This window comes from Erythrolamprus reginae, chromosome 2 (genome assembly GCF_031021105.1).
Source record: "Erythrolamprus reginae isolate rEryReg1 chromosome 2, rEryReg1.hap1, whole genome shotgun sequence".
NCBI classification, from domain to species: domain Eukaryota; kingdom Metazoa; phylum Chordata; class Lepidosauria; order Squamata; family Dipsadidae; genus Erythrolamprus; species Erythrolamprus reginae.
In genome coordinates, this window is record NC_091951.1 from 7,368,893 (window position 1) to 7,440,981 (window position 72,089).

Genomic DNA, 72,089 nt, shown 5'->3' on the forward strand with positions numbered 1-72,089 from the left:
CAATAATTATTGTTTTTTGTTATTTATTTGCAAAAAATGTTAGTTTGGCCATGACGTATGATGTCATTGGGCGGGAAAAACTGTGGTAAAGGAAAAAAATGTGAAGTATTTTTTAATTAATATTTTTTGAAAAACCGTGGTAAAGGCCATTCGTGAAGTTTGAACCCGCGAAAATCGAGGGAACACTGTATAACACATCTAATATTTAAAATCTCTTAAAAAAACCCAATCTTATTTAAAAAGCAAAACATACACACAAACATACCATGCATAAACTATATAGGCCTGGGGGAGGTGATGGCAGAGGTCGGTTTTGAGGAGTTTACGAAAGGCAAGGAGGATGGGGGCAATTCTAATCTCTGGGGGGAGTTGGTTCCAGAGGGTCGGGGCCGCCATCGAGAAGACTCTTCCCCTGAGTCCCACCAGACGACATTGTTTAGTCGACAGGACCCGGAGAAGGCCCACTCTGTGGGACCTAACTGGTCGCTGGGATTCGTGCGGCAGAAGGCGGTCCCTGAGATATTCTGGTCCGATGCCATGAAGGGCTTTTTAGGTCATAACCAACACTTTGAATTGTGAGTGGAAACTGATCGGCAACCAATGCAGACTGCGGAGTGTTGGTGTAACATGGGCTTACCTAGGGAAACCCATGATTGCTCTCGCAGCTGCCTTCTGCACCATCTGAAGTTTCTGAACATTTTTCAAAGGTAGCCCCATGTAGAGATATATACCTACCAGGCAAAAACAAGCAAAATAACCTGCAATTGTTGAAAAAAGTGATGCAATGTGAAAATAGGGATGTTTAACATGCTCCTTTCCATCCCTAGAATGGGTAAAAAGAAAGAGCAGAAGGTGGTGGAAGGACAGAAGGAGGTTAAGATGGTTCCCCTCTTTCATCCTCTCAATTCCTGCTCATAAGGAATTAACTTGAAAGGATCCTTGTCGAGACCCCATACCTGCCATGGCTGCAGTCTTGGAGCCCTCAACTTTCTTTTGCCCTTCTCCCATCTTCTCTTGGATCTGGTGGAATACGCAGCATTCAAGGCATGGGCCACAGTCTTAACAACACTGTAGATGCCATGTACACTGAAAATTGGGACCCCACTATTAGCCTTTTGGGTTTCCAATGGTGCTTTCTCCATGCATCTTCTCCGGCTTTTGACAGAAAGGACATGCTTAGAAAAAGAACAGTTGAAAGCCTTCTCTTGGTAATGTCTGTCAAAATAGTAAAAGTTTTTAAAAGAGTCATTTTTTCCCCTTTGTTTTGTCCTGATTAAAAAGGACCAAATACTATGGATGTATCGTAAATAATCTGAATTGTGATGGAATGAGTCATCAATTACAAATAAGGCTGTGGTGATCCAGACTTTCCCCTCAATGCGTCCTGGCAAGTCTTCAAGTGTCAGATGTACAGTCCTCATTCCTTGATCAAGCCAACCAAATTCCATAAAATAAACAAAGACATTGACTTGTCTCCAGATAATGAGTGCCTCAGTATTGGATACTCTAGGACTAGTGATTGAGAATCTAAGTGAAACAACCACACAAATGCCACTCCTGATTAGCATAGGAGTCAAAGTCTTGACAAAATTATCTGCATTGTCTGAGTCTGAAGCCACAAGGCCAACCATGGTCCATCTGAAATAGAGCAAAATTTTAACTATTGCTGGGTATACGATTCCTTCTTTGGGGACCATCTGGTGGAAAAATGGGAAATGAGTTTTGTCACTCAGAGTGTCTGAAACACTTTTATAAGTGATCTGGAAAAGAAAGAACATTTTGTTTTACCTGGAACAAGAATAAAAGTTACAGTATAACAAACGTTGGATGGGACCTTGGAGGTCTTCTAGTCCAACCCCCTGCTCAAGCTAGGAAACCCTATAACTGTGATGGTGAACCTATGACACGTGTGCCACCTGGGCCACCCGTGTCATTTCTACAGACACATGAGCCATTGTCCTAGGTCAGTTCCAGATGCTTCAGGGAGGCCTGCTGGGCTCAAAATGGAATGAGGGGATCGCATGCACATGTGTCAGGCCAGGGGCTTGTGGGGGAGTTATGCACACATGTGCATGGGGGGGCAGCAAAGGGTGGGGCATGCAGGGAGCATTGCATTATGGGTGTGGGCACACACACTTTTGGCATCCAAAGGAAAAAAGGTTAACCATCATTGTCTATAGCATTTCAGATAAATAGTTATCCAATGTCTTCTTTAAAATCTCCAGTGTTGGAACATCCACAACTTCTGGAGGCAAGTTGTTCCACTGATTAATTGTTCTGTCAGGAAATTTCACCTTAGTGCTAGGTTGCTTCACTCCTTGATTACTTTCCATCCATTCCTTCTTGTCCTGCCTTCAGGTAGTTTGAAGAATAGGTTGACACCCCCTCCCTTCTCTGTGGCAACTCCTTAGATATTGGTATATTGCTATTATGTCACCCATAGTCCTTTTTTCCCATAAACTAGTCATATCCAATTCCAGCAATTGTTCGTTGCATGTTTTATCCCCCACTCCCTTGATCATCAATGTTGCTCTTCTCTGCACATTTTCTAGAGCAGTGATTTTCAACCTTTTTTTGAGCCGGGGCACATTTTTTACATTTACAAAATCCTGGGGCACACCACCAATCAAAATGACACAAAATGACACGCTAAGACACTCTCCTCTCTTTTTCCATCTCTATCTTCTCCCCCCCTTGTGTGTGTGTGTATACACACTCTTGAACCATTTCCAAAACAGGTGAGGGCTGAGGCTTTTTCTCTCTTATTCTTTGGGTGCTTTTTATCATATGCTTTAAATCAAGAGTCACTTCTCTCTTTCTCTCTCTCTCTTTTGTTTCTCTCTTTTTCCTCTCATTGTCTGTCTCAATCATTTTCTCATTTCTCTTTTTTTCTCCCCCTTTTTCTCTCATCTCTCTCTCTCTCCTCTCCTTTTCTCTCTCTCTCTTTCTCTCTCTTTCTTTCTCTTTTTCCTTCTCTCTTCATCTCCCTTGCTTTCTTTCTCTCTCTTGCTTTCTCTCCCTCACACACTCTTTCTCTCTCTTTCTCTCTCCCTTGCTTTCTCTCTCTCTCTCTCTCTTGCTTTCTCTCTCTTTCTTTCTTTCTTTCTCTATCTCTTGCTTTCTTTCTCTCTCTTTCTCTCTTGCTTTCTTTCTCTCTCTTTCTCTCTCTCTTGCTTTCTTTTTCTCTCTCTTGATTTCTCTCTCTCTCTTTCTCTCTCCCTTGCTTTCTCTCTCTCCCTTGCTTTCTCTCTCTCTTTCTCTCTCTCTTACTTTCTTTCTCTCTCTCGCTTTCTTTCTCTCTCTCTTGCTTTCTTTTTCTCTCTCCCTCTCTCTTGCTTGCTTTCTGTCTCTTTCTCTCTTGCTTTCTTTCTTTCTCTCTCTCTCTCTTCCTGGCAACAGAGAGAGAAAGAGAGAGCGAGAGAGCAGAGAGAGAGTGGAGGGAGGTTTGCCTTTCCACGGCCCATTGGATGAGCGTCCCCGCATGGCCCCAGTGTGGACTCTGCCGTCGTCTCCGCCCCCGTCCAACTGTGCAGCTAAGAGGCAGCAGCCACATCCACCCCTTCACTCTCCCAGGCGTCCTCAGCACCCAGCGCCTGGCTATACACTGCCTCTGCCTCCCGGTAACGCACCCAACTTCTACCTGCAGGAACGGGTGGTGGGGCGCCACAAAGGGCGGCGCTTGAAGGCCGCCACAGTGCTGTTGTTGTCATCATGGCGCAAAGCAATACAGTTCTGGATTGCTCACTTCTCCGGCCAGCAAGCCGGCTGCCCGGGAAAGCAGCGTGCTTTTTAAACACGCACTTTTCAAACGTGGCACTTTCATGGGCAGCCGACTTTGCTGGCTGGAGAAGGGAGCGATTCGGGACTGCGTGGCTTTGCGCCACTTCAAAAGTTTCTGTGGGGGCTGAGTCTTCTAATGGCTGTATAGGCACATGCCCACACAACTTAGAGGTACCAGTGGCCGGCGCCCTCCCACCAGGTCCCAAAGCTCACTTGCAGTCACTGACAGGAAAGCTCCAGCTGGGCTGTGCTCGTGGCACACCTGACCATGTACTGTGGCACACTAGTATGCCGTGGCACACTGGTTGAAAAACAGTGTTCTAGAGTGTCAAAATCTTTTTTATATTGTAGCAACAAAAGCTGAATGCAATACAGTATTCCAAGTGTGGACTTACCAGATCAAGATCAAAATATTAGATTTTAATTAATGTAACTTGGTCTTACAATTATTTCCAGGAAATTTTACATTTGTTTATAATCAGTAAGATGGTATGACCATTTATCAATGATTTAATATTTTTTCATATTTGTATCTCTATTCTCTTTTTCATCTCTTGCATATTCACAAAGATGCAGCAGAAGCACCAGAAGTTATGGAGATGTTGCCATGGGCAGTTACAGCTGCTTTGTTGCTTGCCCTTTCTCCACTGTGGATCTCCAATTTTCATCCCTGGTACCTACAATGAGCTCAATGAGATGGATACACTCTCACACAAACCTGAGGGATTTTGTAGATGCTGAGCACAGTGGATAGCTGCCTGGAGATGTCATTATCACTTCCATCAATAAGAGCCATCAGGTTGTCCTTCTTTCCACAGCTGTAGTTGGGAACATTGGCTTCTCCAGTAGACAGAATGTCCAGCAAAGCATCTGAAGATACAATGTTGTTCACATAGTTGTCATGGATGTTGTAGCCAAGTGTGAATTTGGGCAGGAGCTGGGGATTCTTATTAATCTCTTGAATGGTCATAATGAAGGATAAACTATTTGAATAGTCAGTCTTTCCTTTACTGTAAGAAAATGTGCACATCATCATCATCATCAATTCAATATAAATTGAATTTATTCCTATTTAATTCAATAAGCCTTTTTTTGTCTTAAACCAGTACTGGTTGAAATCCAAAGGCAATTTGTACTATATGATCAGCATTTAATGTTTATGATGACTGAGAAGATGGGACATAAATAGTCTTCCATTTGGATAATTATCACAAATATATTGCTATTAATACTAGTATTTAGTATAATTAGCACTCATTTTTATTTGCACAAAGATCTCTGAAATGGGAGTAAAGGAAAATGGACAAAGTTGAGCAGAGAATGGAAGAAATGGAGGACCGTAGTTGCATACTCAATAGAGGATATGACGAGGAAATAACCCACCTAGAGTTACAATGTGGCCTGAGATTTCAGAATATTGTTGAAGAAAAAGATGAAGATTTAAACATAAAAATGGTGGAAATAATTGGAGAGATCCTTCAAATCGATCCTCAGGAACTCATAAAAGAAATTGATGAACTTTTCAGGGTACAGACAATCTACATTCAAAAACACAACTTACCAAGAGAGGTCCATATCAAGTTTGTAAGGAAGACTGTAAGAGATGATATTTTGAAATGGACAAGAAATGAAAAACTTGAAGTCAAGGGGAAAGAAATTATAATACTTAAACAAGTTCCAAGAAAGCAGGAGGGAATACTATTTCTTGACCAAAATTTTAATTAGAGAAAATGTAATCTTGCACTGGCTCATTCCAGAAGGTCTCTCTCTATACTGGCAAGGTCAAAGAGTGAAGCTAGAGAATGTTGAAGATGTCAGAAAATTTTATGAAACAAGTGGTATCAACAAATTTGAACAACCACAAAAGGAAACATCTATAAGAAAAGAAGATGAATTGGGTGCTACCAGCCAAGAGAAGGAGGAAGCCTTAGGTGCAAGAAGAAAACAACCACAACGTGAAACCAAGAAATATTATAAATAGATATGTCAGAGGATATGAAAATATTATCTGTTAATGTGAATGGATTAAATGAACCAAGAAAAATAAATCAAATATTCTCCAAACTTAAAAAACAAAGAGCACAAATAAATATATTACAGGTAGTCCATATCAAAAAAACCAATAGAAAATTATTATGCAATCCAAAACTAGGGAACATATTTACTAGTTTACCAGATTTAAAAAAAAGAGGCATTGCAATGTATATAAACAATTCAATAGACTCCAAACAACTATATAGTGACCAAAATGGTAGAATCCTAATTGTACAGTTGAATCAAAAACCTCCCTTTATTGTCTCCATCTACGCACTGAATGACAACTAAAAAGACTTGTATAAACAATTACATGAAAAGATAAATGAATTAGCTATTGAGAATATGATCATAATAGGTGGTTTCAATGCAATCTCAAATAAATTAATGGATCATTCAGGTAAAAAGAAAAACAAGAAAAAGAAAACAACCTTGCCAATTACTTTTCATAAAATGAGGTCAGAATTATTAATAAATGACATCTGGTAGGAATGACATCCCCAAACTAGACAATACACTTTCTATTTGAATCCTCATAAAATTTGGACAAGGTATAGATATGGCTTGGGCCCTGAAATTAACTGGTGAATATATCAAAGATATAGAGATAGATATAAACACATGGGCTGACCATAATCCCTTAGTAATTTATTGGAAAGGATATAGGAAACAAATTAAATGGCAGATGAACAGGAATATTTTGAGAGATCCACAATAGAGGGAATGGATAGAAAAAGAATTAGAAATTTTCTTTACATTTAATAAAAACCCAGAAACATCCCCACAAAACCTATGGGATACTACTAAGGCATATATTCGGGGTCTAACAATTTCATACACAACAAGGAAAAATAAGGAAAAAAAGAAAAACTATGAACAATTAGAAAAAGAATTAAAAGATTTAGAAAGAGTATTACAAAATAACTCATTTGATGAAAAGATAAAAAGGAAAAGAGAGCTAGTTAAACATAAAATAAATCTTATAGAACTAGAACAAATAGCTGAAAAAATTAAAAGAGCTAAACAGGAATACTTTGAGCATGCTAATAAACAGGGAAGATGGTTAGCATTCAAACAAAGAAAACATAGACGATCAAAAATGATAAAGAAATTAGTAGATAAGAAAAATAATGATAAAATTTAGAACAGAGGGAAAAATAAAAATAATTGAGAAATTTTATAAGGATTTATATAGGAAATAAGAAGTAAAAGAAGAAGAGATTTTTAAATATTTAAGTTCCTTAGACTTACCGTTTTTATCAGAAGAACAACAAAGAACGTTAAATAGTCCATTTACTATGGCTGAACTACAGATTACTTTGAAAAATCAAAAAAATAACAAAGCTACAGGCCCGGATGTTATACCGGCAGAATGGTATAACATAGAAAGCAACGTATTGATGGAGAATATGTTAGAGATTTTTAACAGGATTGTAATGGATCGCAAAATCCCTACTTCCTGGCCGGAGTCATTAATAACTTTAATACATAAGACAGGCACAGACAAAGATAAAGTACAAAATTACAGACCAATATCTTTGCTAAATGTTGACTATAAAATTTTTACTTCTATTTTCGTACCAGACTTAAAAAGATTTTAAATGAAATAATACATGAAGATCAAAATGGCTTCCTACCAGGTAGACAAATAAAAAATAATCTGAGAACGATTATTAACACACTATGAACAACACCAAGAAAGACAAATATCATTGGTATTTTTGGATGCGAAAAAAGCTTTTGACAATGTTGATTGGACATTTATTAAAATGCAATTAAACAAAATGAGATTTGGGACAAAATTTGTTAACGTAATAGATGCAATATATTCAAATCAAACAGCTCAAATTATATTGAATAATGAACAACTAGAAAGTTTTGAGATTTTTAAAGGTGTAAGACAGGGTTGTCCTCTTTCACCTTTATTGTTTATATTAACTCTGGAAGTCTTATTGATTAAGATAAGGACAAATAATAAAATTAATGGATTAGACATAGGGAAAGAAACCTACTTCAAGCTTTTGCTGATGATGTAGTCTTTACAGTGGAAAACCCTTTAACTTCAATTCCAAATTTAGTAGAAATGATAGAAGAATATGGAAGTGTTGCAGGTTTAAAAATTAATAGAAACAAGACACGATTAATAACCAAGAAAATGACAGAATTACAAACAAAAAAATTAGAAAAATTAACAAATATGAAGATAGTTAAGAAATTGAAGTATTTAGGTATTTGGATCACAGCTAAAACAATATCTTTAATTAGATTTCTATGCCGCCCTATTCCTGGACTCAGGACGGCCACATCCTTCATGCAACAATCCCTCCAAAATTCCCACAGCACAAATGCATCCTAAAGTGTAATGTGTGGCAGGTGAAAGTCTGTAGATCGATGATGGCTTTGGCCTGACACCAACACTCCCCTGCAATCTGACAATGCAAAGGTTCTGTAAGCCCTCGTAATAAGACCATAATGAAAAAATGGGATTAAAATTAAATATCAAGAAGACAAGATTTATTTATTTATTTATTTATTTGTTTGTTTGTTTGTTTGTTTAATTGGATCTTTATGCTGCCCCTCTCCGAGGACTCGGGGCGGCTCACAGCATATATAAAAAAACAGAACACACAAACTCTAAGAAATTAATAGGGAAAACATATAAATATATGATTGAACATAAAAATATAGACTTGACTCTCAAAGATAATATGATAACTTGCTGTAAAAATTTTGGCAAAGAGTTTGATCTAGAGACATGGGAGAAAGTCTGGATAACAAATTGGAAGATGACAAATTCTGCTTCTTTAAAAGAAAACCAAATTAAGATGTTTTACCTATGGCACCTCCCACCGAATAGAATTGCTAAGATGTACCCAAATACCTCCCCAAATTGTTGGAAATGTAAAAATGAAATAGGTTCCTACTATCATCAATGGTGGACCTGTAATAAAGTTTGGACATATTGGAGAATGATAGAAAAAATGATAAAAGAGATTACATTACTGAATTTTATCTTTTAGGTACAGCTAAACAGAAATATAAAAAAGATATTTTTTAATCTGGTTGTACATATCTTAACAGTGGCCAGGATAGTTTATGCACAAAATTGGAAAGGGGAAGATGTCCCCAAAAAAGAGGAGGTAGTTAAAAAGATTTTGGATTGTGCAGGAATGGATATGATGACAAGAAGGCTGAATGAACAAAAAGAATCTGACTTTTATACTATTTGGAATAAAGTTTATACATGGATAGATAAGAATAAAGTTGAAAATAAGGTTATGAAAACTGTATGAATATAATCAAATGTTATTGATATTTTTAGCAGTTGCTATTGTTGTTGGTTTTTCTTTTTTATCAATTTAACTCTATGTTTATTAGAATATGTAAACAAAATTCTTCTTTTCAATTAGAATATTATTTTGACTTAAAGATTTCAGATTTTATCCTTTTTTCTGTATTAAAAATTGACTTCAAGAAAAGAGGGGTAATTGTAACCCCTACTATGTGTTTAAATGTTTGTAAGTTTGTATGTCTTTTTATTGAAAAGTAACAAAGTTTTTGAAAAAAACAACAGAACAATAATATAATCCAATTAGTACTACAATATTAAAAACAATTACAAAGAGAAGATTAACCTAAAAAATTAACTTATTAACCAAACATTCAGCAATCATACAGCAATCATATATTTTATTTATTTTATTTTACTGGATTTATAGGCCGTCCAACTCCTGATCCGTCCTTACCTAATTTTATCTTTATATTGGACAATATTTTCCTTACTTATATATTATTTTACAATAGTACTGTTTTAATACAAAGATATTTCATTTTTACAGTTCCTTAGCACCTTTCTTACTTCTATTCCTTCTTAAATGTCAGATTATGAAATGTAGATTATGACAACAGAAAGAACAACCAGCCCTAGAATTGGCAAGGAAGATATCAAAGTGAGGGAGAGCTTCTGCCTTTTAGGATCAACCACCAATATTAAAGAAATAAGCAGTCAACCAATGCACTCCAAAGCATTTGGAAGAGCAGCAATGAAATTCTTAGAAAAGATGGTGTGTTGTGCATTAAGCCTTTATTGAACTTTGGTATTGGAGAAAATTCCTGTGAGTATTATTATGGACAAGAGAGGAAAAAACTAACAGAAAATCAAACAAATCAACTCAGAGTTCTCACTTGAACCACAAATAATTAAATTTCAGTTGAAATTTATTGGATTTATATGCCGCCCTTCTGAGGACTCAGGGCATCTTACAACATATAAAAAAGACAATATATATCGAAATCCAAATAATTAAAATTCAGTTACAATTAAAAAACTAAAGAACCAATTAAAATACAGTACATACATAACTATTCAATCAACAAACACACTATACATTCATCGGCCGTGGGGGAGGGTGTCTGATAACCCCAAGCTTGGCAGCATAGATGAGGGTGAGGAGGGAGGGGGCAGTACGAATATCCGGGGGGAGATAATTAGGTTCAAATTATTTTAGCTGGATACATTGTGTGAAGCCCTGGGTCCCTAGAACAGGCTCTGATACTGGAGACCTATTTGACAAAGGACCCACCCTGGCACTCCAGAGACTCTAAAAGGAACGCGAGGGGCTCCAATCTGATCTCCTTGACATACACATGTAACCTTCACATACTAGGAGGCAAAAGCAGCTGCTTTATATATCCCTTCACCTTGCACGCTGGGAAGTCTAGCAGTGTCTTGGATTATATATGTGTCTCAATGGAAAAATCAAACTTCTTTTCAGATATCCAAATCTATACAAGGGAAGATAGTGATCATCAACCAATTGCAGTTAATTTTTATGTCAAATCTGATTTAAGACCACCCACATGACAAGAAACTACTTTCTAACCTTGAAGTAAGGCAAGCCGGGAGGCTCAATTGGTGCAAGGTGGATACAAAGGCAATTTTTAGTTTTATGCACTCTGAGAGGGCCCAATCCTGGGTGAAAATGGTTGCTACACCCACTCAAGACCCAAACAGAATCCTTATTGGATATTCTAACTTGTGTAGCACACTAAGAAACTTTTTTATACAGAACTTGCCAGTCAGGAATTGACAGTCCGTTAGATCACATTGGTATGATCTTGAGTGTTCTCGTTCAAAAAAGTCACTAAGAGCAGTCATGTGTTTGGTCCAAAGAAATCCTACACCAAGTAAACATGCAAAGATGTTAAAGCTCAGACATAACTACAAGAAACTAATAGCTAATAAGAAAGCTCAATATACAGTCGCAGTCTGGTCTAAGCTTGAAAATGCAGCAAAAGGGCCCAGCCCAGCTATATTTTGGAATCTTGCATCTGGCTTGTTGAACGAGCGCAGACTCCTACTTGATATTCCCATCCCAGCCTCAACTTGGGAGGATTTCTATACCACCTTATTTGCTACCCCTGAGGAAGATAACTCAGGAAAGATGATGACTCAGCCCCAGATCCTTGATAATCTGCCTACCTGGCAACTGGTTACAGTGACAGAAATTAAATGCATTATAGAGTCACTGAAACCCAGTAAGGCAACAGATGAAGACTTCCTGCCTCCTGAACTTTTAAGACACACAGTGACTGGTGGGCTCCACTATTGGCAAGCCTGTGTATGTACATAGACAAGACAGGCCACATTCCAGCAGGATGGGAACTTTCCATTGTAGTTCCCATACATAAAAAAGGAGACAAGGAAGATCCAAAAAACTATAGACCCATAAGCCTGATCGATATAACAGCTAAGATGTATGCAAAACATCTCTCGAGGAAAATAGAGGACTGGGTAATTGAGAAAAATATAATTGGGGAAGAACAGGCCAGGTTCAGACATGAACATTCTACAATAGATAACTGCTTTGTGTTACATCATCTCATTACCAAATATACAACTGATGGCAAACATTTATTTACTTCTTTCATAGACCTTAGCACAGCATTTGACTCTATAAACAGAGATAACTTATGGAAGAAGCTGGCCAAGTTAAACATGGAACCCAGATTACTATTTCTGATAAAGGCCCTCTACACAAACACATGTCTGAAAGTCCGTACCGGAGTCAGTGACTCTCTTACTCAGAGCATCCCCACCTACAAAGGAGTCAGATAAGGATGCACCTTGGCCCCAATGTTATTTAACCTTTATGTCAATGACATTCCAGGATTTCTCCATTCCACAGACCTTCACATGCCAAAGATCCTCAATAGACATATTAACATCCTTCTATATGCTGACGACATGGTTCTGATGGCACATTCTCAAGTAGGCTTGAGAAGACTGATGAAGAAATTTAGTGATTATTGTGCTCTTAACTACTTTGAACATTAATAAGCACAAATCCAAAGTGGTGGTTTTTGGGAAAAGGTGAGTTAAATATAACTGGTATTTAAATGGGGAGTCTATAGAACAAATAGACAGATTCACCTACTTAGGGGTGGTTTTTGCAGATACAGGGCCCTGGGTCAATCATTTTAAACAAAATTCTATGAAGGCCACAGCAAGCTCTAAAATGTTAATTAAACTACTTAATTCTAATCACCCAAGTTCCCTGCTCCCAATTATAAAGGTCTATAAAGCAAAAACCACACCTGTGCTAACATATGGTGCGGAATTGTGGGGCCTGTTAAAGGCTGCACCACTAGAACAAAACCAAGCATGCTTTCTAAGAACCATCTTGGGGACCGATAGAAATACATCCGCAGCAGCAGTAAGAGCTGAAACTGGCATCCACTCCATCTACAGTTTAACAGTTATTAAAGTCTTCAACTATTGGTGGATGATTCTCCCAATGGAACCTGACAGACTCCCAAAAATGTGCTTAGAAGAACAGATGGGCACACCCAAACCCAAATATGGGTCAACCAACTTTCTCAAACCACCCTATATTTCGCTTTCTCAATGCAACACCTGCTTTCAGCTGGACATCAGGCCAAGGCAATATTTAAACAAAGAGTGTTAGATGTTAATGCACAAACTGATATTGAGGCACTTTCTAAGTGCAGATCACTGAAATGGTTAGCCAAGAACAAAACAGCCTTTCAACTAGAAAAATACCTGACAATGGGTCTGAACCAATACCATAGAACAGCACTCACTAGAGCAAGATTTGAGCAGTTAGATTCTATGGTCAAATATGGACGATTCCACCAAGTACCATATTTTGAGAGAACATGCATTTGCGGTGCACCAGAAATAGAAGACATTGCACACATGCTACTCAATTGTAAACTATACTCCTCAGTAAGACCTCAGTATTTGCAGCCCCTACTTGACAAAAACATACACTGGGACTGTAATAAACAATTATCATATTTTCTTCAGGGTACAAATATATCTGTAGTTTCTAGAACTGCTAAGTATATAGTCAGGGCTGTTCAGATGAGAATACGTTTTATAGAACATATTCGGGTGGCATGCAAAGGAGATGAACTCACTTAAGAATATTTTATATCAGTATCTTAGATTTGTTTAATATAATCCTTTGCACGGATTATATTCTGATGTTTTACTACTCAATTTTAGCATATTATACTGCATTTTAACTTATTATTTATTCAAATTCCCTCTATTTTAGCCAATTTTATTGTATTTTAACCAGTCACAGTTTTATGACGACCGATGTGGTCCTTTTCCTCGCTTTGATATGGTCGATTGACTAATCAAATAAAGTTGATGTTGATATTGATATATTGGTAAAAGTAGAAAGAGAGAAAAGAAAATTATCTGAAGCAAGGGAGATGGATTTTGCAACAGCAATGGGTGAATGATTGAAAAACCTGAAAGATCAAGCTATGAACAGATTGTCCTAGTGAAAATCTATTGATGTGGTCTCTAAGAGTTGGCAAGTCTTAATGGCACACATTGAGTCTAATGTTTGAAACAGAGCAACCCTGTAAACAAGAGCATAGATTCATTTGTGATCCAGAAAAGCAATGATAAATGCACAATCCTCCTCTTCTATTTATGTAAAGAACAGGCATTAAATATCAATAAGCTATTTTAACAGTACAAAACTGGGCTGGACATAGGTGATAAGAAAGAAAGAAAGAAAGAAAGAAAGGAAAGGAAAGGAAGGAAGGAAGGAAGATTCATAAAATTCCTGGTCTAAAAGTCATCCTTCTGACCCAACTAAGAAGTGCTGAGAAAAGTTGATTTACTTCTGCTGAGTGAGTGCATAAGTGGTCGAATGAGCACTGCTAGGGGAGAGGGAAGATCATCTAAGTTTAGACTTCTTGAGTTCCTTTCTCACTCAGACCTTCAGAATAAAAGAGTCAAGAAATTGCACCATTCCTGAGTCTTGAATTAGTGGAATCAAAATAAATGAAGAAGTGCTTTGAAATTCAAATGGAGAAATGTGTGGGCATCGCAGGCTGAATTACTTACATGGTATGTTGAACAGCAGGTGTCTCACTGAAATGGAATGGCTTATACACAGCCTGTGTTGCAGTGAAAATCGCACTAATCACGTAGTCTCCTGAACTGTAATGATTCCATGGCTTCACTCCTCTCTGCTGCTCCAAAGTCAGGGAACATTTGGTTTTCATCTTCTCAGTATTTGCCTGAGGCAGAAGCAACAGCAGCAGAAGGAGCAGAAGCAGGAGACCCATTTCTCCCTAAGCTGAATTAGTCATCTCCCTGTTGCCAAAGGACAAGAAGATTGTCTGAATTCAAGAAGATTTCAAAGGATTCTCTCAAAAGAGTGTTTTTTCCTGATGCCTACAGAGCCCAATAGGTTTTCACAGTAAATTGGGGGGGGGGGATGTATGTTCAACAGCGTAGTCCCTGTTTGCCTAAAATATAAGCAAACCCTTCAGCCTTGACAACAGCATATATCTTTTTTTCTGATGCTAGATCCCTTCGACATTGCTTCAGTCTGTTTACATCAAAGGCAATTCTTGGAGAAGCAGAAGAAGAGGTCTCAAAGATGATGGTAATGATAATTACATTGAGGAGCCACATGTCCTCTCAGAGGGCCTGAACCTCTACTGGGATTCATTAGTCAAAGATTTACCCGTGTTTGTTAAAATGCCAGAAACAACTGCAGAGACAGAGTTTACAGCCAGTGTGGTCCTATCTATTTTTAAATTTATTAAATTTTAAAATTGATTTTATAAAATATGAACACACACACACACCATAGAATAAGTGTTCTTTGATTGGTGCCTACCACCAGACAAACATTCACACCTCACCACCAAATTGGGGGTGTTCCTTATACAGTGATCCCCCGCTCGTTGCGAGGGTTCCGTTCCAGGAGCCCCCGCAACGAGCGGGTTTTCGCGAAGTAGCGATGCGGAAGTAAAAACACCATCTGCGCATGTGCAGATGGTGTTTTTACTCCCACAGCGCTAGCGAGGAGCCGAAGATTGGGGGCGGCGCGGCTGTTTGCCGCCGGCATGGGGGGCTTCCTAGCAGCCCCCCAAACCCGGATTGGGGGTCCGGGGGGCGCTGTCTCTCGGCGCTTTCGAGCTGAGTCCGGGAGCGAATTCGCTCCCGGACTCAGCTCGAAAGCGCCGAGAGACAGCGTGGACAGGCCCGTTCCTTGGCGCTGTCTCTCGGCGCTTTCGTGCTGAGTCCGGCAGCGAACTCGCTCCCGGACTCAGCTCGAAAGCGCCGAGAGACAGCGTGGACAGGCCCGTTCCTTGGCACTGTCTCTCGGCGCTTTCGTGCTGAGTCCGGGAGCGAACTCGCTCCCGGACTCAGCTCGAAAGCGCCGAGAGACAGCGTGGACAGGCCCGTTCCTTGGCGCTGTCTCTCGGCGCTTTCGTGCTGAGTCCGGGAGCGAACTCGCTCCCGGACTCAGCTCGAAAGCGCCGAGAGACAGCGTGGACAGGCCCGTGCGGCGAGAATGAATGGCGTGGGCGGGCGAAGGGCGGGCGGCAGCTAGGAGTTTGCGTGGGCGGTGGGGAAACTCCTCGCTGACGCCAGCAAGAGGGGGAAGACCCAGGAAAGCCACCCAGCAGCTGATCTCCCGGTTGCCATCTACGCATGCGTGCCCATAGAAAAAAACGCACGCATGCGTAGATGGTATTTTGACTTCCGGGTTGAAAAATCGCGAAGTACCCTGTTCGCAATGGTTGGGGACGCAATAAACGGAGGATCACTGTATATACCATTTTAACTCAAGAGCAAAATATCTGTTTACATATTATAAAGTGATTCCAATTTACTCCTTGTAGCTTGGTCTTGGATTCTACAAGCCACATATCATCTTACCATTATTTATTTTATTTATTCATTTGTGCAATACACAAATACATAGGAAGAAAAATTGACATGTAGTAATATATATAAGGGTAAAAGTGAACTTAGAGGAGAGGATATATGAAAGGAAGAAAATATATATGATAAGTGAGGGAAAGGAAAGATAATTGGACAGGGGACGAAAGGCACACCAGTGCACTTATGTACGCCCCTTACTGGCCTCTTAGGAACCTGGAGAGGTCAATTGTGGATAGTCTAAGTGAGAAATGTTTTCAGGAACCCGAAGTGGCCCCCTACTCTGGAGTCATGACTCTGTTGGAGAATATCTAGTCACAGGCTGGCAGGCACATACAGCTTGGTTCCCTTCCAAGCCAACCCCTCCCTCAGTGTTAGGATTTCCTTATGATCATTGAACCATGGGTCAGTGGGCAAAGCTGACTTCAATTTGTTTTCCCATTCCCTCTTCCCTGGTGGAACCTGTCTCCTGGTCTGGTCTCGGGTGAGGACAGGTGCAGCTTTATCCTTACTTTCAGGATGGGGGGAAATACATGGGATGATCAGATGTACATCTTTCTCTCTCTTGCTATTGTACTGTGGTTTTTGTGACAGAGCATCAGCAAAGGGGTTCTTCCCAGATGGGATATGTTTCAGTGTAAAATTGAACCATCTGAAATATTGGGCCCATCATACTTGCTTAGGGGAAAACCTCCAAAAGGTCTTCAATGCTTCCAGGTTCTTATGGTCAGTTTACACTTCGAAAGGAATGGCTCCGCCTTCCAGAAAATGCCTCCATGTCCCCAGCACTACACGTACAGCAAATGCTTCCTTCTCCCAAATAGCCCACCTCCTCTCGGTGGGGGTCAGCTTCCTGGAAAGGTATGCACAAGGCAGCAACTGTCCCATTACATTGTCTTGTAATAGCACCTCAGCTTTTGCCACATCACTGGCATTGGACTGGATCACAAACTTCCGCTTGGGGTCAGTATGTTGCAGGATGGGCTCCTTTGAAAAAAGTCTTTTGAGCCTTTCAAAAGCCTTTTGGAATTCCATCGTCCACATGAGTGGCTGAGAGGGTCTGGGCTTAATAGGGGCTGACCCAGTCTTTAGTAACTCGGTTAAGGGCAAGGCAACTTCTGCAAAAGCTGGAATGAATTTCCAGTAGACATTTGCAAATCCTAAGAAACTCTGTAATTGCTTGCGTGTGCGGGGAGCTTGCCAATCGAGCACTGCCTTCACCTTGGTTGGGTCTATCTCTATGCCTTCACTACATATACGGTATCCCAAATAGTCTACGGACGTCTGGTGAAATTCACACTTGGAAAGACAAAAGCTTCTTCAAGACTTGCCTCACCAACTTGATATGGTCAGGGAGGTTCTGGCTGTAGATAAGGATGTCATTTAATTACACAAGGACCCCGTTGTAGAGGTGGGCATGTAGAACTTCATTTATGTACTGCTTGAACACAGCATGGGGCCCTTTCAGGCCAAATGACATCACCTGAAACTGGAAACTCCCTAATGGACAGTTGAAAGCGGTTTTCCACTCATCCCCTTCCTTTATTCTGATGCGGCAATAAGCCTCCCTCAAATCCAACTTCGTAAAGTATTTTCCCTTGGCTAGATGATTTAATAAGTCCTTCATGAGGGGGAGAGGATATGTATTCTGCACACATATGGCATTAATTTTCCTGAAGTCCACAACCAAGGGGTAACTGCTGTTCTTCTCCTTAAAGAGAACGGGGGCTGCTGTCCTGGAATTTCCAGGCTGGATGAATCCCCTCTTTTAATTGGTGTCTATGAAGTTTCTCAGCTCTACCAATTCTTTCGGTGACATTGCGTACATGCTAGGTTTTGGGAGAGTTATCCCTGGTTCAAATTCTATCACAAAGTCTGTAGGTCTGCGAGGGGGCAGTTCATTGCAATCTTCCTCACTGAAAACTTTTCCCAAGTCTCTGTATTCCAAGGGCACCTTCAGGAGATCTGGAACTGTTCCTTCCTTCATTGCAAATGCTGTCAAGGACCCATCTGGCTCCTCCCGGGGAGGTGATTTTCCCCTATCAGTCTCTAGAAAAGGGTTAGAGCCCAAAGGGATGAAAAGCTTACGATGCCTACCCTGCCACGAAAGGTGGGAGTCCATTTGTCCATCCAGGCCAAATCCAATATAACTGGTTCCGACATCTTGGGGGCAACTATGAATCTCAAGAGTTCACGGTGCCGGCCTATCTGCAGCTCCACTAACTCAGTCAGGAGTGTAGCGGGAACTCCACCAACTTGAGAGCTGTCCACCTGCTGGAACCGAATGGGTTTCACTAAAGGCCTGGTGTGGATTTTTAATTTCTCCACTACGGTTTTGCTAATAAGGCATCTTGAGCACCCTGTATCTATCAGAGCCTGTATTTCTTCCTCCTCGCCCATGGTCATTACTTTAATCCTTGCTTTAATGGTGAACGGATGGATGGGCTCACTCACATGAGATTGTCCTCTCTACCGGGCTCCTCATTCCAATTGATCCCGGTTTCTGCAGGAATAGGATTTTCACCTTTAGCAAAATCCTCAGGAGGGCACAACTCTGTAAGTTGAAAGGCCCAGAGATTCTGCAGAGGGGCTTCTTCAGATCCTCTTTCTGCTATCGGGCATGGCTCGGGTTTTGGGGGAGAGAAGGGTGTCAAGCAGTCTGTCCCCTTATGGCCCATCTGGTCACATCTGTAGCAATTTGTTCCCCTTATTACACCTGAGCAAGGGAGCCAGCTGACAAGAATGAAGGCTGGCCTCTTAAAAGGTCCTTTGTGGCATGGGGCAGGGATGGTCCCTTCCCAGCAAGAATTACATCACCCAAAGCAACTGTGGTGGCATACCAGTCTTGAATGGCCCAACTGCCTCTCTCAACTTTGGATCAAGGGCAAATTTGACATTATGGATCAAACAGTTTTCATTAAATGCTGCACAGGCTTCCCTGCCGGGTTTTATTTGAATCCTTGGTTACTTTTCTAATTCTCCACTATTCAGTGTAGCATAATGAGGAGCCCTCTCATTATGCAATTTAGGAAAGTCTCATTTTGCTGTCAGAGGAGCAGGAGAAAAGGACCTGAACAGATTTTGAAAATCCTCCACAGAGGAATCCCTTTGATGTAATAGAGCATGCCTTTATCTTGCAATTCACTTAGGGAGACAACAAGGTGTGTGTGTGTGTAAGTACATTGGTACATTGTTTCTGGCTTAGTTAATTAAAGCTGTTCCTCCCCCCCCCTTTACCTTCCATGATGTTGCATTCCGGGTGTGTAGAAAATTCCAAACTCTTCAGCCTTCACATTCCTGGATACTCCCCACTGCATTCTTCAGAAGGGTAAGTTGGAATTGATTGTCACGTGAACAAAAAAAACATCTGAGAAAATAAATGAACTTCTACGTCTTATTTCTTTAGCGTAGAGTCATATTTATTAACAGAGCCAATTTGGATTCAGCATGCTTCATTCCAACTTAAGGTCCCTTAAGATTATATCCAGGTCAGAAGCTCACCTCCCATCCCCACACCCACAAGGGCAATCATGTGGACAAATCCAATGCAGGGATTTCTAATTTCTTCCTGTGTTCACTTACTTTGGATTCTGCGTGAGGGAATGTGTGCTATGTGGCATATTCTCTCATTCTCTCACTTTAAATTTTTTTTCTACCATACTGTGTCAGGCCAGCCTTTGTATTCACATTTTAACCTTGGACCTGACATAACGGTTAGCTCTCTCGACTTTGAATCTAACAAGCAGGGTTCAAATCCCGGTAGAACCACCTTTTTAAAAATTTTAAAATTTTAATTTATTTATTTATTTATTTATTTATCTATCTATTTATTTATTTATTAGTAGAAGTAGTATTAGTATTATTAGTATTATCATCATCATCATGCTTCTTTATATAATAAAAGTGGTTTGGGGCATTTTAATCCTTTCTTATTGGGAAAAAAAGAAAGCATTAAAAAGACCCTCCAGTTCTTGGGGGGGAAAGGGAACCTTCCCAATGTGCCCATGGGAATAATTAATAAATGATGACCAGAAAGCAAGAGAGAGAAGAAAGACAGTCAGACGAAGAAAAAGAGAAAAATAATAGATCAAGAAAGGAAGAAAGAGTAACAACAAGAGTGGCAGCAAAAAAACAATAATAATAAAAAGGGAAAATTTTGAAAAAAACCCTAACACCAGAAGTCCATTGGAGCTGTGAGTTCCGCCACCTGCTTACTGGATCCATGTCCCTCCTGGCTGGTTTCGGCCAGCAAGGAGGTGACACGGAGCTGGGTCCAGGAGATTGTCAATGCTTCTTTGGGGAGGGGGTCCTTTCCAGATCCCTACAAGGAGGCACTTGTGCGCCCCCTCCTCAAGAAGCCTTCCCTGGACCCCACCATTCTCAATAACTATTGCCCAGTCTCCAACCTTCCCTTTATGGGGAAGGTTGTTGAGAAGGTGATGGTGCTCCAGCTCCAGTGGTCATTGGAAGAAGCTGATTATCTAGGCCCTCAACAGTCAGGATTCAGGCCTGGCTACAGCACGGAAACTGCTTTGGTCGTGTTGATGGATGATCTCTGGCGGGCCTGGGACAGGGGTTGATCCTCTGTCCTGGTGCTTCTTGACCTCTCAGCGGCTTTCGATACCATCGACCATGGTATCCTTCTGCACCGGCTGGAGGGGTTCAGAGTGGGAGGCACTGTCCTTCAGTGGTTCTCCTCCTACCTCTCTGGTCGGTCGCAGTCGGTGTTAGTGGGGGGTTTAATATCTACATGAAACCACTGGGTGAGATCATCCAAGGACATGGGATGAGGTATCATCAATATGCAGATGATACCCAGCTCTACATCTCCTCCCCTTTTCCAGTCAGTGAAGCAGTGGAAGTGATGTGCCAGTGTCTGGAGGCTGTTGGGGTCTGGATGGGTGCCAACAGACTCAAACTCAACCCTGATAAGACGGAGTGGTTGTGGGTTTTGCCTCCCAAGGACAATTCCATCTTTCCGTCCATTACCCTGGGGGGGATCATTAACCCCTCAGAGAGGGTTCGAAACTTGGGCATCCTCCTCGATCCACAGCTCACATTAGAGAAACATCTTTCAGCTGTGGCGAGGGGGCATTTGCCCAGGTCTGCCTGGTGCACCAGTTGCGGCCCTATTTGGACCGGGACTCACTGCTCAAAGTCACTCATGCCCTCATCACCTCGAGGCTCGACTACTGTAACGCTCTCTACATGGGTCTACTTTGGAAAAGTGTTCAGAAACTTCAGATCGTGCAGAATGCAGCTGCGAGATCTATCATGGGCCTTCCTAAATATGCCCATGTCACACCAACACTCCACAGTCTGCATTGGTTGCCAATCAGTTTCCGGTCACAATTCAAAGTGTTGGTTATGACCTATAAATCCCTTCATGGCATCAGACCAGAATATCTCAGGGACCGCCTTCTGCTGCATGAATCCCAGCAACCAGTTAGGTCCCACAGAGTGGGTCTTCTCTGGGTCCTGTACCCTAAACAATGTTGTTTGCCGGGACCCAAGGGAAGAGCCTTCTCTGTGGTGACCCCGGCCCTCTGGAACCAGCTCCCCCCAGAGATTAGAATGGCCTCCACCCTCCTTGATTTTCATAAGCTCCTTAAAATCCACCTCTGTCGTCAGGCATGGGGGAGCTGCGATATTCCCTTCCCCCTAGGCTTATAAAATGTATGCATGGTATGTCTGTATGTATGATTGGTTTCTTAAATTGGGTTTTTTTACATTACTTTTAATATTAGATTTGTTCATATTGTCTTTTTACTGTTGTTAGCTGCCCCGAGTCTATGGAGAGGGGCGGCATACAAATCTAATTAATAAAAATAAATAAAAAATAAAAAAATAAAAATAATCAAAATGTATACCAAATTATCTCTGATCCAAACTTCATCTTTAATAGCTGTGAAGTTCTTCAGGCAGAATAGAGAAAATTAGGCATTTTTGCGTATCTATGTTCTCCATTTATACCACCTAAAACGAGCAGCCGCTGCGATCTATTTCCAACTTTTTCTGGTCCCAATTGTAACAATTTATCAAACAAATCCATTTAGCTTCCTTAGCACTCCAACTCACCAGCACACCGCTTATGGTTTCTTAACCTTGCCAATGCTTATATTTATCCCTTCCGAGATGTTACCAGTCTTCTTCAATCGCCTGTGTTGTGTTGTGTCCTGTGGCTAGTGCTGGCTCAGACATGGCTGCCTGGCCGGCCTTGCGCCACCACCGGCGCGAGACCAGGTCTGTTCACCTGCGGGGGGTTGCCGACCCCCTACCAGACCCCCGATAGCATCCCCTGCATCACCTCCCCTTCAGGGAGGATTGGGTTCGGTTCAACAGAACTTTTTTTCCCTTTCAATGTACGTTCACACAATACAGTGTACCATCTAATTTTCCATGAATAAAATGCAGTATTTTGTTAGTAACGAATATCAATCATCAAAAAAGTGGCAAATGTTTTTTTCTAATTTTGTCATCCAGTTACATACATTTTCTTTTAATTGAATTCCCTCCTTAATGTTCCTTCAAAAAGTACAACACCAATTATATCTCTAACTTATTAACCAAAGTGCATTATGCCAAAGTGCTTCCTTCTTTCTTTATACATTTTTCTGTAAACCAAGAAAACCTTGTATAGCCAAAAACAAAACATAAACATATACAAATTTCTACCACCCCCTCTAAATGGTACATTTACTTAATCCCAAATTTAAAAATTATTTCAGCCCATCTAACATTTAGCCAATTAATACTTATCTACATTTCTTACTTAATTATTAATCTTAAATTTCAGTCAATTTGAGAAAAGAAAGAAAAGGGGGGGAAATCTAAATATTCTCTATTTTCAATCAATTAAAAATAATTAATATCATTAATTTCCCCAACAATTTTAATTCAATTCCATTTACGCATTAATCCAAATCAGTATCACCTGCTACATCTTATTATAATCAATAATTCTAACTTTATTAAAACAGATCAGCAATTCCTAAAGTCATATATCTAAAAATAGAAAAAATAATTAAAGTTTAAAAAGAGCAAACAAAACAATACCCCAAGCTTAATCAACCCTTTTCAAACTCCAATTTCTTTAATCTAAGCAGAACTTTGAACTGAACCCTATTCTTTTTTATTTTTGTATCCCCTTTTAATCCGCTTTTCCATTTTATTCTTTATTATTTGGATCAAAGTTTGGACACTGGACAATGTAGTTATGATAGTGGCAATGTCCCAGGGTTATGTGAGCATCTTTTGGGATCTTCTGACAAGCAACTGCAGGGATTCACTTAACGACTCTGGCAAGAAAGGTGGTAAAGTGAGGCAGAACTCATATCTGTCTGACCAGTGCACTCTTTTAGAAGCAGATGAGCAGATCAGGAGTCCATTTTGAAGCTCCATAGAAAACATCTAGGGGGGAAGGCAGGTTGTCCTCGACTTACAATGGTTCATTTACTGACCGTTCAAAGTCGCAACAGCCCTGAAAAAAGTGATTTATGCACCCTTTTCACACTTAGGACCTTTACAGCAGCCCAATGATCGCAGGATCAAAACTTTGCTGCCGTTTCATATTTATGACCACTGCTTGTGTGTCCTGATGTCATGTGACTACCTTTTGTTTCTAACTGATCCACGCCCATGCATGAGAATGTGCCGCTCAGACATTATATTTTTCCGCCCACACCGAAAAAAAGTTAGAGGGAACATTGAGTGTCTGTCTTTCAAATGTCCCCATGTGTTCTTTGATGTGATCATCCTTGGGGAGAATCACTAAGGTCATGATTTTGAAATCTGCTGCTATTTCTCCATTTTTACCCAACTACATTTTCCACTGGGACAAAATTCAAAATTCATTTTTCTCCAGGAAGGGGTGGAACTAGAATCAAAACATTGAGGATTTTTAAAACCTGAGACCTTAGATTATTATTCTATATGACCGTTTCATATTTGAATCATTCTTGTAAAATAATCCAACTTGCATGTACAATTAGTTGGGAGATCAAGTATCACTCATATCTTCATCAATTAAAAAAAATAGTTCAGCAAAAATTGTCAATTATATATTTACAAAATAATAATAATTGCACCACCGTGCCTTCCGTCCCCTATCATAATAATAATAATAATAATAATAATAATAATAATAATAATAATAATAATAATAATAATTACTAAGGACCAGTACAGAAAAAATGTAACTCAATGTCGTATGGACAGTTGGCAGAACAAAGCATTGCATGGACAGTTCTTGGAGAAGAGTGAAGGCAAAGTGGATAAAGAAAAGACCTGGTCATGGCTTACAAGTGGAACACTCAAAAAGGAGACAGAAGGACTAATACTGGCAGCATGAGAACAGGCCATTAGAACAAATGCTGTCAAAGCCAGAATTGAGAAATCAACAGACAATCCAAAGTGCAGACTCTGTAAAGAAACAGATGAAACAATAGATCACATACTCAGCTGCTGCAAAAAGATCGCACAGACTGACTACAAGCATAGACATGATGCTGTGGCACAGATGATCCACTGGAACTTGTGCCGGAACTACCATTTACCAGTGGCAAAGAACCGGTGGGATCATAAGCCCGAAAAAGTGGTAGAAAATGAGCAAGCAAAACTACTGTGGGACTTCCAACTTCAGACTGACTGAATTCTGAAGCATAACACACCAGACATTGTGATCATGGAGAAAAAGAAAGTATGGATCATCGACGTCGCAATCCCAGGAGACAGCAGAATTGAGGAGAAGCAGCTAGAGAAATTAGTGAAATACGAAGATCTAAAAATCAAGCTGCATCGACTCTGGCATAAGCCAGTGAAAGTGGTCCCAGTGATACTTGGCACGCTGGGTGCAGTGCCAAAGGATCTCAGAGGACATTTGAAAACCATCGGAATTGAGAAAAAACTCCATCTGTCGATTGCAAAAGGCAGCTTTACTGGGATCGGCAAACATAATTTGCTGCTACATCACGCAGTCCTAGGTGCTTGGGAAGCACCCAACTGGTGATGAAATACGAAATCCAGCATAGTGATGTCGTTTGCTGTGTTGTAGTGACACAATTACAATAACACATGAGGACCTACTACCATATTTGGTGGACCTGCCAAAAAATAAAGAAATTTTGGATCAAAATACAAGATTGGCTAACAGATATATTGCAAATTAAAATAAACAGAAGACCTGAAGCATTCCTATTAGGAATAATAAATGAAAAATTAGATAAAAACAAATATTACCTACTAATACATATACTGACTGCAACTAGAATGGCAGTAGTCCAATGCTGGAAACAGCCTAACCCTCCGGAAGATTCTTTAATACTTAAAAAAATGTTGGATTGTGCAGAACCTGATGCTTTAACTTTAAAATTAAAAAACAAAGATTATGATAAAACATGGAATACATTTTACGATTGGTTTAAGAGGAGAAATAGAGGTTCAAATTGAATTACAACAATAACAGTGTGTTAACACATGTATTTATTGACGAAAAGATGAGATATGATGCAAATACAACTGTTTTTGTGAAGACAAAATTTGTATGTAATTAAATTAATTAACAAAGAGTGTACTGAAGGTGGTTTAAAAAACAACAATAATAATAGAAAAGATATTGATAACCAAAAAGAATAATAGTGAATGCTGATGATTTCTATTCACCAGAAAATAATTGATAAGATTGAAACTTTCCTCCTCCCAAGAGGATATCAATGAGTTTTTAAAAATGTTATTTGTAATTTTGAAACTGTTCATGGTGTTTTTTGTTTGGTTTGGTTTGTTTGTTTCGGTGTGTATGTTTCTTCTTTGTGTGTATTGCAAATATTGTAAATATATCAATGTATATACTTTTTTGACTATACCTTTTAAAACAATTCAATAAAAATTACTTTAAAAAACATAACAATAACAATAGCAATACCAATACCAATACCAATAACAAGTTATTAAATTGTTATGCCGCCCTTCTCCGAGGGTTTTTTTGCTTTTGACTTTTTGACTATATACACTATGTCCCCTTATATAATCTTTCCCAGTAACTTTTTTAGCATAGTATCCCCATTGTTATTAATTTGGAAAAAGAATCCTAGTTCCTTCTCCATCATCTTGCTATAATCTTTTTCTTAGTTATTATTTGAATTAAAGTCCAACTTTATTTAATTGTCCTGGTCAGGTCTCCCCATTTTAAACATAAGGGCTTATGATCAGCCCAGGTATTTTATAAAATTTGAATATCTGTTAATTCATTTATAAAATGGGCATTTGCCCAGGCCTTATCTATTCATGACCATGATGTATCTGGAAAGGAGAAAAAGTTTTACTGCTTATTATCTGGATTGTAGTACTGCCAAATATCTCTTAAGTTAAATTCAATTTTCATTTTTTCAAATTTTGCAGTTAATAGCTTTCCCAATATTTCGAATATTTTTTTATGAAGGTCAGCAAAGAAGGCAGGTTGATTGATTGATGGAGTATATATAACCATCACAATATTTTTATTTCCATTAATAGTTTGGACAATCAATATTCTCCCGTTTCCATCATTATATAACAATTTTGTGCTTAATCTCTGCTTGATGTAGAGAGCTTTACTTTGTTTTTTTAACTGCAGATGATATTTTTAAAAAATCATTCAACTACAAGCAACGTCTACAGTTCTTTATAATGTCATAATGGTCTTATGGTTTTACATTTATTCTGGCTGTAACCTGCTGCTTTGTGTTCAGGTCTGGCCTCAGAATGATAATGTAACACTTAGGTATGAAGATGCAACCCAACAGACCAGCACCGGATGCCAAGATGGAGAAGACCTGAACAGCTACCATGTATTTCCCTATGATGCTCAGGTAGGTGGGCACAAAAGTCACCCACACACTACAGAATATCAGCATGCTGAAGGTAATCAGCTTGGCTTCATTGAAGGCCCCAGGGAGATTCCTGGCCAGGAAAGCTACCGTGAAGCAGATGACAGCCAAAATGCCCATGTAACCGAGGGTGGTGTAGAACATGACTACAGAGTCTTCATTGCATTGTAGAGTGATCACTCCAGGCTGGGAGTGGAAATCATAATCAGGGAATGAGGGAGAAACTCTAAGCCATATGACACAAATGATAATTTGGATAGAAGAAGAAGAAAGGATGATGGAGTTGGCCAAGCTCTTCCCCAACCATCTCTTTGCTTGGTTTCCTGGTTTTGTGGCCAGAAAGGCCAGCACCACTGTGATCGTTTTGGCCAAGAGTGAAGAAATGGCAACTGAAAAAATGATGCTGAAGACCATTTGTTGGAGAAGGCAGGTGACTTTCCTTGGTTGACCAATGAAGAGAAGAGGAGACAAGGAGCAAAGAAGGAGGGAGACCAGGAGGATATAGGAAAGGTCTCGGTTATTGGCTTTGACAATGGGTGTTTCTCGACATTTAATGAATATGATTAAAACAAAGCCTGTAGTTAGAAACAAAAGCAGGACACAGGAGACCAGGATGATGCCCAGAGGTTCTTTATAGGACAGAAAGGTTAGAACTTTGGGGATGCATTGGATTCTCTTCTCATTTGGATATTGATCATCTGGACACATGGTGCATTTTTCCATATCTGAGAAAAACAAAAGGATTATTTTGTTCTGTCATATTTCACATGTTCTTGAGACAGCTGATGCCATAAACCTCTATAAGATGTATTTCTCAACCCCAAAAGAAAATAAGTATTTTTGAAAAAGAAAATGGTTAGATAAGTTGGATATGACTTCTCAACTATCTGACACATGACAAGTCTTAACATACCAGATACAGACAATGCTCATCATATCAAATTTAGTTTATTTAATGTTCAATGCTTATGGCTTGAAAAATTTCTACTTTCCTACAAGAAAAAAGGCAAACTTAATTACTTTGAAGCTAATATACCCAGGTAGCCTGAAATAGTGAAGGTTATGTTAAATAAAAAGAATATTTTTTGTATTTATTCATTCTTTCATTCTTTCATTCTTTCATTCTTTCATTCATTCTTTCATTCTTTCATTCTTTCATTCTTTCATTCTTTCATTCTTTCATTCTTTCATTCTTTCATTCTTTCATTCTTTCATTCTTTCATTCTTTCATTCTTTCATTCTTTCATTCTTTCATTCTTTCATTCTTTCATTCTTTCATTCTTTCATTCTTTCATTCTTTCATTCTTTCATTCTTTCATTGGGTTTGTATGCCGCCCCTCTCCGAGGACTTGATAGAGGCGACCAAGAGACAAAATGTCAAGGTTCCAAGTAACATCCAAGATAAATCAGAGTCCAAGTCAAATTAGTCCACAAAGTTCCAGCTTATTGCTGGAGCCATCCTGGCACCTATACTGAGAAACCTGAATCTGAGTTTCCACCGAGTTGAAAGTTCACATCCCTTGTTCCCCACTCACAAACTTGTCATGTTACCCATTCAGATTGGTAAGTCTTCCTCCGCTTGCACCCAGGTGGGTGGGCATAAGATTGCCTTGAACCACTTGAAAGAATGCTTTGTGGCTGCATCTGTTCCCTCATGAAAATCCCCCCTCCCAAGCTCCCATAAACATCAGGTCTTCTATAGATAGTGTGGCAAGCTGTTAATTTATAACTAACTTCTGCTCCGGCTTGACACTTCCATTAAAATGCTGTGGATTAGTCCATTTCAACAACAACAACAAAACCCATTCCCCTTCCTCCAGCGTCACCCACCGTCCTGAGTGGAGATGGTCCCGTCCGGACAAGGAACACAGTCATAGCAGCAAACTGGCTCTCCTTCTCGAGCCCTCTTGACAAACCCAGGATGGCAATTTTCCACACATCTGGACAGAGGCAGAGACTAAGCCAAAAAAAAGGAGATTGCCAAAAAAAAGTTAGGACATTTTTCCTAATACAGATGTGTATCTCTAATCAGTAAAAAGCATGCAAGGGTTTCACTGAGATTTCCAATTCAAAAAACCTGTAAGTGATACAATTATTATTATTATTATTATTATTATTATTATTATTATTATTATTAATTAGATTTGTATGCTGCCCCTCTCTGCAGACTCGGGGTGGCTCACAGCATTGATAAAACAATATATAATAGCAAATCTAATATTAAAGTCTAAAATAACAATTTTACATTAAAAGCCTAAAATCCCCATTATATAAAAATCATACACACAAACATACAATACATAAAACTGCATAGGCAAGGGGAGATGTCTCAGTTCCCCCATGCCTGATGGCAGAGGTGGGTTTTAAGAAGTTTACGAAAGGCAAGGAGCGGGGAGGCTCGTAGGTTCTTCATGTATCTAATATTTCACATAGGAACAAATTACTTTTTGCGCTTTGTTAAGACTTTGGGGGTGACATGAGTAAATGTTTATGTATTTAGCAACAACCTATGAGTTCCTCCTGAAGGCTGGTTCAGTATGAATCCATGCGTTCTTCATTAACATTGAAGTTAAAATATCTATTTTTATTAAACAAAATTTAAACTTCAGCATTTTAAAATTTTGTACTACCATGATCTATGACCAGGTTAGTATCTTCTGACTGAGACAAACTTCAAAATTATATAAAATTCATTTATTTATTTATTTATTTATTTGTTTGTTTGTTTATTCAACTTCTATGCTGCCCAATCCCGAAGGACTCAGGGCGGCTTACAACAACAATAAAAATATAATATAAATAGATACAACGCGATAAAAAGAAGTCAAACATTATCTAAAACTAACATTATCTAAAACTTAAATGCTATAAAAAAGTTATTTAAAATGGGCACTCACAATCATACACCTGCACACCATTCATAGAGTTGGCCATCAAGAATGTAAATTTATGGCCCCCAGGCATGCCGGCAAAGCCAGGTCTTCGTGGCCTTACAAATGGTCAGCAGGATTGGAGCAATATGGAGATCAAGTGGTAGTTGCATCCATAGAGCCAGGGCAGCCACAGAGAAGACCCTCCCCCATGGTCCTGTCAACCTGCATTTCTTAGTCGATGGGACCTGGAGGAGGCCAACTCTGTGAGCTCTTATTGGTCTCTGGGAGGTATGCGGCAAGAGACGGTCCCATAGATAGTCTGGCCCTAAGCCATATAGGGCTTTATAGATAATAACCAACACCTTGAATTGTGCCCAGAGACTAATAGAAAGCCTTTGCAGCTCACGGAGTAAAGGTGTTATATGGGTGTACGGAGGTACACCCATGATAGCTCTTGCAGGTACATTCTGGACTGTTTGCAGTCTCCGGACACTTTTTAAGGGTAGCCCTTAATGATGCAGATACTCTCCTCCTTTGAAATAGTATAACCCAACCCATCCTGTCTAAGTGGTTTACAGTATCAGCATATTGCCCCCAACAATCTGGGTCCTCATTATACCCACTTCAGAATGATGGAAGCCTGAGTCAGAATCAAGCTCCTGGCTTGCCACAGTGGAGGTGAAGGGGTAAGGAGTGGGAAATAGAGATAGCTGGGGTTTTGTAGCACAAACAAAATACTTTCTCCTGGGAACCAAGGACATGTCCATAGATGGATGGAGAGAGGAGACGTTACATTGCCAGGCAACTGGACAGTACCTTGATGACTGATTGTTTGAGAAAGGGATTTTTTTTTTAGTTTTAATTAGGTGCAAATCACAGGAACATTCAGAGTCAGTTTTCACCAGCCTGTGCCAATATAATATGTCAAATAAAACAACTCTTTGAGGAACCTACCTGCCTCAGAGTTCTGTTTGCTATGGGTATATTACTTAGAACCCTGACATCACAATGTACTCCCTATTAGCGACTACTTCACCTTTAACAACAACACAAGAGCACGCAATAGACACAAACTAAATATAAATCACTCCAAACTAGATTGCAGAAAATACGATTTCAGCAATAGAGTGGTCAACGCCTGGAATTCACTACCAGACTCTGTTGTTTCCTCCCCCAATCCCAAAATCTTCAACCTTACATTATCTACAATAGACCTCTCCCCTTTTCTAAGAGGTCTGTAAGAGGAGTGCATAAGTGCACTTTGTGCCTACCGTTCCTGTCCTAATATCTTTTTATCTTTTCTATCTCTACTTTAAACTTATATTATGTTAAACATACTACAATACAATACTATATTTGTATGACAAATAAATAAATTTAAAAAACATAATATGTTTAATCATGTGAAATGAAACCCTTGAACCTATTAGGAGCAGAAGGCTTATTATACTGTTGAAACTGTTGTGAATATAGTTTTCCTCTCAACATTCAATTTTCTATGTAGATCATCCACATTGATTAATCTCAATCCACTTGAAATGAGTCTGGTCTTAAGACTGAAAAAAAAAAAAAAGCAGCTAATACTTTCCATACCTTGTTCTGTAACTTCAGCCGAGACAAAGTAGATTTGCTAATACTAAATTTCTGCCTTTTGAAACTCCCCAGTTTCTCTACATTGAAAGGATTTTTGGGGATAACGACCATGCTTAAGATGTTCAGATCAGCTGCTAGATCTCCATTTGAGTCCCAGTACAGTTTCTCCCTTGTGATATTGAAAAACACCTTCTTGTTCAGAAAGGGATGAAGCTAGAATAAAAAAAAATCAGGTCCCATGATCATAATATACAGATGAATGAATCAGACACAATGTCTTGTATGAAAATCATATCCAAGATTGTGTGTGTGTATGTGGGTGTGTCATTGGTATTTGATATTAGTATGTATCAAATAACAATAGTAAAATTATTAAAGATGTATCTCATGCCAGTTCTGGAAAGTGAAAAACCATGCATGGTGGATTGGTGATGATGGCAGTAGTAGTAGTAGTAGTAGTAGTAGTAGTAGTAGTAGTAGTAGTAGTAGTAGTAAGAGAAAAAGGAGGAGCAGCAGATGGAGGAGGAAAATGAGAAGATGAAGGAGGAGGCAGAGAAGAAGAGGGGAAAGAAGAGGAAGAACAGGAAGAAGAGGAGAAGGAGGAATTTTGAAGATGAATGTTGTACAGAAAGTACAATTCTTTTATTGGGACTGATAGGCAATGAACTAGAAAAGACCTATAGAATATTAGCTCAGTAGTGGAGGAACACTGATGAATGTGTTATGAAAAAACAAGAACCATAAACAAGAATCTTTTTGAAAGTTTGGACTTTATAGGGCCATACAGAAGATAATGTTCCTTTATGGATTTGATTATGAAAGAAAGATGTGGACAGAATAAGGAATTGGAGGAATATATATAACGGAAAAAGAATCAAATAAGCTTGTAAATATCTGTTGAAAGAAAGGTTGGATATATATATATATATATATATATATATATATATATATATATATATATATATATATATATATACACACACCGTGTTTCCCCGAAAGTAAGACAGTGTCTTACTTTCTTTTTACCCCCAAAAGCCCCACTACGTCTTACTTTCGGGGTATGTCTTACATTGGGAAAAAATTGAAAGGGTCGCGTTCCCGAAGGCATCTCCCCAGAGTCCAGAAGGGCAGCCGCGGGACAGGAGCCTCGTGAGCCCTTTTCCAAGTTCAACCTCAGGGCTCCAAGCGGCGTGCACGCATGGAGCCACAGACGCGTGTCGGGGAAGCGTGTGTCTGGAGGGGAGGAGCCGCTCTGCGCAGTTGGGCAGCCCCACCTGCCTGCCGGAAAGGAGGCGGGCGAAGGAGGGCGCAGCTCCGGACGCTCCCCTCGGAGCTGGTCGGCCTCGCTGGCCGCTTGCAGCCGAGCCTCGGCAGGACTGTGTTGCTGGGATGAGCGCCTTCGCTGCAAGCTGCCGCCCGCTCGGCTCGCTTTGGACCAGCGCCGTCCTTCGCTTTGCCAAGCCGGGGAAGAGGCGGTGGCGCCGCGGCGAGGCGAAGGGCGCGCGGGGAGCTTGGAAGCGACATCATCGGGCTCCCCCCCCCGGCAATACCCCCGTGTTTCCCCGAAAGTAAGACATATGTCTCACTTTCGGGGTACGGCTTATATTAGCCGACCCCCCTGAAACCCCCATACGTCTTACAATCAGGGGTGTCTTACTATCGGGGAAACAGGGTATATATATATATATATATATATATATATATATATATATATATATATATATATATATATATATATGGTGATTCGACACAAAAATATGTAACCCTTCCCTGGGGCAGAGCTGAAGGGATTGGATACTGTAGCCTAGAGGTTAATTCTCTGCCTTACAAGGCAAAGGTTGCAGGCTCAAGTCCCAGTGACTGTATGGCTAGCTGATGAGGCCAAATTAAGGCCGAAATAGATCTATCCTAGTCTCCCTTAATTTTCCAATTCAGAAAAAAAAAAAACATGTATAGATGGTTCATATCTGCTTCCACTTTTTTCTTTATTTCTTTATTATCTATTACTGTAGAAATCAACAAAATGTATAAACAACAAAAGCAATGTAGGATATGGGGAAAGTCTGCAGAGAGGGATGGCATACAAATCGAATAAATAAATAAATAAATAAATAAATAAACAAACCACAAGAAAAAAGATTCTGGCTAAATAATAGGAAGAAAGAGCAGCACGAGGGTGAGTCAGAGAAGTTCAATCTTCCCCTCATGTGAAAGGCAAGATACCCATCACTCAGCAAGGTTTTCTCTGGGATTCCTGCAGAGACCAGAGGGTGAGACTAAATGGCCTGAGGACAGTTGCATCGATTAATGCAAAATGACTTTAAACTTGAAGGATGCAATCACATCATCCATGCACAGCAGTTTTAACAAAATGGAGGAGTGAAGAAGGCAGAGGGGAAAGGAGGAAATAAAATGAGGGGAGGAGAGGAGTAAGAGAGGAGAAGGAAAGTGGATGGAGAGAAGGAGAGATGCAGGGAGGGGAGGGGAGGAGAAGAGAAGGGGTTGAAGGAAGAGGGGAGAAGGAAAAAGTATGGAGAGGAGGAGAGAGATGGAGGGAGTGGGGAAGAGGAGAAGGGGAGGGAGGGGAGAGGAAAAGAGGAGAAGGACTAGAGAGGAAGAAAGGAGGGGGAAGGAGTGGAGACAAAGGAGTGGGAGAAGAGGGGGAAGGAGGGAGGGGAGGGAAGGAGCAGAGAGAAAAGGAAGAAGGAAGAGAAGGAAGAAGGGAAGTGGAGAGGAGGAGGAAAAGAGGGGAGAGGGGGACCTGGAGGAGGGGAGAGCATAGCTATTGTAACAGAAAATAAAAAATTATAATGGGTTTTTATTCTCAATATTTCGCATCCTGATATATGCCTAGCAGGCAAAAACAAGCAAAACAACCTGCAGTTGTGGAAAATAGTGACGCAATGTGAAAATAGTCAACCAAATCGAGAGATGTTTAACATGCTCCTTTTCATCCCTAGAATGGGTAAAAAGAAAGAGCAGAAGGTGGTGGAAGGACAGAAGGAGGTTGAGATGGTTCCCCTCCTTCACCCTCTCCAGTCCTGCTCAGAAGGAATTAAGTTGAATGGATACTTGTCGAGACTCCATACCTGCCATGGCTGCAGTCTTGGAGCCCTCAACTTTCTTTTGCCCTTCTTCCATCTCCTCTTCAATCTGGTGAAATACGCAGCATTCAAGGCATGGGCCACAGTCTTAGCAACACTGTAGATGCGATGTTGATTTACAATCAGGACCCCATCACTAGCCTTTTGGGTTTCCAATGGTGCTTTCTCAATGCATCTTCTCCGGCTTTTGACCGAAAGGACATGCTTAGAAAAAGAACAGTTGAAAGCCTTCTCTTGATAATCACTGTCAAAATAGTAAAAATCTTCAAAGGAGTCATATTTTTTCCCTTTTTTTGTCCGGATAAAAAAGGACCAAATACTATGGATGTATTGTAAATAATATGAACCAGGATTGAATGAATTATGAATTACAAATAAGGTTGTGGTGATCCAGACTTTCCCCTCAATGGGTCCTGGCAAGTCTTCAAGTATCTGATGTACAGTGACCATTCCTTGACTGAGCCAACTAATTTCCATAAAATAAACGAAGACATTGACTTGTCTCCAGATAATGAGTGCCTCAGTATTGGATACACTATGACTAGCCATTGAGAATCTTAGTGAAACAACCACACAAATGCCATTCCTGATTAGCATAGGAGTCAAAGTCTTGACAAAATTATCTGCATTGTCTGTGTCTGAAGCCACAAGGCCAACCATGGTCCATCTGAAATAGAGCAAAATTTTAACTATTGCTGGGAATACAATTCCTTCTTTGGGGACCATCCGGTGGAAAAATGGGAAATGAGTTTTGTCAGTCAGAGTGTCTGAAACACTTTTATAAGTGATCTGGAAAAGAAAGAACGTTTTGTTTTATCTGGACAAGGATAAGAATGACAGTATAACAAAAGCAGGATAGGACCTTGGAGGTCTTCTAGTCCAATCCCCGGCTCAAGCTAGGAAACCCTGTAACTGTGATGGTGAACCTATGACACATGTGCCACCTGGGCCACCTGTGTCATTTCTATAGAGACATGAGCCGTTGCCCTAGGTCAGTTCCAGATGCTTCAGGGAGGACTGCTGGGCTCAAAATGGAGTGAGGGGGTTGCATGCACATGTGTAAAGACAGGGGCTTGTGGGGGAGTCATGCACACATGTGATTGGGGGGCAGCAAATGGGGGGCACATAGGAAGCATTGCATTATGGGTGTGGGCACCCAAGGAAAAAAAAGGTTAGCCATCATTGTCTAATTTCAGATAAATAGTTATCCAATGTCTTCTTTAAAATCTCCAGTGTTGAAACATCCACAACTTCTGGAGGCAAGTTGTTCCACTGATTAATTGTTCTGTCAGGAAATTTCACCTTAGTGCTAGATTGCTTCACTTCTTGATTACTTTCCATCCATTCCTTCTTGTCCTGCCTTCAGGTACTTTGAAGAATAGGTTGACACCCCCTCCCTTCTCTGTGGCAGCTCCTTAAATACAGTGATACCTCATCTTACGAACTTAATTGGTTTCAGGAGGAGGTTCGTAAAGTGAAACGTTCATAGTAGCAAAGTGCTGGGGGGGGTATCAGGACACCCCCCCACCGCAGCTCTTCACCTCCCACCGGGCAAGAGCGCTCGGGAGGCAGTTTTGTCGGCCACGGGCGAGGAGGATCGGGAGGCTTAAGTCTCCTGCAGCAGGTGCTGTGGTGGGGACTTTTGAGTTTTTGGCTGGGGGGGAGGTGAAGCGCTGGGGTGGTGGGTGTCAGGCCAGAGCTCCTGCCTCCCCCCCCAAGCCAAAAACCCAAATGTCTTCGCCGCAGCAGCTACTGCAGGAGGCTTCCCCGCCCCTTTCCTGTGACCGGCAGAAGAGCACTCAGGAGGCCATGGGTGAGGGGTGGGGAGGATCGGGAGGCTAAGTCTCCAGCAGTGGCTGCTGCGGTTTGGACCTTTGGATTTTTGGCTGGGGGGGAAGGTGAAGCACTGGGGTGGGGGAGAAGGTGAAGTGCTGGGGAGGGGTGGCAAGACCTCCTATCTCCCCCCCCAGCCAAAAACCCAAATGTCTTCGCCGCAGCAGCTACTGCAGGAGGCTTCCCCTCCCCTCGTCCATGGGCTGCAGAAGAGCGCTCTTGCCTGGTGGGAGGTAAAGCACTGGGGGGGTGTCAGGACACCTCTCCCACCCCAGCTCTTACCTCCCGCCAGGCAAGAGCGCTCAGGAGGCATTTCTGCCGGACACAGGCGAGGAGGATTGGGAGGCTTAAGTCTCCTGCAGCGGGTGCTGTGGTGGGGACCTTTGGGCTTTTGGCTCTGGAGGGGAGGCAGGAGGATCGGACTGACACCCCACTCCCCAGCGCTTCACCTCCCACCAGGCAAGAGCACTCAGGAGGCAGTTTTGCCAGCCTCACACGAGGGGCGGGGAGGATCAGGAGAGTTAAGCCTCTGACGGCAGCTGTGGCAGCGAGGCTTTGGTTTTTTGGCTCAGGAGGGAGGCAGGAGGGCCAGTCTGACACCCCCCCTCCAGCGCTTCACCTCCCGCCATGCAGATGGATGAGGCAGGGGGTCATCTGGACCAGGTGCTTCTGCTGGAGTCATGAGGCAGGGAATCCCGGCGGGTGGGGAAATGAATGGAAAATCCAATCGGGGGCAGTCACAAGGCAGGGGAATCCCTCTGTCAATAAGAGCACATGCACAGTAAGAGAGCCCACGAACCCGGGCTCAGGTTCGTAAGAAGGAAAGTGTTTTTAAGACAAGGCAAAGAAATCTTAAGGCCCGGGTTCGTATCTCGAAAAGTTCGTATGACGAGGGGTGCATATCACGAGGTACCACTGTATTATATATATTGCTATTATGTCACCACTACACTCTCACACAAACCTGAGGGATTTTGTAGGTGCTGAGCACAATGGATAGCTGCCTGGAGATGTCATCATCACTTCCATCAATAAGAGCCATCAGGTTGTCCTTCTTTCCACAGCTGTAGTTGGGAACATTGGCTTCTCCAGTAGACAGAATGTCCAGCAAAGCATCTGAAGATAAAATGTTGTTCACATAGTTGTCATGGATGTTGTAGCCAAGTGTGAATTTGGGCAGGAGCTGGGGATTCTTATTGATGTCTTGAATGGTCATAATGAGGGATAAACTATTTGAATAATCAGTGTTTCCTTTACTGTAAGAAAATGTGCACATCATCATCATCAACAAGTCAATATAAATTGAATTTATTCCCATTTAATTCAATAAGCCTTTTTTTGTCTTAAACCAGTACTGGTTGAAATCCAAAGGCAAATTGTACTATATGATCAGCATTTAATGTTTATGATGACTGAGAAGATGGGACGGAAATAGTCTTCCATTTGGATAATTATCACAAATATATTGCTATTAATACTAGTGTTTAGTATAATTAGCACTCATTCTTATTTGCGCAAGGATCTCTGAAATGGGAGTAGGTGGGTTTCCGTTTTTGAACTAGTATGCTAACAGACACAAATGGAGAGATACTAACTGATTAAAGGGAAATAAAATAAAGATGGAAGGAATATAGTGAAATACTGAAGAATAGATATGTCAACATCTAAAATACTTAGAAGATGCTCTTCATCGGGGTGGGTTTGTTTGTTTGTTTATTTATTTATTTATTTATTTATTTAATTATTTATTTATTTATTTATTTATTTATTTATTTATTTATTTATTTATTTATTTATTTACTTGATTTGTATGCCGCCCCTCTCCGGAGACTCGGAGCAGCTAACAGCAACAACAAAACAGCATATAATAACAATCCAATACTAAAAACAGTTAAAACCCATTATTATAAAAACCAAACATACATACAGACATACCATGCATAAAATTGTAGAGGCCTAGGGGGAAAGAGTATCTCAATTCCCCCATGCCTGGCAGCAGAGCTGGGTTTTAAGCAGCTTATGAAAGGCAAGGAGGGTGGGGGCAATTTTAATCTCTGGGGGGAGTTGGTTCTAGAGGGCCGGGGCTGCCACAGAGAAGGCTCTTCCCCTGGGTCCTGCCAAGCGACATTGTTTAGTTGATGGGAGAAGACCCACTCTGTGGGACCTAACTGGTCCCTGGGATTCGTGCAGCAGAAGGCGGTCCCTGAGATAATCTGGTCTGGTGGCATGAAGGGCTTTATAGGTCATAGCCAACACTTTGAATTGTGACCGGAAACTGATCGGTAATCAATGCAGACTGCGGAGTGTTGTTGTAACATGGGCATATTTGGGAAAGCCCATGATTGCTCTCGCAGCTGCATTCTGCACGATCTGAAGTTTCCGAACACTTTTCAAAGGTAGCCCCATGTAGAGAGCATTACAGTAGTCGAGCCTCAAGGTGATGAGGGCATGAGTGACTGTGAGCAGTGACTCCCGGTCCAAATAGGGTCGCAATTGGTGCACCAGGCCAACCTGGGCGAACACCCCCCTCGCCACAGCTTTGCATCGTGACATTTCATGAGTGTGTGTCCCCTCAATTCTGCTTCTGCACATGCTCAGTAACTATAATCAGCCTGAAACACAGCTTAGGAGCTGATCAGCTGTGCTTCCGGCAAAGGAATAAAGGTAAATATAAACTGGTGGTGGTGGTGGCCCTTTCTCAAGCAGCAGCAGAGAAAAAAACTTCCAAACAGTAAAACATTTGGGGGGGGGGATCTAAAAAAAAGATGGCGGCACCCACAGATCAGCACGAAACATATGAGATCAGTGACGCCATCATGGTGTCATCAGCAAATCACTGCCAGTTTGAGCAATCCAGCTTGAACAGGGAGGAACCCACCTCTACTCTTTACTTAGAAAAACCTCTAGTGCTAGACAATTTACTTAAGTCAGCATTGCAGTCATTGCCAAGTCTGAAGGCTACAGGAACTGAGGGAACCAAGGGGACATCCAAAGAAATGGGGTAAGCAACAGAGGAAGAATAAATCAAGAAGAATAAGAATCAAGAAGAATAAATCAAGATTCTAACCAAGGTACAACAGAAAATCTGGAGAATGATACAGCGGCAAAGTGATGAGAAAAGATCCATCTACATTCCAATAGCAAAAAAAAAGGATACTAAATAAAGTGTGCAAAATATTGTACGGTGTCTATAATTTTGCACATTAGGAAGATGAGGCTTAAAATCATCCACTGCATACCGAAGATATACACTGAAAAAGAAATGGCTTTTTATTGTGTCGATCACATCAACCAATTGCAATGTAGTAACAAAAGTGGGAATCCCGTAATATCTTTCTTGTTTTCCCGAAGAATTCAGGAAGCCACACAGAAGGTGATGAAACAAATTGGCTCCAGACTGAATATTTTTCCCCTGATTTATTCAATCCATCTCTATATTGAATCTCGATATTAAAGGAAGCTGGATTGAAAGAACATGAGTGTGGTTTTAAAGTTGGAGAGAGAAACATCAATAATCCAACTGTCAGGGTTACAAATAGCATTGAAAAATTAAATCAGAATCTGCAGCAAGTATTCCTCAAAGTTCCAATTTACTAGCAGAGCCGTGTTGGCACATCTGGGAGAAACTTGAATCTATGACAACAGAACGAACAACCAGCCCTAGAATTGGCAAGGAAGATATCAAACTGATGGAGAGCTTCTGCCTTTTAGGATCAACCACCAATATTAAAGAAATAAGCAGTCAAGCAATGCACTCCAAAGCATTTGGAAGATCAGCAATGAAATTCTTAGAAAAGATGGTGTGATGTGCATTAAGGCTTTTTGAACTTTGGTATTGGAGAAAATTCCTGTGACTATTATTATGGACAAGAGAAGAAAAAACTAACAGAAAATCAAACAAATCAACTCAGAGTTCTCACCTGATCCACAAGTAATTAAATTCCAGTTGAAGTTTATTGGATTTATATGCCGCCCCTCTCCAAGGACTCGGGTCATCTTACAACATATAAAAAAGACAATATATATATAGAAATCCAAATAATTAAAATTCAGTTGCAACTAAAAAACTAAAGAACCAATTAAAATATTGTACACACATAACCATTCAATCAACAAACACACTATACATTCATCGGCTGGGGGGGGAAATCTAATAACACCACGCTTGGCAGCATAGATGAGTCTTTAGACTCTTATGAAAGGTGAGGAGGGAGGGGTCAGTACGAATCTCCGGGAGGAGATAATTAGGTTCAAATTATCTTAGCTGGGTACATTGTGTGAAGCCCTGGGTCTCTACAAGAGGGTCTGATTCTGGTAAAAGTAGAATGAGCAATGGGTGAATGATTGGAAACCCTGAAAGATCAAGCTATGAACAGATTGTCCTAGTGAAAATCTATTGATGTGGTCTCTAAGAGTTGGCAAATCTTAATGGCACACATTGAGTCGAATGCTTGAAACAGAACAACCCTGTAAACAAGAGCATAGATTTGTGATCCAGAAAAGCAATGATAAATGCACAATCCTCCTCTTCTATTTATGTAAGGATAAATAGTAAGGATGTTGGAGATATTAACAAGGTCCCTCAGGCAGAGAATGAGGGGATGTTCAAAGGGGAAGTTGTCGTAAATGTCACCAAACCATCAAGTGCAGTTAGTAGAAATAAAAAGAGGACACATTTTCTTGTGGGTGATTCGACTGTTAGAGGTGTTGATTTGGGACAGAGCAAGGATGTGGTGAAGGTGCTGAGGTGTCTCCCAGGGGCCACTGCCAGCAGGGACAGGAGGCGGATTACAAACATTGTCAAGGCTGTGAGTAAAGGTAATAACGTTGATGTGGTGCTGCATCTTGGCACAAATGATTTGTCCCAGAGAAATGTTAATGTAGTAAAAAGAGATTTTCAATGTCTAAGTGTGGAGCTGGGTAAAATAACTGATTCAGTGACTTTCTCAGAGGTGTTACCGGTTTGTGGCCAAGAGGATAAAACAACGTGTATCAGAGAGTTTAATGTGTGGTTAAGGCAGTGGTGTAAAGCTGAAGGTTTTGGCTATGTAAGTCATGATGTCAGTAGGTGGTCTAATAGAGAGTTGTTTAAGAGGGATGGTTTGCATCCATCATACAGAGGTACCCAGGTACTCGGTGAGGAATTCAGAACTTTTTTGGTCAGGCATTTAAACTAGGTAAAGGGCATAGAGATGTAACTGATGTGGGTGATTTCTGTCCCCGACCAATGAGGATAAATCAGTTTCTGGAAGCTTATGAAAAGGGAGCTGTAAATAAAATAGATGTAATTGTTGATGATAAGGGGCAAACTAATAATGAAAATAATGTTCTTCGGGTAATGTGCACAAATGCTCGAAGCTTGAGCAACAAGCTCTGTGAGTTAATGGCCATAATATCGAGAGATAATTTGGACCTGGTTGCCATAACTGAGACATGGTTTAAGGATTCTAATGAATGAGAAATATCCATACCAGGATATACACTGTATAGGAAGGATAGAATAGAGAGAAGGGGAAGTGGAGTAGCCATTTATATTAAAGAAAGTCTAAAAACAACACTAATTCAAAATACATGTAAAGATCTAGAGACTCTCTGGATTTGCATGCAAAATAAAGAAGGTTCTGTCATTAGAATTGGGGTGATCTATAGGCCTCCAGGGCAATCCGAGAAATATGACAACAAGATGGTGGATGAAATTACCCAAATGGCAGCAAAGGGAGATATTGTGGTTATGGGTGATTTCAACATGCCTGATGTTGACTGGAATATCCCCAGTGCCCTTACATGCAAAAGTAAGAATATAGTAGAGGCCTTTACAGGAGCAGCTCTGGCACAGCTGGTTAAGACACCAACTAGAGGGGAGAATATTCTAGATTTAGTTTTTACGAATGGGAATTGGGTTTCAGAGGTCAAGGTGGGAGAAAATTTAGGTTGCAGTGACCATCTATGTTTGTGGTTTGATGTAAAAACTCATTGTGAGCAATCCTATAATGCAACCAAAGTATTGGATTTCAGAAAAACAAATTTTAATGCAATGGGGGAATATTTAGATAATGAATTAAAGGTGAGGGATAAAATGGCAGGAGCGAGCACCCAGTGGACTGTTTTAAAAAGGCCATCTTAAAAGCCACTGGACTGTATGTAAGACAAATAACTAAAGGTAAAAGGAAGAAGAAACCGCTATGGTTTAGCAATGATGTAAGGGCTATAGTCAATGAAAAAAAGGCTGCCTATAGGAGGTATAAAGAGTCTGGAAGTATAGCTGATAGGGAGGTGTATAAAATGAGACAGAAGAAGGCGAAACAGATAATATATGCTGCTAAAGCCTCAAAAGAGGAAGAAATTGCCAAATCTGTAAAGAAGGGGGATAAAACCTTCTTCAGATATATTAGTGATAAGAAGAAGAAAAACTACGGCATCACGAAGCTTAGTACCGGGAATAATACATGCATTAATGGGAATAAGGAGATCGCTGACCATTTCAATAGCTACTTCTGTTCAGTTTTCTCAAAAGACACCTTACAAAATAATACATTAATGCTTCCAGCTGTACGGATTCAGCTCCAGTGATCTTAGAAGCTGATGTCTTAGAAGAACTTGAACGATTAAAGATAAATAAGGCAATGGGTCCAGATGGCATCCACCCCAGAGTTCTTAAAGAACTCAGATCTGTCATTACTACCCCCCTGACTGATTTGTTTAACCAATCCTTGTTAACAGTAGTTCCTGAGGATTGGAGAATGGCCAGTGTTGTGCCTATCCACAAGAAGGGCAGTAGAGAAGAAGCTGGTAACTACAGGCCAGTTAGCTTGACATCAGTTGTAGTTAAAATGATGGAGACTCTACTCAAAAAGAGGATAAATCAGCACCTAAAAAACAATAACTTATTGGACCCAAATCAGCATGGCTTTACTGAAGGCAAATCATGTCAGACTAATCTCATTGATTTCTTTGACTATGTCACAAAGGTGTTGGATGAAGGTGGTGCCGTGAATATTGCCTACCTGGACTTCAGCAAAGCCTTTGATACAGTTCCACATAAAGAGCTGATAGATAAATTAGTGAAGATTGGACTTAATCCCTGGATAGTTCAATGGATTTACAGCTGGCTGAAGCGTAGACATCAGAGAGTTATTGTGAATGGCGAGTATTCTGAGCAGAGTCAGGTTACAAGTGGTGTGCCACAAGGGTCTGTTCTGGGTCCTATTCTTTTTAATATGTTTGTGGGTGACATAGGGGAAGGTTTGCCTATTTGCCGATGACTCTAAAGTGTGCAATAGGGTTGATATTCCTGGAGGTGTCTGTAATATGGTAAATGATTTAGCTTTACTAGATAAATGGACAAAGTAATGGAAACTGCAGTTTAATGGTTCCAAATGTAAAATAATGCACTTGGGGAAAAGGAATCCTCAATCTGAGTATTGTATTGGCAGTTCTGTGTTAGCAAATACTTCAAAAGAAAAGGATTTAGGAGTAGTGATTTCTGACAGTCTCAAAATGGGTGAATAGTGCAGTCAGGCGGTAGGGAAAGCAAGTAGGATGCTTGGCTGCATAGCTAGAGGTATAACAAGCAGAAAGAGGGAGATTATGATCCCGCTATATAGAATGCTGGTGAGACCACATTTCGAATACTGTGTTCAGTTCTGGAGACCTCACATACAAAAAGATATTGACAAAATTGAACGGGTCCAAAGACGGGCTACAAGAATGGTGGAAGGTCTTAAGAATAAAACATATCAGGAAAGACTTAATGAACTCAATCTGTATAGTCTGGAGGACAGAAGGAAAAGGGGGGACATGATCGAAACATTTAAATATATTAAAGGGTTAAATAAGATCCAGGAGGGAAGTGTTTTTAATAGGAAAGTGAACACAAGAACAAGGGGACACAATCTGAAGTTAGTTGGGGGAAAGATCAAAAGCAACATGAGAAAATATTATTTTACTGAAAGAGTAGTAGATCCTTGGAACAAACTTCCAGCAGACGTGGTAGATAAATCCACAGTAACTGAATTTAAACATGCCTGGGATAAACATATATCCATTGTAAGATAAAATACAGGAAATAGTATAAGGGCAGACTAGATGGACCATGAGGTCTTTTTCTGCCATCAGACTTCTATGTTTCTATGTTTCTAAGGAACAGGCATTTAATATCAAGAAGTTATTTTAACAGTACAGAATTGGGCTGGACATAGGTGATAAGAAAGGAAGGAAGGAAGGAAGGAAGGAAGGAAGGAAGGAAGGAAGGAAGGAAGGAAGGAAGGAAGATTTATAAAATTCCTGGTCTAAAAGTCATCCTTCTGACCCAACTAAGAAAGTGCTGAGAAAAGTTGATTTCCTTCTGCTAAGTGAGTGCATAATTGATAGAATGAGCACTGCTGGAGGAGAGGGAAGATCATCTAAGCTTAGACTTCTTGAGTTCCTTTCTCACCTTCCTTCAGGCCTTCAGGATAAAAGAGCCAAGAAATTGCACCATTCCTGAGTCCTGAATTAGGGGAATCAAAATAAATGAAGAAGTGCTTTGAAATTAAAATGGAGAAATGTGTGGGCATCACAGGCTGAATTACTTACGCACTATGTTGAACAACTGGCCTCTCACTGAAATGGAATGGAATTGAATACAGAGCGTGTGTTGCAGTGAAAATCGCACTAATCATGTAGTCTCCTGAACTGTAATGATTCCATGGCTTCACCCCTCTCTGCTGCTCCAAAGTCAGAGAACATTTGGTCTTCATCTTCTCAGGATTTGCCTGAGGCAGCAGCAACAGCAGCAGCAGCAGAAGAAGCAGGAGATCCATTTCTCCCTAAGCTGAATAAGTCATCTCCCTGTAGCCAAAGGACAAGAAGTTTGTCTGAATTCAAGAAGATTTCAAAGGATTCTCTCAAAAGAGATTTTTTACTGATGCCTACGGAGCCCAATAGGTTTTCACAGTAAATTGGAGGGGAAAACGTATGTTCAACAACGTAGTCCCTGTTTGCCCTAAAATATAAGCAAACCCTTCAGTCTGGACAACAGCATTTATCTTTTTTTCTGATGCTAGATCCCTTCGACATTGCTTCAGTCTGTTTACATCAAAGGCAATTCCTGGAGAAGCAGAAGAAGCGGTCTCAAAGATGAAGATGATGATAATTACACTGAGAAGCCACATGTCCTCTCAGAGGGCCTAAATCTCTACTGGGATTTCTTAGTCAAAGATATAGCTGTGCTTGTTAAAATGCCAGAAACAACTGCAGGGACAGAGTATGCAGCAAGTGTGGTCCTACCTCTTGGGAATGTCCAGGAAGCGATGCTAGAAAATAGGAAGTGATTTGACCTCTGATGTTCTTCAGGATGATAACTTGTCTCCTGTGCATTTCAACATCCATGGAGACTTTCAGCATCCATGGGGAGGGTCACACAGGCCCATTTAAGTTTGATCAATTTCTTTTTCTCCCAACCTTCTCATTCCCATAAGATTGAACTCTGCCTAATATTAAAATTATGGGTTTTTAAAGGACTTTTTTCACCCTTTTTTCACCCATGGGTTTTTAAAGGACTTTTTTCTTTTATTCAACCTATAGTTTAACTTATTTTTAGCAATTCTTGTAACAGAATTGAAATTAATATCTCCTTTTTCATCTAGTCTCAAAATAGCAATTTCTCCGAAACTGTTCAACAAGGGATAGAACTGTATCAGTTGGCAAATAGGGGAAAGATATAAAATGGGCTGGAATAGAGTTTTTTTCCTTTTGTATATTTTACTTCAGTACTTATGTAATCTATTCAGAACCCTTCCTTCCTTTTTTCTTTTAGTTTCTTTTCTTTCTTATTTTGTTCTCTCTTTTTCTCTTTCCTTCCTTCTTTCTTTCTTTCTCTTCCTTCCTTCCTTCATTTCTTTCTTTCTTTCCTTTTTCTTTCTTTCTTTCTCTTCCTTCCTTTCTTTCTTTCTTTCTCTTTCTTTCTTTCTTTCTTTATTTCTCTTCCTTCCTTTCTTTCTCTTCCTTCCTTCCTTTTTCTTTCTTTCTTCCTTCCTTCCTTCCTTCCTTCCTTTCTTTCTTTCTTTCTTTCTCCTTTTCTTCTGTAAATACACCTGACAACATCATGATAAATTCAGCCTACATTATTAAAACAGTTGAGATCAATTTTAAAGGGCCAACTCCACTTCAAATGAGCTGTGGTGGTACAGGGGTTAGAGTGCAGCACTGCAGGCTACTTCTGCTGATCACTGGCTGCCAGGCTACCAGGCTTAAGGTTGACTTGGCCTTCCATCTTCCTGAGATTGGTAAAATGAGGACGCAGATTGTTGGGGACAATATGATGACTCTGTAAACCACTTAGGAGAGGGCTGTGGGAAGGGATGGGCAGCAGGCAGGATGGAGTGGAATGGAGTTCCACCGGCGGAAATGAAGATGTGTGCACAGCTCCAGCTGATCGGCATCTGTCACTTCCTGGATTACTACTCTAGGCTCAGCTCTCCTTTTTTCCCCTGCTGCTACTGCTTCCCATGCATTCCTTGCTTTTTTCCTCTTTCCTCCTTCCTGGCCTTAGACGAGCTTCCATCTCTCCTGCCCGGTTCCCCTCGGGCCTCATGTGGCCACCTCCCACCTGAGGTGCAAGCAGAAGGCATGGATGGAAGAGGCGCTGACCGCATTTATGCTTGTGGCAGCACCCATTCGTCTAGCTACCCAGCCTGAGACAGGGGGGCAATCCAGGAAGGAGAACGCGGGAAACACGAAGCAAATTGTCACCCCAATGAGTGACACTGGTAAGGTTGTAAGTCGAGGACTTAATTGTTCACTTGAATGATGATTGTTCAAGCCACTCCCATCTGGTCACATGGCCAGCAAGGCACTCCTACCCAGTCACATGATCATTAAGCCACACCCACAAAATAAGCTACACCCACAGTGCGGTAGTAAAAAATTTGGCTGCCCTTTACTGGCTGTGGGGTAGGGTTGTGAACATTCAACTGGGTTTCCCCAGATGTGCCAACATGACATCTCTAATAAATTGGAACTTTGAGGAACTTCTAGCCTCAGAATTTCTAATGCATCATTGATTCTAATGTATCCTTGATATCCCCCCCCCCCCAATGTTAAGAGTACAGTCTTTTGTACTATTCATTTCTAGGAGATCTTCATATTTTAATTCTAAATTGGAGCTGATTTTTTGTGCCTGAAATGAAATTTCATTTCCCATCTCTTTCAGAGATATCAATTTTCGGATAAATGAAAACTAAGTGGCATGGAATTGAGAGTCTTCTGCAGAAAACCTTGACACATGGTCAAGAGCTGCCCTTCTTACCCTCCCAGAAGAGGAAATCAACATCCTGGATAGAACATTTCTTCTAATCACTGCCAAGACAGCAAGACTTAGGGCCAGGGAAATGACAAATGCCACTCCTGCATTAACTAAAAGCAGGGAGGGGAGGCAGCTCCCAAGCAATAATGAAGCCCAATTGAAACACATCTAATTGCATTATTAAAATCTGATTCTATCATAACCCTGTGTGGATGGTCAAGAAACAACCCTTCCTATTTATAGAGCTTCATGGGCAACAGCAACTTTATATATCTTGCCATAGTTCAAAAGCTCAAGATCCCTATCATCCCTTACTTTCCTTTGCAAGTAAAAACTTTCACAGTCCAAGTCTTTAAAGCAGTTCCAGTCTCTCGTGCCATAGAGCCATTGCAATTAACCATAGACCAGCATTACAAAAGGTTAACCCATTTTGTGACCAGCCACATTGATCTCTGGCTTGCATTGAGAAATATTTGGTTGAAATGTCACCACTCCATTATTAGGAGGAAGATATGGCCAATTTTGTAGGGACGTGGTGTCTCAGAGGCTAAGACGTTGAGCTTGTCAATCAGAAAGGTTGGCAGTTTAGTGGTTCGAATCCCTAATGCCACATAATGGAGTGAGCTCCCATTACTTGTCCCAGCTTCTGCCAATCTAGCAGTTCAAAGGCATGAAAAAAAATGCAAATTGAAAAATAGGGACCACGTTTGGTGGGAAGATAACAACGTTCCATGTGCTTTTGGCATTTAGTCATGCTGGATACATGACCATGGATACATCTTGGGACAGCGTTGTCTCTTTGGTTTGGAATGGAGGTGAGCACTGCCTCCAAGAGCTGGGAGCAACTAGCAGATATGTGCAAGGGGCCGCACACCTTAGAGGGTACATTGACTGCATGTCTTGATGATAGCTGGAGAAAAATAGTGAAAAATCACAAATATATCCTTGAGGGAAATTCATGTAGGGGTCTTGTTCTTCCTGTCAGGACATATCCATTCTTGTCCACAATCTGGCTGAGTCCCTGGTGTCTGCCTGGAATAAGGCATCATTGGGGGCTTCAAACCAGATTGCACCTTTGTGAGCCCTCCGAGGCGATTGATCCAGGAGGGCCCCTTGGTTCATCGAGGACCTCCTGGAGAAAAGACATCTAGAGCAATTCTGGAGAGGCAGTAAATTTGAATCTGAACAGTGTTAAGAGTCTTCGGAGAGGGGCGGCATATAAATCCAATAAATAAGTAAGTAAGTAAGTAAGTAAGTAAGTAAGTAAGTAAGTAAGTAAGTAAGTAAGTAAGTAAATAAGAGCCTGTGCTAGGACTTATCTAGTGGTGATAGGGGAGGCAAAATGTTTGCATTTTTCCACACTTACTGTATCCATGGATTCTCACCCAGCTGCCCTTTTTAGTGTGACTCACTCTCATCTCAATGAGACAAGAGTTTCACTCTACTTACAGGGTAGAGCCGAGGAATTTGTTCAGTTTCTGAGTGGATTTGGACTCCAATTGGGCAGTGTCAACTGAGATGACTGGAGCAAGTCTTAGTCCTGTTGTGTGGTATGAGTTTCATCCTGTGATCCCTGATGTAGTGGACAAGGCTGTGGGAGCGATGAGAGCCTCCACCTGTTTATTGGAAATGTGCCCCACCAGGCTGGTTTTCACAGGGAGGTGACATGAGGCTGGCTCCATGTGTTAGTTAACGTCTCCTTGAGTGTGGGGTCCTTTCCACAACTGCTAAAGAAAGCAGTTTTGAGGCCTCTCCTCAAGAAGCCTCCCTGTCATTCAGTCTCCAACCTGCCCTTTGTAGGTATTGTGGAGAAAGTGGTGGTGGTCCAACTGCTGTGGTCATACAAACATAGAAACATAGAAGATTGACGGCAGTAAAGACCTCATGGTCCATCTAGTCTGCCCTTATACTATTTCCTGTATTTTATCTTAGGATGGATCTATGTTTATCCCAGGCATGCTTAAATTCAGTTACTGTGGATTTACCAACCATGTCTGCTGGAAGTTTGTTCCAAGGACCTACTACTCTTTCAGCAAAATAACATTTTCTCATGTTGCTTTTGATCTTTCCCCAAAAAGAAGTTGTGAATGCTCCAATACTGGAAGTTTTTAAGAAGATGTTGGATAACCATTTCTCTAAAGTGGTGTATGGTTTCCTGCCTAAGCAAGGAGGTTGCACTAGAAGAGCTCCAAGGACTCGTTCAACCCTGTTGCTGTTGCTGTTGCTATTGCTGTTGTTGTTATAATGTGTGAAACTTGGAAAAATATTCTCAGATGAATGGTCAGCTGATGAACCCATAATTATTGTGGGATACCAGAATCAGGAAGATGGCTGACTGTTCCATAGTGTGTGGTCTGATAGAGAAAAATAAAATTGTGTGAAAACATCAATTCCATGTTGGAGAAAAAATACGTCTCTACTTTATGCCTGTAGACACACCAAAGTCAACTGGGAGGTCACTCTGAATCTGAGATGGTTCTTGTTTGATCCAGTAGAGCTTAGGAAGGAAACCCTACACCACTTCAGACAAATGGTTATCCAAAAACCTATCCGACTATCCAAGATCATCCAACCATTTCTGATTCAGAAACATAAAATTCGAATAGAATCTATGGTTCTATCTGCCTTTTCTTTTGATAAATTATACGCTAGTCAACTCCCAGTTTTGTTTGCAGCACTGGATGCCAAGATGGAGAAGACCTGAACAACTACCATGTATTTTTGTTTTGCTGTTTTTAATTTCCATACTACTTCCTCATGTGTTGTCAGGTAAATTTTGTGCCTAATTATATTCACATCACCTAATATTTTATTATCGTTTGGATTTTCTTGTAAGGTTTTGCAACTCTGCTATTAAAGCATCTAGCTTATTTTTATAGTAGTAGTAGTAGTAGTAGTAGTAGTACCCTGTTTCCCCGATAGTAAGACACCCCCGATTGTAAGACGTATCGGGGGTTTCAGGGGGGTCGGCTAATATAAGCCGTACCCCGAAAGTAAGACATACAGTATGTCTTACTTTCGGGGAAACACGGGGGTATTGCCGGGGGGGAGCCCGATGACGTCGCTTCCAAGCTCCCCGCACGCCCCTCGCCTTCGCCTCGCCGCGGCGCCACCGCCTCTTCTCCGGCTTGGCAAAGCGAAGGACGGCGCTGGTCCGAAGCGAGCTGAGCGGGCGGCGGCTTGCAGCGAAGGCGCTCGTCCCAGCAACCGAGTCCTGCCGAGGCTCGGCTGCAAGCGGCCAGCGAGGCCCACCAGCTCCGAGGCGAGCGGCCGGAGCTGTGCCCTCCTTCGCCCGCCTCCTTTCCGGCAGGCAGGTGGGGCTGCCCAACTGCGCAGAGTGGCTCCTCCCCTCCAGACACATGCTTCCCCGACACGCGTCTGTGGCTCCACGCTTGCACGCCGCTTGGAGCCCTGAGGTTGAACTTGGAAAAGGGCTCACGAGGCTCCTGTCCCGCGGCTGCCCTTCTGGACTCTGGGGAGATGCCTTCGGGAATGCGACCCTTTCAATTTTTTTCCAATGTAAGACATACCCCGAAAGTAAGACGTAGTGGGGCTTTTGGGGGTAAAAAGAAAGTAAGACACTGTCTTACTTTCGGGGAAACACGGTAGTAGTAATAATAACAACAACAACAACAACAACAATAATAATAATAATAATAATAATAATAATAATAATAATAATAATAATAATTCATTAAATTTGTATGCCGCCCTTATCTGGGTTTTTTTTTTTTGCTTTTGACTATATATGCTATGTCCCCTTATATAAGCTTTACCAGTAGGTTTTTAAGCATAGTATCTCCATTGTTATTAACTTGGAAAAAGAATCCTAGTTCCTTCTCCATCTTGCTTTAATCCTTTTCTTAGTTATTATTTGATTTAAAGTCCATCTTCGTTTAATTGTCCTGGTCAGGTCTCTCCATTTGAAACATAAGGGGTTATGATTGGCCCAGGCATATTATTATTATTATTGTTATTGTTATTGTTTTTGTTTTTGTTGTTGTTGTTGTTGTTGTTATTATTAATTGAATTTGTATGCCGCCCCTCTCCATAGACTCGGGGCGGCTATAAAATTGGAATATCGTTAATTCATTTATAAAATGAACATTTGCCCAGGCCATATCTATTTGTGACCATGATCTATGTGGAAAGGAGAAAAAGTTATGTTGTTTATTATCTGGATTGTGGTAGTGCCAAATATCTCTTAAGTTAATTTCAATTTTCATTTGTTCAAATGTTGCTTTCCCGATATTTTGAACATTTATATTTTTTTTAAATAGTTTATTAAATTTCACATTTTAAAAAAGGGAAGGGGGTGAGGGTCAAAAGAAGTAAAGATGACAGGCAGGTGATTACATCATTGTGAAAGTAATTCTAAAATATATGGAAAATTATAAATGATATAAGTAATTATCTTGCAAAAAGAATTACATTTCATATCAACAGATACAAAGTATATTTACAACAGATATAAAGTATATGCATATAATATAGTAACTAGTAACTAACTAACTAGTAAGTAAAACAGCAATATAATAGACCCTGAGAAAAAGAAAGAAATGGGGGAATCAAATGTTGTAAATAGAAGGGCCGGTACCTTAGCAAGGCACCCAGCCGGCGAGGACTGAGCCAGGACCTTCCGGAGGTGATGGTTATTGAAGTACAGACAGAGCATGTTCGAATGAACTAAACTTTTATTAGAAAAGTATAAAAAAATAAAGTGTGTCTAAAGAGACATAAAATGGCACATCTTATAGCTAGTGAAGATGAACCGTAATGATGGATCTCTAAAGTTAGAGACCGCCTTCTTCTTCAAGAAGAGAGGATGTGAGCAAACAGGTTACATCACAAAGGAGGAGCTACATTACTAGACAGAGTTAACTATCTAACTACTGGATGTTTCTCAATGTCTTTGGAGGCTGGCAATCTGCAGCGCGACACCCCTTCTTTGTCAGTCATCAGAGACATAAGGGACATCAGGACATCAAGGCATCAATTCACTTAAGGCACATTTTGTTGGTGAGGTATTCATGTTGATCAGCTGGCAATGGCTTATTCATAAAATCAGCGATCTGCTCAGTAGTAGGTACATACTGAATTTTCACGAATCTTCTTTCACCTTCTGTCTGGTATTTTGATACCGGATGTGAATGTGCCGTGAGCGAGCTCCAACAAATTCAGCTTCAGCAATAAATGCAACTGAAATATTATCCTCCATAATAACAATTGGTATCATCGGACTTTCCCAAATACTATCAATGAGAGGAAAAAGAGACATTAATGCATTACAGCAATCAGAAACACATGCATATTCAGACTCAGTTGAAGAGCAAGAAATAAACTTCTGCTGCCTAACTTTCCAAAAGAAAGGACAACCATTCATAAACATTATATAACCAGAAGTACTTTTTCGTGTTTCTGTGTCACTTGCCCAGTCAGCATCTGCATAACAAATCACTTCAGGGTACTCAACATGATTTGGCTCGAGGTACAGCTTCTTGCCCTTTGTGAGCTTCATGTATTTCAGCAACTTCTTTATGCAAGACCAGTGAAACGTGGTTGCTCTTTTCTAACGTATCTGGACAGTAGATTCACACTCAGTGAAATGTCAGGTCTTGTCCAACTGCTGATGTACAATAGCGATCCAATCACTGACCGGTACAACGTTTTGTTCTCAAAATCAGGATACTTTTCTCGGGTTAACCTGTAAAAATCAGTCTGCATAGGAGAACGACAAGTATGCGCATCAGACATGTTACAATTTTGCAAAAGCTGGTCAACCTTACTTTCTTGTGAAAGAGAGAACCCCTTCTCAGTTTTCTCAAACTGAACACCTAGATAATCATTAATATGCCCTAGGCTTTTTAAGGTGAAATGTTGTTCAAGGCCCTTAGCAAAAGTTTGACTAGTGCTTTCATTTAGACCTACATAAACAATATCATCAACATAAACAAGAACAATTTCATAAGTCTTACCTTGCCCTTTTGTGAACACGCATTCATCAGATTCGGACTTAATAAAGCCCATTGAATTTAGCTTTTGGGATAATAACTTGTACCACATGAGGGCACTCTGTTTGAGGCCGTATAAAGACTTGCTCAGAGACCAGACCTCGCCTTCTCGGTCCTGGAACCCGGGAGCACCCTTGACGTAGATCTCTTCATTCAGATCAGCGTTCAAATAGGCAGTCTCTACATCGAACTGAAAAACCTCTAAGCCCAAAGCAACAGCAGTGATTAGGGCAATCTTGATACTCTCATTTCTGACTGTAGGTGAATATGTATCAGTGTAGTCATCTGGATAAACTTGAGAGAATCCTTGAGCTACAAGTCTAGCTTTGTACAGCTTTCCTTCATTAGGTTTTTGTTTGACTTTATACACCCAGCGTGTGCCAATGACTTTCTTCTTGTTAGGAGGCTCCACCCTTCGGAACACCTTAAGTTTCTTTAAACAGTCCAGTTCGCGTTCCATAGCCTCATGCCATTTTTCTTGTTCAGAGTCAGTCAAAAGTTTGATCTGGTGAAAATGATCAGGTGGAAGTGTAAGATTATTACACATGAAAAGATAAGGAGATTCAGATACTTGCTGTGTAAATCTCTTTGGAGGAGTTCCTTTAGTAGTCCTCTTTGAACGTCTTGGAATGCTGGTCCATCCTTCATCATCATCTCCGCCTTCAAGTTCATCACCAGAGGTTTCCTCTGCGACTGTCGAAGGCTGTCCATCATCTGTGACATCAGGAATTTCTGGCACAGCTCCCTGGTCATCAGGTATCGCCACACCTTCCTTAGGAAAATAAACTGAAGTATCATTACTATGTATACTGGACCAATTTGTGTCTTCCTCAAATTTGGCTGAATTAGAAATATAAACTCTGTGATGAGAGTCAGCAAATTTGTGGTACTTGGAGACTTCATCAAAACCGATGAATCTCATTCTTTCTGACACAGGACCTCCTTTTCTTCTTTGTTCAAGTGGAATGTTAACAGTGGCATAACAACCAAAAATGTAGATGTTTTGGACATCAGGCTTCTTGCCATGAAGCAAATAATATGGAGTGTCTTGTATGACGCTACTCCATGTTCTGTTAACAATGTAATTAGCATACCTTAGTGCTTCGCCCCAGTATGAAAAGTCCATGTTCGCATCCTCAATGAGACAACGAAACATCGTCTGCAAAATCCCGTTCCTGCGTTCACACACACCATTGTGAGCGGGAGTTCCGGGTGATGAGGTCTGCTGGCGGATTCCATTCCTGGCCATCCATCCTTGGAACTCTTGTGACATAAATTCGCCTCCACGATCACTTTGAATTCGCTTGATCCAGACGTCGTGTTGGGTGAGTATCTCTGCAGCAAAGTCTTTAAAGACCTCAAACGCCTCTGATTTTGTTTTTAAAAGAAAAACATAGCCAAATTGTGAGTAACTGTCAACTACAGTTAAGAAATACTTACGTTTACCAACAGTAAGCCGAAATGGACCGACGACGTCGGTGTGGACCAATTCAAAAATGCGTGAACACAATCGGACAGCAACCTTTGGTATCGGTGAATGTTTGGACTTAGCTGAGTTACAAATTTTGCAATCTAAGTAAACTTTGCAAGCCCCATCAATTTTGAAACCATCAACATATTCAGACATCTTTGCTAAGACGGGGTAAGAAGCATGCCCCAAGCGACGATGCCATCTGTGAATACACCTGGAATGAAAAGATTTGTTTGTTAATACATGTTTAACATTTGTAACAGCATTAGGAACCTCAGGGGTTTCATTGGCTTTAGAAGCCTTTGAACTAGCGGTGGCACCAGGGTTTCTCTCTGGACCTGTGCTAACGCCCTTTGGAACGCATATACTTACACCACCTTTGCTCGGAGGTTTAGGTTTTAAATAGAAAACACCTCTGATGGGAATGGCAGTAGCAAGAAGTTTGCCATCCTTGATGATGTTAGTGTCATTGAGTTCAAAGTTTATTACAACTTTTAATTCTTCTCTCAGGCAATATCCACTAAGAATGTTGTTCTTGGCAGTTGGAACGTAGAAAACATTTGAGACAAGGGAGTCCAGTTCTTTGACGTAGACTTTTCCTTTTCCTTCCACCTTGGAACGTTGATCCCCAACTCCAAATACTTCCTTGACATCTGTCTGGTGTAGCTCAGTGAAGGATTCCTTCCGGTATGCGATATGTGCCGCTGCTCCGCTGTCTAGGGTCCATAACTCACGTATGTCGTAGAGTGGACTCTTCTCAGGAACGGTGCTGAGGAGGATGGTACCAACGTAAGTAGGTTTCTCATCTTTGGAGTCTTTGGGAGTTGACTTTGCAGCTCCAGAACTCTTTCCTCTGGATCCTTTCTTCTGTGCACCCTTAGGCTGAGTTGGATAAGGTGGATTGTCAGTTTCGCCAGATTTTACACTTTGTACATCAGGAGACTTGCGAGTGTCATCCTTCTTAAAAGGTTTCTGGCGTGGGTACTTAGGTGTACTTGTTCTTTGCTGACCGCTCTTTGCCAAGTTAGGTTTAAATGCTGCTGACATAGGTCTAAGGCCAGTGTGCAGCAATTCTGCTTCTTCAGTTAGCATGTTACAGAGTCTCTGTGTGGTCTTTTGTGCCAATGGGAGTATACTGAACTTGTAGATAACTTCCTTCCATTCAGGACCAAGGGAAGTTATGATAGCCGCATTTACTTGATTGTTATCATAGCAGTATCCTCTTTCTTCTAAATCTTTATGCATAGTTAGCATCTTAGATAAGTGTGGTGCAAGTTCACCCCCAGTTGGAAGCTTAGTGTTAGTAAACTTGGATATCAGTATGTAGTTGCCTTCATCTGATACTGGCCTAAACATGCCGTCTATTGACTCTAATATCTCAGCAGAAGTAATGTCACGTGTGTCATACCTTATTGACAATTGTGAGTCCATGCTCATAAGAATGAGTAGCTTGGCTTTTATGTCAGCTTCTCTTTCTTCTTCAGTCCAGCGCCTTACTGGGGGATTATGTGCGATCCCATCTATGTCATGAGCCAGTAGGTGCAAATTAATCCTGTGAAGCCACTTCCTGTAATTGTGTCCATTAGGTAACAGCACAAACTCACCTTTCAGAGCAGAAGAAGTGATGGTTTGCCTCGCAGGTGCAGTCATCTGAACTGCTTGCAGCGGCTGGAGTTGAGCTCCAACCCCTGCTGGCAAACCTTGTGGCTGTCCCATCTGGGGAAGTTGCGCTCGCATCTGTGGAATAAAGACTGGAGGTCTCTGTGGTGAAACAGAAGTACCTGGAATGTGAGGGACCGATTGCCTTTGCATCTGTGCGGCGAGAGAAGCTCTAGTGACATTAGGCCTCACATCATATGCATTGGCTTCAGGAATAGACTGTGCCTTTCGGGCATTCCATCCACTAGTGGCCGCTGCTGCGTAACTTGCTGCAGTGGGGGAATTTCCCCCCCTTTCGCGGCTCGTAGTTTCAAAAGGCAAAAGTTCCGTCTTTTTTCCTGTGGGCTGGTTAGCCCTCCCTTCCCCCTCCTGAAGGGCCCCTATGTTAGATAAGCCAGCAGGGAAGAAGTGCGTGACCACTGGAGAATGGCTGATGTGCGCATGTCTATCTTCGGGTGGATAGGAGGAGTAAATTCCTACACTATCTGCCTTTGGAGAATGAACATACGTGGCATCTCGCAAGGACACTGCCTCCATCTTTTCTGTGATTAGTTTAAGCTGGAGCTTCTTCAAAGCTCTTAATTCAGTTCTGGCATCATTAGCCTTTTTTAGATAACTGAAATAAATTTCTTGCTGCTCACTATTTTTCATAGTAGGTAAATTATCAAAGTGAAGACAGAATGATTCTAACGCATGAATTTCTTTCTCATCTTTTTCAATGATTTCCTCAATCTTCTCCAGAGTTAGGGATGTCCCCTTTATTCTAGCAGAAGTGAGAGAGCTCAAGTCATCAAGATGCTTTGTTTTGGCTGATGCCTTTACATGCAAAGCAGATGATTGAGATGGGAAAAGAGTTAACGTTTCGTCCTCAACTTCTTCATCACTAGGCTGATTTGAAATACTGCCGGAGGGACCCCCTTGGGCAGATTTACATTCTTCCTCCCGAATCCCAACATCATCAATCATGTAAGAGAGACTTACAGTTTGGTGGATGTCGTCAGCTGTAGAGTCTTCCTTCTCAGATTGCAAAGACATAATCGGATTCCGTTTACTATCCGCTACACGAATAGTCTCTTTTAGCTCGGCAAGCTGCTGGCTGGAGAGGGAGTCGATATAGGATTGCGTGAGAGGGTTGCGCTTTTTCTTAGCTGGCATCTGGAGGATTGCTAGTGAGCTTACGGAGTGTAAGCGGGGTCTGTTTCTTCAATAATAACCGTCGCTCTGCTTACCATGTTGTAAATAGAAGGGCCGGTACCTTAGCAAGGCGCCCAGCCGGCGAGGACTGAGCCAGGACCTTCCGGAGGTGATGGTTATTGAAGTACAGACAGAGCATGTTCGAATGAACTAAACTTTTATTAGAAAAGTATAAAAAAATAAAGTGTGTCTAAAGAGACATAAAATGGCACATCTTATAGCTAGTGAAGATGAACCGTAATGGTGGATCTCTAAAGTTAGAGACCGCCTTCTTCTTCAAGAAGAGAGGATGTGAGCAAACAGGTTACATCACAAAGGAGGAGCTACATTACTAGACAGAGTTAACTATCTAACTACTGGATGTTTCTCAATGTCTTTGGAGGCTGGCAATCTGCAGCGCGACATCAAAAAGGAAGTATAGAATAGAAAAAGACAAGTATAGAAAAAAAAGAAAGAGTGTAAAGAGAATCTACATAATCGCAGACATTTGTAGAATATGCGACATAATAGTGCGTTGAAGTAGTAGGTGTAGATGGTAAGAAAAATATAAAAAGTTAATGAAAAATAGGTTAAGTTAGAAGTAGTTAGAGAAGTAGAAAATTATGTTACAAATAAGGTAGGTTGATTGATCAATGGAGCATATATAACCACTACCCTAATATTTTTATTTCCATTAATAATTTCCACAATTATAATATCTCCCATCTTCACCATTATGTAACAATTTTGTGCTTAATCCCTGCTTGATGTAGAGAACTATACTTTGTATTTTTTAACTGTGGATGATGTTAAAAAAATTCATTCAACTACTAGCAAAACAGTTCTTTATAATATCATAATGGCCTTATGGTTTTACATTTATCCTGGCTGTAACCTGATGCTTTGTGTTCAGGTCTGGCCTCAGAATGATAATGTAACACTTAGGGATGAAGATGCAACCCAACAGACCAGTACCAGATGCCAAGATGGAGAAGACCTGAACAGCTACCATGTATTTCCCTATGATGCTCAGGTAGGTGGGCACAAAAGTCACCCACACACTACAGAATATCAGCATGCTGAAGGTAATCAGCTTGGCTTCATTGAAGGCCCCAGGGAGATTCCTGGCCAGGAAAGCTACCGTGAAGCAGATGGCAGCCAAAATGCCCATGTAACCAAGGGTGGTATAGAACATGACTACAGAATCTTCGTTGCATTGTAGGATGATCACTCCAGGCTGGGAGTGGAAATCATAGTCAGGGAATGATGGAGAAACTCCAAGCCAGATGATGCAAATGATAATTTGGATAGAAGAAGAAGAAAGGGTGATGGAATTGGCCAAGCTCTTCCCCAACCATCTCTTTGCTTGGTTTCCTGGTTTTGTGGCCAGAAAAGCCAGCACCACTGTGATCGTTTTGGCCAAGAGAGAAGAAATGGCAACTGAAAAGATGATGCTGAAAACCATTTGTTGGAGAAGGCAGGTGACTTTCCTTGGTTGACCAATGAAGAGAAGAGGAGACAAGAAACAAAACAGGAGGGAGACCAGGAGGATATAGGAAAGGTCTCGGTTATTGGCTTTGACAATGGGTGTTTCTCGGCATTTAATGAATATGATTAAAACTAAGCCTGTAGTTAGAAACAAAAGCAGGACACAGGAGACCAGGATGATGCCCAGAGGTTCTTTATAGGACAGAAAGGTTAGAACTTTGGGGATGCATTGAATTCTCTTCACATTTGGATATTTATCATCTGGACACATGGTGCATTTTTCCATATCTGAGAAAAACAAAAAGATTATTTTGTTTAACAATCTGTTCTTTCATATTTCACATGTTCTTGAGACACCTGATGCCATAAACCAGACACAGGAACAGGTTTTTTTCTGAACGCCATCACTCTACTAAACAAATAATTCCCTCAACACTGTCAGACTTTCTACTAAATCTGCACTTCTATTCTACTAGTTTTTCTCATCATTCTTATCACCCATTTCCTCCCATGTTGACTGTATGACTGTACTTGGCCAATAAAAATTCTATTCTATTCTATTCTATAAGATGCATTTCTGAACCCCAAAAGAAAATAAATATTTTTTTAAAAAGAAAATTGTTAGATAAGATCTATAGATTTGATAGACACACTGGAAAAGAGCCTAACACCCAGAAAGATTGAGGGCAAAAGAAGAAGGGGGCAGCAAAGAATGAGGTGGCTGAAAGGAGTCACAGAAGCAGTCAGCGTGAGCTTAACCCTGCTGTTCTGTTCGAAAAAAGTTCCTAATGTTATGTTCCCGGGTCACCCTGACCCGGACCGAAAACTCTTCATTTGCAGTGCTTATGTTTGGTCTTTTTGAAAGCTTTTTTCACCTGGAAACATGTTTGAACATTTCTGCACACAATGGAATGAAAATTGAACTGAAAAAATTAATCCTTATTGGTTTATTTTGCACATAAATGTGCCTCCCCCCCCGTTTTTGTGAAAGTTTTTTCAATTTATGGATAGTTTTGCTTGCAAAATCCATTCTATTTTACTAAAGTTGGTGTGGGATTGGTAGCTTGAACATTTCTGCACACAATGATATGAAAATTGAACTGAGAAAATTAATCCTTATTGGTTTATTTTGCTCATAAATGGGCCCCCATGCTTATACTCAAATAGGCTTATACTCGAGTAGGCTTATACTCGAGTATAAAATGATATGGTCTTATATTCAAAAATAAACCAATAAGAATCATTTTTTTTCAGTTCATTTCTATTTTTCTTATGTTTAGGATTGTTCAATTTAGTATATCAAAACTTTTGAGTTTATTGATAATTTTGCCTGCAAAATGCATTCTATTTTACTATTCTATTTTGGTGTGGGATTGGTAGCTTGAACCTTTCTGAACATAATGATATGAAAATTAAACTGAAAAAATGATCCTTATTGGTTTATTTTGCTCATAAATGGGCCCCCATGCTTATACTCAAATAGGCTTATACTCGAGTAGGCTTATACTTGAGTATAAAACAATAAACCAATAAGAGTCATTTTTTTCAGTTCATTTATATTTTTCTTATGTTCAGGATTGTTCAATTTAGTATATCAAACCTTTTGGGGGAAAATTCCTTAGGGATTTGTAGCCTTAAAAAATATAAATTGACACGAAATTCAAAAAGGATGGGGGGAGGGGCTTTTTGATCAAAATAAAAATATAAGTCTCAATTTTTCCAGTTCAATTTTCATATCATTATGTTCATAAATGTTCAAACTAGTTTTCCAGTGGAAAAAGTTTTCAAAAAGACCAAATTCAAGTACCTAAAAAAAATCATTTTGATCCGGGTCTATATGACCCGAACAGAGTAAATGTGACTTTTTTTTTGCCAAGAAAAAAAATTTTCCCCCACCCCCACAAATATTTTTTTGATGATCAGCATTGTTAAATTGAGTAAATGAATGCGTAAGATTTTAAAGAATATTTCGGATTTGGAGCATAAAAAAATAAAAAGTGAAAATTGTTGCAAGCAGCCAGGGGTGGGGGAGGCCTTATTTCTGATGTTAAAAAAACAGTAAGAATCATTTTTTTTCAGTTCCTTTATATTTTTCTTATATTCAGAAATGTTCAAGGTACCATTCCCACACCAACTCCAGTAAAATAGACTGCATTTTGCAAGCAAAACTATCCATAAATTGAAAAAACTTTCACAAAAACGGGGGGGAGGCACATTTATGGGCAAAATAAACCAATAAGGATTAATTTTTTCAGTTCAATTTTCATTCCATTGTGTGAAGAAATGTTCAGACTACTTTCCAAGTGAAAAAAGCTTTCAAAAAGACCAAACATAAACACTGCAAATGAAAAGTTTTCGGTCCGGGTCAGGGTGACCCGGGAACATAACATTAGGGAGTTTTTTTTTTTTCAGCAAGAAAGAAACCTCCCACCCCCCAAAAAAAATTCTCATAGAGAGAACCCCTGAAATGATGAAAAGTCATGAAATTTCAAGTTTCAGATATGCAGGGAAAATTTTTTACAGGGTCTCAAACCTTGATTTCGGGTCTCACAGACCCGAACAGAACAGCAGGGTTAAATGAACTCTGGGGGACGATAGAGGACAGGGAGGCCTGGAGAAAAGTTGTTAATGGGCTTATGATAAGTTGGATGTGACTTCTCAATTAACAATAGTAATATAGATTTGAGGGAAGTCCTGAGACTTGCAGGATTTCCAGTGGAGTGCCAAGAACCATCATAAGAACCCATATTACTAGAAATAATGCATCAGTTAATCTATGGATCATTTAATCTTAATCATAATTCCAGGAATCTGGCAGATAACAAGTCTTAACATGCCAGTTACAGACGATGTTCATCCTATCAAATTTAGTTTATTTAATGTTCAATGGTTATGGCTTGAAAAGTTTCTACTTTCCTACAAGAAAAAAGGCAAACTTAATTACTTTGAAGCTAATATACCCAAGTAGCCTGAAATAGTGAAGGTTATGTTAAATAAAAAGATTCATTCATTCATTCATTCATTCATTCATTCATTCATTCATTGGATTTGTATGCCGCCCCTCTCCGAGGACTTGATAGAGGAGATCAAGAGACAAAATGTCAACATTCCAGGTAACATCCAAGATAAATCAGAGTCCAAATTAAATTAGTCCACAAAGTTCCAATTTATTGCTGGAGCCATGCTGGCACCTACACTGAGAAACATGAAACTGAGTTTCCACTGAATTGAAAGTTCACATCCCTTGTCCCCCGCCCACAAACTTGTCACGTTGCCCACTCAGATTGTGCCAGCGTGGCAGGTCTTCATCCAATTCCACCCAGGTGGGTGGGCATAGGATGGCCTTGAATCACTTGAAAGAATGCATTGTGGCTGCATCTGTTCCCTCATGAAAATCCCCCCTCCAAAGTTCCCATAATCATCAGGCCTTCTATAGAGAGTGTGGCAAGCTATTAATTTTTAACCAACTTCTGCACCAGCTTGACACTTCCATTAAAATGCTGTGGATTAGTACATTTCAACAACAACAACAAAACCCATTCCCCTCCCTCTAGCGTCACCCACCGTCCTGAGTGGAGATGGTCCCGTCTGGACAAGGAACACAGTCATAGCAGCAAACTGGCTCTCCTTCTCGAGCCCTCTTGACAAACCCAGGATGGCAATTTTCCACACATCTGGACAGAGGCAGAGACTAAGCCAAAAAAAGGAGATTGCCAAAAAAAATGTTAGGACATTTTTCCTAATACAGATGAGTATCTCTAATCAGTAAAAAGCATGCAAGGGTTTCACTGAGGTTCCCAATTCCAAAAACCTGTAAGTGATACAATTATTTATAGGTTCTTCATATATCTAATATTTCACATAGGAACAAATTTCTTTTTGCACTTTGTAAAGACTCTAGGGATGACATGAGTAAATGTTTATGTATTTAGCAATAATCTGTGTTCTTCCTGAAGGCTGGTTCAGTATGAATCCATGCATCATTCATTAACATTGAAGTTAAAATAGCTATTTTTATTAAACAAAATTTAAACTTCATCATGTTCTATGACTGAGTTACACACATGACAGCTTTCGTGGCTGCATTCTAGACTGTTTGCAGTCTCTGAACACTTTTTAAGGGTAGCCCTTAATGATGCAGATGCTCTCCTCTTTTGAAATAGTATAACCCAACCCATCCTGTCTAAGTGGTTTACAGTATCAGCATATTGCCCCCAACAATCCGGGTCCTCATTTTACCCAATTCAGAATGATGGAAGCCTGAGTCAGAATCAAGCTCCTGGCTGTCGATAGAATTACCCTGCAATACTCACCACTGTGCCATCATGACTATTTGCTTTTATTTTGCCTTATTTCGATTTTTCCAATTTATATGACTGCATTTTTAGATTAGATTAAATTAGATTTATTGGATTTATATGCCGCCCCTCTCCGCAAACTCAGGGCGGCTCACAACAAGGTAAAAAAAATACATAATAACAAATCCAATACCCACCAATCCAATTACAATTTAAGCTAAAAAATTCATAAAAATACAACCCCAGAATATTAAAAAACAAGCACACAATCAATCTAACACCAAAACAACATGGGCAAGGGGGAGATCTTTCAGTTCCCCCATGCCTGACGGCAGAGGTGGGTTTTAATGAGTTTGCGAAAGGCAAGGAGGGTGAGGGCAATCCTAATCTCAGGGGGGAGCTGGTTCCAGAGGGTCGGAGCCGCCACAGAGAAGGCTCTTCCCCTGGGTCCCGCCAGACGGCATTGTTTAGTCGATGGGACCCAGAGAAGGCCAACTCTGTGGGACTGAACCCGTCGCTGGGATTCGTGCGGCAGAAGGCGGTCCCGGAGATATTCTGGTCTGGCGCCATGAAGGGCTTTATAGGTCATAACCAACACTTTGAATTGTGACAGGAAACTGATCGGCAACCAATGGTAAAACAATGGTTCTCAATCTGGGGATCGGCGCCCCTTTGGGGGGTCAAACTATTGTTTCACCATGGGTATACCGAGGTGCATGGGGAAAAAGTCAAATTTCCCATGGTGTTAGGAATTAAAGCTTTTATTCTGGTGTCTTGGAATCTATTTTTACAATCCGACCAATCAAGTGTCCCTCTGACCTTCCTGCCAATCAGCTTCAAGTTGGTGCTAGATGTATGGTTGGGGTTCACCACAACATGAGGAACTGTATTAAGGGGTTGCGGCATTAGAAAGGTTGAAAACCACTGTAGTAGAATAATTAAGATCAAATAATGAGGTAGGAAATATTGGGAAGGTAGGAAAACCTCAGATGTAAAGTAGGAGATATTATAGCCTCCTTTTCCCCAGAGATTTAAAGAAGATAATGGTAGAGAGAATCTCAATAAATATCTAATCAAATTAGGCCAATGGAATCTTTGATGGTGTACAGATGGGGCCAGGTGGATGGTGTGTGGAGAATATAGCCTACCCTAAATGGGCCTCTATGCCTACATGAGCTCATCCACTTCATATAAGCCAGAATGATCTAAGACAGTGTCCCTGGCTGATACGTGATCTCATCTAGGTTGTAACAACAAGATGCTCTTAAGGTAGTAGGGACGATTGGTGGGGGGGAATTCACCAGTGAAAATGCTGTTGTGCTTTTCTACCTTTGGCTGCTTGGAAAATTGTATAATTCAATTCAATTTCAATTCAATTTATTAGATTTGTATGCCGTCCCTCTCCGAAGACTCGGGGCAGCTCACAACAACGATAAAAACAATATTATAATGGCACAAATTTAATATTAAAAATAACTACAAACCCTATCATAATTAAAAACCAAACAGCACATACATACCAAACATAAATTATAATAAGCCTGGCGGAAAGATGTCTCAAATCCCCCGTGCCTGGCAGTATAGGTGGGTCTTACGTAGTTTATGGAAAAAGCAATAAACACTGCGAAGGCAGTTAGACATCTCCGCATCCTCACATGATTTATCTCTTAATTCCATTAGGAGGGACACTTTCATTCAAGTAGGCTTCAAATGGAGTTCTTCCTAGAAACCAATGATAACTTAAACTATTTTTTCTTTCAAATTGTTTCACATAATTTATTTATTTATTTATTTATTTATTGGATTTGTATGCCGCCCCTCTCCGCAGACTCGGGGCGGCTAACAATAGCAATAAAACAGTATATAACAAAATCCAATACTAAAAACAGTTAAAAACCCATTATATAAAAACCAATCATACATACAGACATACCATGCATAAAATTGTAAAGGCCTAGGGGGAAGTGTCAACAGTGTCAATACTGAAGCCATTTTGCGGCTTTGTGTTGCCACACTGGAGGTGAATGAGTAAGGAGGGAGAAAATAGAGATAGCTGGGTTTTTAAAAAAAATATTTTTATTAATTTTTTAAAAAACAAAACAACAGAACAACAAAAAGAAAAGCAATATGTAACAAAAACATCAAATGTGAAAAACATATTTACAATTACATTTCTGCACTTTCGGTTTCTCCATTTTTCTTTAAATTTACAGTCATTCTATTTTCTTTTTTCTATCAAAATTTACCCCACAGATTATAGTATTCTTTCCCCTGTTTATTCTGTAACTCTGAAGTAAGTTTAATCCATTTTGCGCATTCCAATATTTTCCTAATTAGTAAATCTTTTGATGGTACATTTTCTTTCTTTCAAGCTGCAGTTTTTGTCATGCTGAATATTGCCAGCCACAGAGACATTCATTAATTAAAGAGTTAACATGTGTGCCTTGTCATTAATCACTCCCATATTTTATATAACATCCTCCTATATCCCTTCTGTCTTGTTCATCTTGTTGTCCTCTTCTCCTGTTGTTTTTAAGACTCCATGATGTGAGCTGTTTATTTTCTACTTTTATAATAAAAGAAAGCTTGTTTTGAACTAACAATGCTTGGATCTCTTAAATCCATCACCTCCACGATGTAAAGTTCAAACGGACTTTTACAATCCGTGACATGGTAGCAGAGGATGGTTGTGCTCTAATTAATTAAGCTAGATATGCCTGCTAAGAAACGAAAGTTCTATCCTTTAAACACTCCGGCACCAGGCATGCCAAATCAACAAAAAGAAGCTATTACAAAATGCTATAGCATACTTCTACCTCAGCGTATCACATCCAGAGTTTGCCAAGTCTTAACTGAACAAGAAGTCATTATGGAACGCAGGCTTAAATCCAGAACAGCAACTTCTAGAGCTCCAATGAGTCGCAGTTACCAATGAAGAGGTAACCAATCCAGAAGAACAGTTTTTCAACGCACTCAATCTGCTGATTCTCAACAATCTCCATATCCTGCCCCGCCCAGAGGAACAGGTCCCAGAGGCAGCAGATGCAGGGGCTCCAGCAACTACAGATAAGCTCAACGAGGTTCCAGAAGCGAATCACATCCTTCAATCAATATTTTAACTCTGAACAACATTCCAGATTCAAATTCTAAATACAACACAAGATATTTATGGACTTTAGATAGCGGAACTGCTTTTCACATTACTTACCAAAGAGAACTTTTCACAGAATTACATAAGTCTGATGTAGAAGAGTTGTACTCAGTCTCAAATCACTTATGCAAAGTTGAAGGAGAAGGAACTGTCTATATAAAAGAATTGGACCAGATGATTCCACGTGTCCTCTACATCCCAAACACTACAAGCAACTTACTCAGTCCGCACCATCTAAATAAAGAACTAAACTATCAAGTCTCATTGACAAACTAAATTCAATGGGCTTTATTAAGTCCGACTCTGATGAATGCGTGTTTATAAAAGGGCAGGGTAATGTTTATGAAATTATACTTGTTTATGTTGATGATATTGTTTACATTGGTCCAAACCAACGTATGAGTGAAATTTTTGCAAAAGGTTTAGAAAGACACTTTACACTGAAAAGCTTAGGGCACATTCACGATTACCTAGGGGTTCAGATTAAAAAAAACTCAGAAAGGGTTTAGCCTCCCACAAGAGAACAAAATTGATCAACTTTTGCAATATTGCAACATGACTGACGCACATCCATGTCGCTCACCAATGCAGACAGATTTTTACAAGTTGACATATCAAGATAATCCTCAGTTTAAGGATCAAACACTTTACCGTTCAGTCATTGGGTCACTGTTATACATTAGCAGTTGGACAAGACCCGACATTTCACTTAGTGTCAATCTTTTGTCAAGACACGTTGGCAATGCAACTACATTTCACTGGATGTGCATAAAGAGACTGCTGAGATACATGAAGTACACAAAAAACATGAAATTGTTCTTAGATCCAGAACATAACAAGTATCCTGAGCTGATTTGCTATGCAGATTCTGATTGGGCAGGTGATATAGAAATATGAAAAAGTACCTCTGGTTATATAATGTTTTTGAATGGTTGTCCAATTTATTGGAAAGTTAGAAAGCAAAAATTTATTTCTTATTCTTCCACTGAGTCAGAATATGCTTGTGTTTCTAACTGTTGTAATGCTTTAACCAATGTTTCTGCTCTCATTAATAGTATTTGGGGTGATCCCATGAAACCAATCGTTATTATGGAGGACAATGTTTCAATTACATTCATAGCTGAAACTGAATATGTGGGAGCTCATTCACGGCACATCGACATAAGATATAAGAATGCAAGAGAATACGTAAAACAAGGATTCGTGAAAATACATTATGTGCCCACAACTGAACAGATCGCTGACATGCTGAATAAACCACTGCCAGCTGACCAACATGAATATCTTTCCAAGAAAATGTGCCTTATGTGAACCAATGTCCCTGATGACCGCCAAAGAAGGGGTGTCATGCTGAATATTGCCAGCCACAGAGACATTCAGTAATTAAAGAGTTAACATGTGTGCCTTGTCATTAATCACTCCCATATTTTATGTAACATCCTCTTATATCACTTCCGTCTTGTTCATCTTGTTGTCCTCTTCTCCTGTTGTTCTTAAGACTCCATGATGTGAGCTGTTTATTTTCTACTTTTATAATAAAAGAAAGCTTGTTCTGAAATAACAATGCTTGGATCTCTTAAATCCATCACCTCCACGATGTAAAGTTCAAACTGACTTTTACAATCTGTGACAGTTTTTATATTTATTATTATATAATAATTAGCCCATTCGTGTTGACTTCTAATTATTCCCAATAAATAAGACTCAGGTTTTAGTTCTAATTCAGACTCTAGTATCTCTTTTAATATTTTTTGAGTCATGATGCAATTTTTTTTGTTTCTGGGCATGTCCACCACATATGGTAATAAATACCAGGTAATGATTTGTATTTCCAACATTAACTTTTTAATTTTGGGCAGATTTTCGATAGTCTTGCCAGGACGTAATGCCGCCAGTAAAACATCTTGTATAAATTCTCTCTATATGGTGCCGATATTGTTAATTTGTAATTATCTTTCCAAATCCTTTCCCAATCTTCTAGTTGAATAGTGTAGCCAAAGTTGGTCATCCAGGCAATCATATTTTCCTTAACCACTTCTATATTTTTATAGTTTAACATAAAGTTATACATTTTTGTTATGAATTTCTTCTTTGGTCCTAATAAACTTTTGTCTATTATGTTTATTATTTTTACTAATTCCAAATTCTACTAGATCTTTTTTGTATCTACTTTGTATCTGGTAATATACAAACCAATCAATTTTCTTCCCTTAATTTCTAAGCTTTTCCCTGGTTTTGAAATGGGCTTCTGAAATAGATAACCATCTAAGTATTTCTACAAAATATTTTTCCTTGTTTTCCTCCAGTTTTCTAGTAATATTTGTGGTATGGCATGTGATTGAAATTGTGAATGTTTAGTGTTTGTTTTTTCCCATAATCGTGTGTTCGACACCTCTTCTATGTTGCGCCCTTCTAGTGAGAAAATTCTTCCATTTTTTAAAGTGATCCATTCTTTTATCCCTAATAGGTTTTGAAGCAAAAAGGAAACACGGGTCTGTGGAGAGGGATGGTATACAAATCTAATAAATTATTATTATTATTATTATTATTATTATTATTATTATTATTATTATTATCATCATCATCATCATCATCATCATCATCATCACAGGAACATTCAGAGTCGGTTTTCACCAGCTTGTGCCAATATGAAATGCCAAATAAAACAACTCTTTGAGAAACCAATCTGCCTCAGTGTTCTGTTTACTATGGGCATATTACTTAGAACCCTGACATATGGTATGTTTAATCATGATTATTTCTTGTGAAATGAAACCCTTGGACCTCCTATTAGTGGCAGAAGGCTTATTCTACTGTTTAAACTGGTGTGAATATAGTTTTCCTCTCAGCATTCAATTCTCCATGGTGATTATCAACATTGATTAGTCTCAATCCACTTGAAATGAGTCTGGTATTAAGACCTTTTTAAAAAAAAACCAAGAAGCTAATACTTTCCATACCTTGTTCAGTAACTTCAGCCTGGATAGAGTAGATTTGCTAATATTAAGTTTCTGCCTTTCAAAACTCCCCAGTTTCTCTTCATTGAAACGATTATTGGGAATAACCACCAAGCTATAGATGTTCAAATCCGCTGTTAGATCTCCATTTGAGTCCAAATACAGTTTCGCCCTTGTAATATTGCAAAACACCTTCTTGTCCAGAAAGGGATGAAGCTAGAATTTTAAAAAAACCCAGCTATCCCATGATCATAATATACAGATGAATGAATCAGAGGCAATTTCTTGCATTAAATTCACATCCAAGATTTTGTGTGTGTGTGTATGTGTTATTGGTATTTGATAGTAGCATGTATCAAATAACAATAGTAAAATTATCAAAGATATATCTCATTCCACTTCTGGAAAATGAAAAACCATGCATGGTGGATTTATTGTGATGGTAGAAGTAGTAGTAGGTAGTAGTAGTAGAAGGAGGATGATGAGAGGTGAAGGAGGAGGTAGAGAAGAAGAGGAGGGGAAGAAGGTAGAGGATGAAGAGGAAGAGCAGGAGGAAGAGGAGAAGGAGGAATTTTGAAGATGAATCTTGTACAGAAAGTACAATTATTTTATGCAATGAACTAGAAAAGACCTATATAGAATATTGGTTCAGATGTGGAGGAACACTGAAAATCCCAGAATTGAGGAACGGGTTGTGAAATTGTCATAAACAAGAACTTTTTTGAAAGTTTGAAAACTTTATAGGGACATACGGAAGAAGTAAAGGAAATGTTGATTTATGGATTTAATTATGAAAGAAAGATGTGGACAGAATAAGGAATTGGAGGAATGTATATAACAGAAAAAGAATAAAATCAGGTTGTAAATATCTGTTGAAAGGAAGGTTGGATATATATTTTTTTTGTTTCTCTTTCTATCTGTCTTTATTTTTCTTCATCCCCCTTTTTCTTTATTTTTTGGATTTATCTTTTACTGTAGAAATCAATACAATGTATAAACAACAAAAACAATGTAGGATATGGAAAAATTGAGATAAACCACAAGAAAAAAGATCCTGGCTAAACAATAGAAAGAGTATATCAGAAGGAAGAGCAGCTTGAGGGTGAGTCAGAGAGGGGGGGGGTCAAGCAGCTTGAGGGGGTCACCCTATTTTCCAGTGCACCATATGGCCAGACCAGGAGCAAAAGATGGAAATTGACCAAGGAGAGATTCAACCTGGGAATAAGGAAGAACTTTCTGATGTTGAGAGCGATCAACCAGTGGAACAGCCTGACAGCAGAGGTTGTGAATCTCCCATCACATGACACATTCAATAGAAAATTGGACTGCCATCTGCTGGGGGTGGTGTAGGGTTTCCTGCTTGAGCAGGGGCTGGACTTGATGACCTGCAAGGTTCCTTTCAACTCAATCAATCAATCGATAAAAGTTCAATCTTCCCTTCATGTGAAAGACCAGACACCCATCACTCAGCAAGATTTTAACTGGGATTCCTGCAGAGAGCAGAGGGTGAGACTAAATGGCCTTAGGACAGTTAAATTGATGAATGCAAAATGACTTTAAACTTGAAGGATGCAATCACATAATCCATACACAGCACTTTTTAAAAAATGGTCATATTTAAAAAATTCTCAATATTCCGCATCCTGATATATACCTACCAGGCAAAACCAAGCAAAACAACCTGCAATTGTTGAAAATAGTGACGCAATGTGAAAATATAGGTCTTTAACACGCTCATTTCCATCCCTAGAATGGGTAAAAAGAAAGAGCAGAAGGTGATGGAAGGACAGAAGGAGGTTGAGATGGTTTCTCCTCTTTCATCCTCTCAATTCCTGCTCTGAAGGAATTAACTTGAAAGGATCCTTGTCGAGACCCCTTACCTGCCATGGCTGCAGTCTTGGAGCCCTCAACTTTCTTTTGCCCTTCTCCCATCTCCTCTTGGATCTGGTGGAATACGCAGCATTCAAGGCATGGGCCACAGTCTTAACAACACTATAGATGCGATGTTCAGTGAAAAACAGTTCCCCATCACTAGCCTTTTGGGTTTCCAATGGTGCTTTCTCCATGCATCTTCTCCGACTTTTGACAGAAAGGACATGCTTAGAAAAAGAACAGTTAAATGCCTTCTCTTGGTAATGTCTGTCAAAATAGTAAAACGGTTTAAAGGAGTCATATTTTTTCCTTTCTTTTGTCCTGATTAAAAAGGACCAAATACTATGGATGTATTGTAACTGTTTTGAAAAAGGACGGAATGAATAATCAATTACAAATAACGCTGTGGTGATCCAGA

The 72,089-nt window shown here is 40.2% G+C and overlaps 1 protein-coding gene across 1 annotated transcript; it reads right to left on the reverse strand.

Annotated features, from left to right (window-relative positions):
- Window positions 1-26,718: 26,718 nt before the first annotated feature.
- On the reverse strand, window positions 26,719-37,523 carry LOC139159079 (vomeronasal type-2 receptor 26-like). The gene is made up of 5 exons (XM_070736443.1): window positions 37,272-37,523; window positions 34,460-35,263; window positions 31,371-31,583; window positions 28,735-28,861; window positions 26,719-27,629 (listed from the first exon to the last, which is right to left on the reverse strand). The coding sequence occupies exons 1-5, from the start codon at window positions 37,521-37,523 to the stop codon at window positions 26,719-26,721; spliced, it is 2,307 nt and encodes a 768-aa protein (XP_070592544.1).
- Window positions 37,524-72,089: the final 34,566 nt, after the last annotated feature.

Bases quoted from the DNA above. Each gene is read 5' to 3' on its own strand.
- LOC139159079 (XM_070736443.1), bottom strand. From the start codon at position 37,523: ATGACCATTCAAGACATCAATAAGAATCCCCAGCTCCTGCCCAAATTC. The intron at 35,264-37,271 runs GTTTGTGTGAGA...TTTCTTTTCCAG, and splicing joins GCACCTACAAAATCCCTCAG to ATCACTTATAAAAGTGTTTC. The intron at 31,584-34,459 runs GTATGGAGTCTC...TTTTTATTCTAG, and splicing joins CAAGACTGCAGCCATGGCAG to CTTCATCCCTTTCTGAACAA.